We start from the raw sequence: 72,089 nt of genomic DNA, 5'->3' as shown, positions 1-72,089 counted from the left end.
GAGTTTGTGTATTCCAAGAAGGGGTTAAAGGGTGCCAAGATAGGATGGGGGTAGATAGCATAATGGCTATACAATGAGACTCTCATGCCTAAGGCACCAAAGTCCCAGGTTCAATACCCCACATCCCCATAAGCGAGAGCTGAGTAGTGCTCTGGTAAAAAAAAAAATGTGTCAAGATGTAATCTAATAAAGCAGAAGTCAGAACCCACAGAACCATCATAGAATGATTTGGATGATTTTTATGTTCCGGTTACCCTACTAATGGTCACTTTTGCCTTGTCAGTCAAATGGAACACACAGACTTGTTGGGATAACACTTTTTTGTCCCAGAATTTTCCATTTCTGAGTTAACTTTTGTGTTGTTCAGATAGAAAAAGAGATAGTGGGAGAAAGAGAAAAATACTCCAACACTGAAACTTTATTTATTGCAGTGGGATCAAGGCTTGAATTTGATGTCGTGGACATGACAAAGCAGGCACATCAAGTGAACTATTTTACTGAGCCACTGGCATAATTTTTTCCAGTTAAGTATGTATGAAGAAAGAGGTGCAGTGAAGTAGTACTTTTTATTAGCAATTTAATAATGATCAACAAGACGGTGAGATAAGAGGGGTATGATTCCATATCATTCCCACTACCAGAGTTCTGTATCCCATCCCTTCCATTGGAAGCTTCCCTATTCTTTATCCCTCTTTATGGGGTGCAGAAGGTGGGACGTCTGGCTTCTGTAATTTCTTCTCTGTTGGACATGGGGGGGTGACAGATCGACCCATACCCACAGCCTGTTCCTATTTTTCCTATTTTTTGGAGAGGTGGGGATCCAAGGACACATTGGTGAGGTTATCTGCTCACGGAAGTCAGGCTGGTGTTGTGGTAGCAGCTGCAACTTGGTAGCTGAAAAGCATTAAAATACAAAGCAGAAGAAATTGTTTAATAATCAGGAACAAAAAGCTAAGAATATAGCAGGTGAGATTTGGGGTCTTCATGTTGGAAGAATCTAGGAAGTCTGTTTGAGGTATATTCCAAGGGGCCCATGACTTTACAGATTTTGCCTGAGCTTGTTAGTGTTTTTTTTTGTTTGTTTGTTTTTCCTCCTCCAGGGTTATTGCTGGGCTCGGTGCCTGCACCATGAATCCACCGCTCCTGGAGGCCATTTTTTTCCCCCTTTTGTTGCCCTTGTTGTAGCTTCGTTGTGGTTATTATTATTGCCCTTGTTGACGCAATTCGTTGTTGGATAGGACAGAGAGAAATGGAGAGAGGAGGGGAAGACAGAGAAGGGGAGAGAGAGACACCTGCAGACCTGCTTCACCGCCTGTGAAGCGACTCCCCTGCAGGTGGGGAGCCAGGGGCTCGAACCGGTATCCTTACGCCGGTCCCTGCGCTTTGCGCCACATGCGCTTAACCCACTGCGCCACCACCCGACCCCCGAGCTTGTTAGTTTTAACATGGAAGTTGGCTTAAAGGTATTGTCTGGGAAGATGGTATCAGAGTTGGAAATACGACTAGGAAGCTGAATCAGGGCAGAGAGTATCTCCCAAATATAGGAAAAGTATATAAATACTGCTAACTGTAAACCCCATCAATCTAAAAGTAGTATTTTTCACAATGGAATACTACTCAGCTATTAAAAATGGTGAATTCATCTTCACCTCATCTTGGATGGAGCTTGAAGATATGATTTTAAGTGAGATAAGTCAGAATGAGATGTATTAATATGAGATGATCTCACTCATAGACAGAAGTTTAAAAATAAGAACAGAAGGGAAAACATAAAGCAGAACTTGGACTGGAGTTGGTCTGTTGCACCAAAGTAAAAGACTCTGGGGTGGGGGGAAGGGTTCAGGTCCTGGAACATAATGGCAGAGGAGGACCTAGTGGAGGTTGCACTATTATGTGGAAATCTCAGAAATGTTACACATATACAAACTGTTGTATTTTACTGTTGACTGTAAACCATTAATCCTCCAATAAAGAAAAAATAAGTAAATAAAAGTAGTAGTTTTAAACTTAATTTTATTTGCTAGAACAGAGAGAAACTGAGGGGGAGGGGAGCTAGAGGAGAAAGAGAAGCACAGAGACACTTGCAGCCCTGCTTCACCGCTTGTGGACCTTTCTGCTGCTGGTGGGGACCAGGGGCTCCGACCCAGGACCTTGTGCATGGTTACATGTGCATTAACCAAGTGCACCACCAGCCGGTCCCATAGAAGTAGTATTTATTATTTAATCTTAATTAAGTTAAATGGTTACTTATGAAGGTAACTAACCCTATATTAAAAACCGCCTTTCCACTGATGATGATCTCAAGAGACACAGAATTACTTTCTGGTAAGGGAAGGGTCGAAACAAGATCTGCACCAAAGTGCTCTGTTTAGCTTCCATTTGAATTCCTATTCTCTGACTTCTTTAACTATACTGCACAGTCCTTTCACACTTACCATTACTAATAAAAGTCTTTCATTTGAAAAAAAATTACTGTTGCTAGAGTAAAACAGTACTTTTCTCTATGTAACTTCCATATAACGTGTTTTTTTCTATGCGATTCTCAAAGGTTTTTGCTCCAAGACTAGCAGTATCAGCATCACCTGCTAAACATGTCCATGCCCGGTCAGCCCCACGGAATCAAAGTCTCGGGTGTAGGTTTTAACAAGGCCTCCCTCCTGTTGACTCTGCTGCATACTGCACTTTGAGCCCTAGAATATTCTTCATATTTGATATGTATCGTCACTTGTATAATTAAAACTCAGGTTTGATAAACACAAGTGTACTCCCTACCCTTGCGTCTCTGTAGGTCTCACAGGAAAGACTGAGTGGCCGTGCTGTAGGGTACCTATAGTTCAGTCATACTCAGTTGTTTTACCAAGAATTTCATTATTACTATTACTATATAATGTTTGGTCAGTATAGTCTAGTAATGGTTCTGAGCTGGGGGTAGCCTTGCACAGTACTTTCACTGTTGTAAGATTGAATTTTGAAAGGGTTTCATGTCAGACTGTAACTGAATGTAAATTTTAGGTTTTGAGGGCTACAGCTGGAACCACAGAATGATCTAATCTATTGAGAATGACAACATAAACATAAATTGCTGCCTAGATATATGTGGACTTGCTTCCTATTTATCCTAGATATACGTATGGAGAGCAATTCTACATACAATCAAATAGTCACAACTCTGCAATTTCACAGCTGTAAATTAAAAGGAGTTCTCCATGCACCCATGAAAGAGAAACTCCTGTGTGATTTTTACCTGCTGCCAAAAGCAAATAGAAATAGGAAAACTATATGAATTCTTTTTAGACAATGGAATAAGAGGACTGAGAGAAAGGAATGAATGTGAGTGCTCGATCCAGACTAGTCTCCTACATGCAGGCAAATTTCCAGGTGCAGCACAGAAAAAGGAACATAGAATGTGATGACCTCACCAAGGAAAGAAAACATAGATTGATGTTCAGAGATAACAAGAAAGACAGAGTTTATGGAACAGAAGGTAAAACAGGAGAAAGAGCTTCAGAAATCTAGAGAGAGGTTTCCTAACATCTTAGACTCAACAGTATGACCATGAGCAAACTAACATAGAAAAAAAATTACTGGGTGTCCAGAAAAGCAAAGAATTTGACAGCTTATACAGGGTTGAGAATAATTAATTAAATTTCCCACCATTCAGAGTGGAGAAAATTCATTGAAAATGCTGGACGTTATGAACTGAACTGTGCTCGCCCACTCTTCATATGTCGAAGCCCTAATTTCCAAAGTGACTGTAGATTTGGGACCTCGATGGAGATGATTAAAGTTAATTGAGGCCATAAGAGTGGAGCCCTAGTCCAAGAGGACTGGTGTCCCTATAAAAAGAGGAAGAGATAGCAGAGAATTCAAGCCCACTCCACACGTGCTCAGAGGAAGTCATATTGAGGATCTAAGAAGGTATCCATCTACAAGTCTGGAAAAGAAGTCTCATCAGAAAGCTGTGGTATATACACACAATGGAATACTACACAGCTATAAAGGACAATGAACCCCCCTTCTCTGACCCATCTTGGATGGAATTAGAAGGAATTACGTTAAGTGAGCTAAGTCAGAAAGATCAAGATGAGTATGGGATGAACCCACTCATCAACAGAAGTTGAGGAAGAAGAACAGAAAGGGAAACTCAAAGCAGAATTTGACTGAATTTGGAGTAGGGCACCAAAGTAAAAACCCTGGGTTGAGGGTGAGGGTGGATGTTCTGCTTCACAGGTGTGTGTGTGTGTGTGGGGGCGAATGGGATGGGACACAGTCTGTTGGTAGTGGAAATGGTGTTTATGTACACTCCTATTAATTTGTAGTCATATAAGTCACTATTTAATTAATATGAGAGGGGAAAAATTGATTGAATGTCTCAAACTTTTTAATGCACAGACCATAGGCTGAATCTTCGATATGTTGACTCTCTTAAAAGCTTAGACCAGGGAGAACAGAAACAACCGGTGGCACAGCTATATACAAATGATGTCAAAGGACATAAATTATGGCGATGTTGTGTATGATACAGCAAATCCTAACAAAAGGATATTTCAAAGTTAACCCAATTGCTGAACAATGTGATTATAGCAATAACAATTGTCTTCTGAAACCCTAAGACAGCAGGAACCTCCCGCTTCCTCTATAGAGACTGTGTTTCCCCCAGTCCTGGAACCTCTAGGGTGGGGCTCACTTTCCTGCATGCTTTCTCAAGTCATACCAAATGATATTGCATCCGCTGATCCCAACCTAATCAACGCAACGAGTACCACTTCAGCATGCTTCACTGCAGACTGTGTCCAGAGATGTCAGTCGTGAAGTGTCAACCCTTCAGACTTAGTACTCGGGTGAAACCTTTCCTTTCATAGTATTCTCTAATTCCATTCCAGGTGGTTCACTTCCTAACTAAGTCCCAAAACCTAGATACAGACCAGGCCCCGTGAGATAAAGCATATGTTCACAAGTATCCATAAATTAGGGCAAGATATATATCTGAAAGCAAAAGTACACAATAGTCTGCAGTGAGTCAGTATGAAGTTAGATACCCTCCTCACCTACTTCCTATTATACTTCCCTCACTCCAAAGATAACCTTATCAAAGCAAGAACTGCAAAAGCTGAATAAGGGCAAGAGACTGGCATACTTTAACGATGACTCTTTAGTCACTATCAGGCCACCCCATCAGCTGGGGCCCTATTCAGGGAGTCCTGAGATTCCCAAACAGACATGATGGGCCTATACCTCGAATAAATCCCTCTTACCAGTCATCTCTATCAGGAACAACAAAATTTACCCCTTTGTGGGCCCCCATAAGACCTTGCCCTCAACTTGGATCAACAATGGTAGCGAATATTCCATCCTCCAAAGGGAGGCTGGACAACATACTGTATGCTACACCTGAGGAAGATGGGTCGATACTGGGGCAGCTTGGAATGTTCCTACTCATGACCACAGAATGTGAGCTCAGATCTACAGGGTTGCAGAGGTCACATAGGCTCCTAAGCTGAATATGGGCCCCAGATCACATCAAATAGATGGGGTTTAAAGTCAACAATATTTACACACCTTTCCCATATGTCTGCTTGGTTTTAATCCCTGTTCTGTCCCAACTGTAGGTCAGCAGGTGAGCTGGGAGGAATCTCCTTATTCTCCCCAACATCACACTTGAATGTTCAGAGACAAAGCCATTGACTCTGAGTGTAGGGTCCACAGTAACTTAATCTCTGCAGATAACGGTAAGCTTTGGCACTCATCCCACTGGCCAAAGGTGTTTGGGGAAGAGGAAGTAAACAGTGTTTATCTAAAATAACCCAACAGTATGCCTCTTCTGAAAGCAAGAGTGAAAGAAAGAAATCTAAACCAGGGTTTTTTTTTTATTTGTTTGTTTTGTTTTTTCTTCTGGGACTTGGAGCTCTAAGTCCTCTAGGCTTTGTTTTTGTAGGAAGATTCTTTGTAGTGCTTTCTCATAACTTTGATTCAATTCAATGTTTGTTGATTCTCTCATGCCAGTCATTTTCCCCAAGTGGGTCATCTTCACATCCTGTAGGGTGGTGTTGGTTCTCAGCGTGAGGTCCCTAAGCCATTAACACCAGCTCTGGGGAGAATGCTTTGATGGAAACCGGCTCAGACCTCCTGAACCTGCATCTCCAGAGGTGGCTTCCACCAGACTGAGTTTGCACAGAAGTCTCTGGGCGATTCTGATTCTGCCCTAGAGCCCTGACTCCACCCCGCCCTCCCTCACCCCCACCCCACCCCCAGCCCACAGGCTTGTCTGCATGTTCTTGGTTTGATAATGTCGGTATTAGATGTGTCTGCATTCTTGCCACTATCTCCGCTTGGCAGTTTGAGAACACTGAGTAATTGTTACTCAGTGTCCTCGAACTGCAAGCAAAGAGAAACAGGGAAGGAGGAGCAGTTGTACTGGTAAAGAGCGTGTCATCAGCCAGGGCTTATGTGAGACACTTGATATATTGATACACTGTGCCATTCCGTTTTCAGCAGCCCTATGCAGCTGGTATCATCTCATCTCAATAAATACTGCAACTAAATTCAGAGAGGTTAAGTCATGTATAGATGCTCACATGCCTACAAAGAGGTCCAGCAGACTCAAACCTAGTTTGACTTTCAGCCTTATGAAGATGAATGACAGAGTCAAGCTTTCTTTGGCAATAACTCTGTGAGATTGAAGGTCCCCACACTTGCCGTGATTGTGGGGGACCGAGATGAGAACTTTCTCAAGCTAGTTCAAAAGGAGGGGACCTCAGGCTGGGTAGGGGCAGGATTAGGGGAGCCACAGCTGCTAGGATTCTCTATTCACACTCTTGGTGCGGGAGGGGTCCGTACCCACAGGCACATGCCTCACGGCCAAGTTTAAAACAGTCTGCATGAAGCAAAGTATTCAATTAGAGATGCTCGAGGAAACCAGGCACGTATCATCTGTGTCAGCAGCAAAGGAGAAGAAAATATTTAGCCTTTGCAAGCTGCGGCCACTTCAGCACCGTCTGATGATGTCGCCTCACGGAAAAGCAAAAGAATAGATCGAATACCTCAGAGAGATTAATTTCCTTAGGAAGAAAAATAAAACAAAGGAAGATCCTCTGATTACATTTAAATATTTCCTTGCCAATGCTTGGGGGAATTATGGCATTCCTCTCTTGCTGAGGAAAGCTTTTGTGCCTGGGAAAAAGGTGATTAGGGCACCCTGCCTGGGAGGATGGAGAGGAGGGAGGGGACCGAGGGGAGGAAGGGGTATTTCAATAGCAGCACAGGTGCAACAGTTTGAAGTGAGTGATGGCCTTACAAATGACCCTGGCACAGAGCAGGGGAAACCCAAGGAGAAGATTAATTGAATTACAGCTACAGTATGTGTGCATTTTATTTCTGCCGTGGAGTCTAAATGGATTGTGGGGCTGGCTTGCCAGCCAGCTGGGGTAAGGTCAGAATATTGAGGAAATGGGAGGGGATATAGATGAACAATTTTCCGGATGGAGAACAATCCTTAGGTTATTTCCTTTTGGCTAGGCTTCTTTCTTTTTCTTTTTCTTTTTCTTTTTCTTTTTCTTTTCTTTTCTTTCCTTCTTTCTTTTTTTTTTTTGGAGTAAGGACATGAACAGGCTCAGCCTATAGTTTCCTTTTTATTTTTATTTGATATAGGTAGATAGATACCCGAGCACTATGGCTTATGGTTGTGCTGGGCAATGAACCTGACCTGGGACCTTGGAATCTCAGACGTGAAAGTCTATTGCATAACTACTATGCTGTCTCCCCAGGCCTTAGTTTCCTTTTCTAAATGTAGTCTGATTATTTTCCATGCTTGTATGATGGTTATCTGAAGAGCTCATTTTAAGAGACTTGATGGTAAATTGAAATATGGAGTAAAATATTCTATTAACATTTAGATAACTTTTCTATAGCAATGTATACTGCTAAAATGGCTTATTTGAAAACAAGATCAGAAAAGAAAATACAAGTAGTACCTGAACTGGAATCGGTGTATTGCACCAAAGTAAAAGACTCTGGTGTGTGTGTGTGTGTGTGTGTGTGTGTGTATGTAGAATACAGGTCCAAAAAGGATGACAGAGGACCTAGTGAGGGTTGTATTGTTATATGGCAAACTGGGAAATGTTATGCATGTACAAACTATTGTATTTACTGTTGAACGTAAAACATTATTAATTCCCCAATAAAAAATTTTAAAAAAATGGTTTCTTCGACTAGATTTTATGGCACGTGCAAATTTTTCTCATGTTATAAATATGATTACATACCTCCTTGAATGCTAATTAGTTAAATCATGGCAACAATCTGATACTCAGGAATTAGCATAATCTCTTAAAAGTCTAAGTTTATTTACAGGTAATAAAAGTTGAGATTATCCAGGTGCATAGTTTTTTTTTAGGTATTATCTACCTGTTTAATTCTTTCATGTACTGTTTTGTGTCCAGATATTCTGATGCTTTTGAACTCAGTATTTTAATGTCTCTTTCCATGCATGCCCTTTTGAATAATGCCTCATGTAATTTCCAATTCTGAAAATGTATAACAAATATCCTAAAAAAAATGATAAAGTTACTATTAAAATAAATGCACCACATAAACAAAGCTGGATGCAGGGCCAGGAGACAGCTCACCTGGTAGAATGCACATTTTACCATGCTGACGGACCTGGGTTCAAACCCCTGCTTATCATATGGGAATATTATGCAAAGAAGCTCCACGAGCAGTGAAGCAAACTGTGCCCTGCCTCTTTCCTTCTCTCTATCCCTCACCCTTTATTAGAGAAAGAAAAAAAGAAGAAGAAAGAAAAAGAAAGAAAGTAACCACTGGTAGTGGTGTGAAATCCCAGAAAAACAGGACATTTACATAACCAGACAACAAGACAACAAAAACCTATGTGGGCAGCAATGCATTACTATTATTATTTTAATCATGATATTTTGAAAATATAGGTATCATTTTCCATCCAGAATTCTTTATCTTTCTACAGTAGGTACCTCTGGATAAATTATTCAATTTTTCCTTCTTTAAAATTGAGCCCAGGGAGTAGGGTGGCAGCACAGTGGGTTAAGTGCCAGTGGTGCAAAGCACAAGGACTGGCGTAAAGATCCCAGTTTGAGCCCCCAGCTACCCAGCTGTAGGGGGTTCGCTTCACAGGTGGTGAAGCAGATCTGCAGGTGTCTATCTTTCTCTCTCCCTCTCTGTCTTCCCCTCCTCTCTCCATTTCTCTCTATCCTATCCAACAACGATGACATCAACAACAATAATAACTACAACAACAATAAAAGCAAGGGCAACAATAAATAAATAAATAAATAAAAATCGAACCCATATTAACATCTCAGACAACTTTTGTGAGAATTAAACTGAGACCCTGCATCACAGTACCTAGAGTTCCTCGGGCACATAGTAGGACCAACACAGATAACCTCTCCATTCACCTTCCCACTTTAGCAATTGTCTGTAGGGAAATAAAATGTGTTGAAAAGATTACTAAACTGGGATCAAACCTAGCTATGAGATCTTCATCTCCCTGCAGTGAGGCTCACTTGTGTCTGGTACCTCCACAGTGCACCGAGTTCTGCCTCTAATCCTTGCTGTCAAGGTCACTGATGTTGGGATATGGTGTCATCTTGTTGGCTCCAGCAGTACTTGCTCTGTTACTGTGGGTTTACATGAACTCAGGGTCTTTCTTTCTTTCTTTCTTTCTTTCTTTTTAAATTTCTTTATTGGGGAATTAATGTTCTACATTCAACAATAAATACAATAGTTTGCACATGCATAACAATTCCCAGTTTCCCATATAACAATACAACCCCACTAGGTCCTCTGTCATCCTTCTTGGATCTGTATTCTCCCCACCCACGCACCCCAGAGTCTTTTAATTTGGTGCAATATGCCGATTCCAGTTCAGGTTCTACTTGTGTTTGCTCTTCTGATCTTGTTTTTCAACTTCTGCCTGAGAGTGAGATCATCTCATATTCATCCTCCTGTTTCTGACTTATTTCACTTAACATGAATTTTTCAAGGTCCATCCAAGATCGGCTGAAAACAATAAAGTCAGCATTTTTTATAGCTGAGTAGTATTCCATTGTGTATATAGACCACAACTTGCTCAGCCACTCCTCTGTTGTTGGACACCTGGGTTGCTTCCAGGTTTTGGCTATTACAAATTGTGCTGCTAAGAACATATGTGTACACAGATCTTTTTGGATGAGTGTGTTGGGTTCCTTAGGATATATCCCCAGGAGAGGAATTCCAGGGTTATAGGGTAGGTCCATTTCTAGACTTCTGAGAGTTCTCCAGACTGTTCTCCACAGAGGCTGGACCAATTTACTTTCCCACCAGCAGTGTAGAAGGGTTCCTTTGACCCCACAACCTCTCCAGCATTTGCTGCTGTTACCTTTTCTGATATATGACATTCTCACAGGAGTGAAGTGGTAACTCATTGTTGTCTTTATTTGCATTTCTCTGAGAATCAAAGACTTGGAGTATTTTTTCATGTGTTTCTCGGCCTTTTGGATCTCTTCTGTGGTGAATATTCTGTCCATGTCCTCTCCCATTTTTGGACAGGGTTGTTTTCTTGTTGTTGAGCTTGGCAAGCTCTTTATATATTTTGGTTATTAGCCTCTTGTCTGATGTATGGCATGTAAAGATCTTCTCCCATTCTGTGAGAGGTCTCTTGGTTTGGGTAGTGGTTTCTTTTGCTGTGCAGAAGCCTTTTAATTTGATGTAGTCTCATAGGTTTATGCTTGCATTAGTCTTCTTTGTAATTGGATTAATTTCATTGAAGATGTCTTTAAAATGTATGCGGAAAAGAGTTCTGCCAATATTTTCCTCTAAGTATCTGATAGTTTGTGGTCTAACATCCAAGTCCTTGATCCACTTGGAATTAACTTTTGTATTTTCTGAAATATAGTGGTTCAGTTTCATTCTTCTGCGAGTTCCAACCCATTTTTTCCAACACTGTTTGTTAAAGAGACTCTGCTTTCCCCATTAAATAGTCTGGGCACCTTTGTCAAAGATTAGATGTTCGTAGGTGTGGGGCCTTACTTCTGGGCTTTCAATTCTATTCCACTGGTCAGTGTGTCTATTCATATTTCAGTATCAAGAAGGTTTTTTTTTTAAAAGATATTTTTATTTTATTTTATTTATTCCCTTTTGTTGCCCTTTTTTTAATTGTTGTAGTTATTATTGTTGTTGTCATTGTTGGATAGGACAGAGAGAAATGGAGAGAGGGAGGGGAAGACAGAGAGGAGGAGAGAAAGATAGACACCTGCAGACCTGCTTCACCGCCTGTGAAGCGACTCCCCTGCAGGTGGGGAGCCGGGTTCGAACCGGGATCCTTATGCCGGTCCTTGTGCTTTGCGCCACCTGCGCTTAACCCGCTGCACTACAGCCCGACTCCCTATCAAGAAGTTTTGATGACAATGGCCCTATAATACAATTTGAGATCTGGGAGTGATGCCTCCAGCTCTGTTTTTTTTTTTTTTTTTTTCTGAAGATTGTTTTGGCAATTCTAGGTCTTTTCTGGTTCCAGATAAACATTTGTAGCATTTGTTCTATTCTCCTAAAAAATGTGAATGGGATCTTGGTGGCGATAGCATTAAATTTGTAGATGGCTCTGGGTAGTATATTCATTTTGATGATGGTAATTCTTCCAACCCATGAACATAGAATATCTTTCTAATTCTTTGTGTCTTTTTCAATTTCCTTGAGTAGTGACTCAGAATTTTCAGTATACAACTCTTTCACTTCTTTGGTTAGGTTTATTCCTACATATTTGGTAGTTTTTGTTGATATAGTAAAAGGAATTGATTTCTGGATTTCCACTTCTTTTAACTTAGTGTTTGCCTAGAGGAATGCTACTGACTTTTGAATGTTAATTTTGTAGCCTGACACCTTAGTGTATTGCCTGATGATTTCCAAAAGCTTCTTGCTGGATTCCTTAGGTGTTTCTATGTATACTATCATGTCATCCGCAGATAGGGAGGGTTTGACTTCTTCTCTTCCAATCTGTATGCCTTTAATTCCTTGCTCCTGCCTGATTGCTATGGTAATAACTTACAACACTATGTTGAATAGTAATGGTGATAGTGGGCATCCCTGTCTAGTACCTGATCTGAGTGGAAATGCTTCCAGTTTTTCACCATTGAGTATGATGTTGGCTGTAGGTTTACTATATATAGACTCTACTATCTTCAGGAATTTTCCATCTATTCCCATTTTTTGTAGTGTTTTGATCAATAGTGTTTTGTTAAAGGCTTTCTCTGCATCTATTGATATGACCATGTGGTTTTTGGTCTTGCTTTTATTGATGTGGTGGATCACGTTGATTGATTTATAAATATTAAACCAAACTTGTATCCCTGGGATAAACCCTACTTGGTCATGACAAACAATCTTTTTAATGTACTGCTATATCTGGTTGGCTAGAATTTTGTTCAATATTTTAGCATCTATGTTCATCAGAGATATTGTCTGTAGTTTTCTTTTTTGGTTGTGTTCCTGCCTGCTTTTGATATCAAAGTGATGTTGGCTTCATAGAAGCTGGAAGAGAGTATTCCAGTGTCTTCAATCTTCTAGAAGACTTTTAAAAGTAGTGGTATTAGTTCTTTTATGAAGGTTTTCTTGAATTCATTTGTAAAACCATCTGGTCCAGGACTTTTATTTTTGGGAAGATTTTTGATAACAGTTTCAATTTCATTAGCTGTGATGGGCCTGTTCATGTTACCTAGATCCTCTTTACTTAATTTTGCAAGTTCATAGGTATCTAGTGAACCATCCATTTCTTGCAAGTTCTCAAGCTTGGTGGCATATAGTTGTTCATAGAAGTCTTGCATGATATGCTGAATTTCTGTGGTGTCTGTTGTGATATCTCCTCTTTCATTTATGATCCGATTTGGGTCTTCTCCCTTTTTTGTTTTGTGAGTCTGGCTAAAGGTTTGTAGATTTTGTTCACTCTTTCGAAGAACCAACATTTACTTTTGTGGATCTTTTGTATGGCTTTCTTATTTTCAATGTTATTTATCTCTTCCCTAACTTTAGTGATTTCTGTCCTTCTGGTTGCTTTAGGGTTCCTTTGTTCTTCTTCTTCTAGGTATTTAAGATGTGCAATCAAGCTGTTTATATGTGCTTTTTCTTGTTTCCTAATGTGTGCTTGTATGGCTATGAACTTCCCTCTCAGTACTGCCTTAGCTGTTTCCCAAATATTTTGATAGCTTGTGTCTTCATTTTCATTGAAGTCTCAAAACACTTTGATTGCTTCCTTTATTTCCTCTTTGACCCAGTAGTTGTTAAGTAGTGTACTGTTGAGATTCCACATTTTGGGACTCTTACTAATCTTTTTTTGATTGTTAAGTGTTGGTTTAATTCCACTGTGGTTTGAGAAGATGCTTGGGATGATTTAAATGCTCTTGAATTTGCTGATGCTGTCTTTATGGCCTAACATATGGTCTATCCTTGAGAATGACCCATGTGGACTTGAGTAGAATGTGTATTCCAGTTTCTTAAGATGAATGACTAGGAAAATGTGCAATAGTTCTTGTTTATCTATCTTCTCATTTAGCTTCCTCATGTCTTTATTTATTTTCTGCATGGAAGATCTGTCAAGTTGAGAGAGTGGGGTGTTGAAGTCCCATACTATGACTGTGTTGCTGTTAATATATTGCTGTAGCTCTTTCAGTAGACGTTTAATGTATTTAGATGTCTTCTCATTGGGTGCTTAGATGTTAATAATTGTTAAGTCCTCTTGATTGACTGATCCACTGAGCATTAAGTAGTATCCATCCCTATCTTTTTAAATTTTCTTTAATTTAAAGTCTATCATGTCAGATATGAGAATAGCTGTTCCTGCCCTTTTTGTGGGCCATTGGCTTGTATGGTAGTTTTCCATCCTTTCACTTTGTGTCTGTGTTTGTCTTGCTGAGTTAGGTGTGTTTCCTATAGATAGCATATTGTTGGGTTGTGTTTTCTGATCCATCTTCTTACTCTGTGCCTTTTAATAGGTGAATTCAGGCCATTGACATTTATTGATATCAAATACTGAAGATATTTTAATGCAATTCTTGTATTTTTTAGAGTGTCCTGATATATGACATATTTATTTGGCCTGACTGTTTATAGGAGACATTTCAGAGCTTCTTTCAGGGAAGGCTTGGTGTTAGTTGATTCTTTCAACTGTTGCTTGTCTGAGGAGATTTTTATGCCTCCATTTAGTCTGAATGAAAGTCTAGCAGGATACAGTAGTCTTGGTTGAAAGCCTTTATCATTGAGCATTCAATAGATATCTTGCCATTCTCGTCTGGTGTGTAGTGTTTCTGTGGAGAAGTCTGCTGCTAATCTTATGGGTTTTCCTCTATAGATTACTATTTGTTTTCCTTGTAGCCTTCAGGTTCCTTTCTTTATCCTTATTCCTTTCCATTATAAATATGATGTGTCTTGGTGTCTTTAAGTCTGGGTTAAGTCTGTTTGGGACCCTCTGGGCTTCTTGATCCTTGATGTCTTCTATGTTGTTTAGACTAGAGAAGTTCTCAGCTATTATGCCCTGAAGAATGCTTTCTTCCCCTCCCTCTCTTTCTTCCTCTGGTAAGCCAATAATGCTTATATTATTTCTTTTGAAGTTATCTCATATGTCTCTGTTGTTGTTTTAAGTATCTCTTTTTGAGATCTCTTACTTCTTTGTTAGTTGTCTCTAATTTGTCCTCGATCTTGCTAATTCTATCTTCAGCCTCATTTATTCTATTCTCTCTACTGTTTTCTGGAGTTCATCTATTTTGTTACCCTTCTCTCATTCTGTTTTATCTTGTTCATCTCGTTATGTTCTTAGCTCAGCTATTTCAGCTTTCAGCTCTCTAATAATCTTGAGATAATTAGTGTTTTCTTCCAGAGTCTCATTTGTGGTTTCTGCATTTCTGATGACAGTTCTTTCAAACTCTTTACTCGCTCCTGTGATTATTTCCTTAACTAGTGTTTAGATGTTGACCTCATTATTCTGTGCTTCAATCTTTAGGGGCTTTTAGCTGGACTCTTGTCCTGGTTAATTTCTCCAATATTTCTTCTTGTTGGTTTAACCATTCTATATAGTATGTTATGAGGTCCCTCTCTCAGTACTTTTCAAATTACTGATCACTCTGGATTGACTTGTGTCTAGGTAAGGTAATTAAAGGGTTCACAGTTTTGGAAATTGACAGTTGTTTCAATATTATTTTAATCCCTGAGTTGGAGCTCAGTGGTTTAAAAGCCTCTTTTGTTCTTTTTCTTCCCTGTAGGCTCCTATAGGAGCCTGAGAGCTTTAAACTCTAAGTAGGCTTCTTAGCTTAATCACTGACTCCTGACCAAGAGATAAAGCAGGGTGGGGCAGAGATAATCCTGTGGTTATGCAAAGAGGTTCTCACAGCCCCACTGCTAGGCCACTGAGGTGTAGATCTTCTCTTGAGTTTCCTGGTCAGTTCTCTGTCCCCTGGTGTCACCACAGGGCCTCCCCCATTCCCTGCTCCAGATTCTGAGGGATTTGGTGAGTCTTAGGGGAGTCCTCTCTTCCCTTCAGCAGTCTTTTTGTTAGTGAAACAGACTGGAGGTTGTCTCAACAGGTAAACTGCTGGACAGTTACCAGCCATTTAATATCTCCCTAGGCTCCTCTCTGTCCATGAGCCACACTTGTTTGCACTCACTGGTGATTTGGTGGGTTCCTGAAGTCATTCTAGTCCTGTCTTGTTGTAGTCCCAGGTGGTCTCCTTTGGCATTCCTGAACTCAGGGTTTTTCATTGTGACTTAGCTGACCCGCATTTGGGGCTCATGGAAAGACATGTATCTGCTTAGTCTATTCAGGAGGGTCGCTGTGAAGAGCTAGTAAAATAAACAAAAGCCACTCAGAGTGGAGAGCACTAGACACCTTTTCACTAAACCTACATACATGCCTTTATTCTTCTGCTTGTCCTGAATACTTTGGAAAAAGCTTAAATCACAAAGTGTCTCACTTCATTTTCTTTCACCTGATCTCTTTAAAATAAAGGATTAATTGCTCGATTTAATAAACTTTGTTCTTCTGACAGTCTGTTAGCTCGGCTAACAGAGTGAGAAAATTGACATTGGTACTGACTGAGGTATATGGGTTTTCTATTTAAGGTCTTTCTAGGAAGTTGAACATCAAAAGCATAAAGGGAGGAAGGAATGGCTTTTCATTGCATCTCAGTTCTTCTTTTTTTTTTTTTTAAGAGAGAAATGGAGAGAGGAGGGGAAGACAGAGAGGGGGAGAGAAAGAAACCTGCATACCTGCTTCACCACCTGTGAAGCAACTCCCCTGCAGGTGGGGAGTTGGGGGCTTGAACCGGGATCCTTATGCCGGTCCTTCCGTTTTACACCACCTGCGCTTAACCCACTGTGCTACCGCCCAACTCCCTGCGGCTCAGTTCTTTCCCTCTCTCAGTTGGCAGGATACTTTGATAGGTTTTTGAGCAAATAATAAAATTAATAGTGCAAACTGTGAGCTAGAATCTCTTCCCTGACCCACCTGCAGGAAGGATCGCTTCACAGGCAGTGAAGCAGGTCTGTAAGTGTCTGTCTTTCTCTCCCCCTCTCTGTCTTCCCCTCCTCTCTCCATTTCTCTCTGTCCTATCCAACAACAATGGCATCAGCAACAATAATAACTACAACAATAAAACAGGGGCAACAAAAGGGAAGAAAGAAAGAAAAAAAAAAAAAAGAATCTCTTCCCTGAGCAGTATGTTCCTTGGGATCATTCAGACCCCAGAGTTCTGAAGTGGTGATTAGCCAAAGCAATACTCTAGTTGTATCCTAGTCCCTATGCCCAAGACTCCCTGGAACTTCCATTACAATCCTTCTGCGATTTAGAAAATTCTATTGAGGATAAGCTGCATCCCTCCCCACTCTGCACAACATTGTTGTGGTTACACTGGTAACCACACCACTGGCAGAACTGTGACTATAATAACCTAACCCTCCCAGCAAGTTCATTTCCTACTAAAACCTTTCAATTTTTTGAGAGTAAACTGCTCCTGCCTATTTTACATTCACCTTTAGTGCTTAGCACAGTGCTTGCCCATAGAGAAGGCACTCGGGTATTGAAATGAATGAATGCATGATTGGTGTGGCCAGCTATGGGTGTGCATGTTGGTTCTACTCACCTTAGAATTCCCAAATCACACTAGTTCCTCTTGGCTCATGTGGTGTTCAGATCAATTGCTTATTTGATTCTCAGGTGTGAAAGAAACCCAGGCTTAGAGATTTCATTGTCATAGTACTGAAGGTATCCTATGAAGACCCTAATTTGCCAAAAACAGACTGTAAATGTGTGTTTTCTCCTGACTTTGGGTTTATGTGCAGCAGAATTTGGATAGGGTAGGATTTTAGTAAATTTATATATTTATTACTTTTTGGTAGAGGAGTCTATGTGGGAGTGGAGAAATGGGTGGAAAATTAGGAATGGGGAGTGAAAAATGGTAGTAGAGGCAACATTCAGAGAGCTCTGGGGGAAAAAAAAATCCTTGATGTGATTGCATTGTGAGAGTGGGGCAAATGAGAAACTTTTAGGCTACAAAGTTCAGGAATCAGGATTATTGATGGATAATGTAATTTATAAGATATATTTACCTTTTTCATTTCCAAGAACAACTGACATGTTATAGTGGTCAGCAGGGGAAAAACATTTTTCGAGGAAAAGAGATTATGTTGGATCACAGAGTGGCAAGATAATTGTAGAACTGGGAGATGAAGATGTGACTAACCAATTTAGTCTCTTAATTTTACTGTTGCTGAAATCAAGGCTTTTCCAAAGATCTTCATGAGTTTTTAAAAATTTTTTCACTTTATTTATTTTATTTTGTATAGTGTTTTTTTCTTTTTTATTTAAGAAAGGATTAATTAACAAAACCATAGGGTAGGAGGGGTACAGCTCCACACAATTCCCACCACCCAATCTCCATATCCCACCCCCTCCCCTGATAGCTTTCCCATTCTCTATCCCTCTGGGAGCATGGAATCAGGGTCATTGTGGGTTGTAGAAGGTAGAAGGTCTGGCTTCTGTAATTGTTTCCCCGCTGAACATGGGCGTTGACTGGTCAGTCCATACTCCCAGTCTGCCTCTCTCTTTCCCTAGTAGGGTGGGTCTCTGGGGAAGCTGAGCTCCAGGACACCTTGGTGGGGTCTTCAGTCCAGGGAAGCCTGGCCGGCATCCTGATGACATCTGGAACCTGATGACTGAAAAGAGAGTTAACATAGGAAGCCAAACAAATTGTTGAGCAATCATGGACCCAAAGCTTGGAATAGTGGAGAGGAAGTGTTAGGGGGGTACTCACTGCAAACTCTAGTGTACTTCTGCTTTCAGGCATATATTTTGCAGTAGTTTACGGATACGTGTGAACATATGCTCTCTCTCACAGAAACTGGTGTATATCTAGGTTTTGGGACTTTGTTAGAAAGTGAACCACCTGAGATGGAATTAGAGAATACTATGAAAGGAAAGGTCTCACCCGAGTAATGAAGCTGAAGGGTTGTCATTCCACACCTGAAGTCTCTGGACACAGTCTGAAGTGAAGCATGTTGAGGTGGCAATCATTGCGTTGGTTAGGTTGTGATCGGCAGATGCAATATTATTTGATATGGATTGGGAGAGGCATATGGGAAAGTGGGCCCTATCCAAGGGTTCCAGGACTGGGGGAAGTAGAGGCTCTATAGTGGAGATGTGAGGTTCCTGCTGTCTTAGGGTTCAAAAAGACAATCGATAGTTAATGTTATCATCACATTAATTGGTAATTGGGTTAACTTTGAAAAGTCCTTTTGTTAGGGTTTGCTGTACAATACCCAGTATCTTGTATATAGCTGTGCTATTGGTTGCTTCTGATCTACTTGGTCTAGGCTTTTGAGAGAGTCTGCATATCAATTACACAGCCTATATATTAAAAAGATTCAGTTTGTGTTTTGAAAAACTTCGAGACATATAATTAATTTTCCCCCTCTCATATTAATTTACTAGTGATTTATATGACTACATTTTACTAGGAGTGTACATAAACACCATTCCCACCACCAAAAGACTGTGACCCATCCCTCCCACCCACTCCCATCCCCCACTGGCCCAGGAAGCTGCATGTCTACCCCTCACCACAGGGTTTTTACTTTGGTGCCCTACTTACAATTTGATCAGGTCCTACTTTTAGTTTCCCTTTCAGATCTTCTTACTCAACTTCTGTTGACGAATGGATCATCCCATACTCATCTTTATCTTTCTGACTTAGCTCACTTAACATAATTCCTCCTAGCTCTGTCCAAGATGGGTCAGAGAAGGTGGGTTCATTGTTCTTGATAGCTGCATAGTATTCCATTGTGTATATATACCACAGCTTTCTCAGCCACTCATCTGTTGTTGGGCACCTGGGTTGCTTCCAGGTTTTAGCTATTATGAATTGTGCTGCTATGAACATAGGAGTACACACCTCTTTTTGGTTGGGTGTTATGGAGCTTTCTTTTTAGTCTGCCTCCCACAATTATTTGGGAAATGTGTGGAGTACCAGATAGTGTGGTAAAATTGCTCATAGTTCAAGGAGTTCAAGTACAGTCCTTGGTGGTAACACAACATACTGAACAGAGACAATTAAATAACGGTAAATTATCTTTTGCCTCCCTTACAGAATTAGGAAACACTTTATGTGATTGTTGCCTGTAAGAATCCATTAACAACCTCTCTTACAAACCTTACTTGCTGTGTTTTACTGAGCATGTATATAGGTGTCTGAAAGAACAGGACTAATTTTGATGGCAACAGCCCAAGATGGTGTATCTTCCTAAATCGATTTTCCAATGAGCCGCTTATTCTCAATTCAACCAGCATTTTGAGGGGTCATGCTGGGTGGTGGAGGGGCCATAGTTGTCCATTGAGTTTTTCAAATATGACACCTACAAGAAATCTCTTTTCTCCTTTCCTGCTTCCAACTTCCAAAGTGTAACTTTTCCAACGGCTCTATGAAGCAATTAGTACATCCTTCTACTCAAATGATTCCGGTCATCACAAGTGCCTGGATACAGTTGTGCCCTACTTCATATTGATTACTGAGTACTCACTGGAGCAAGCAACTTCTTTTGGGCACAGTGATTCCAGTTCACATCACATGAAATGCTAGGCTCCTTTGCCACATAGTCATACTGAATCAGGGATAGAAGCCACAGGGTTCTGTTTGCATCTATCATATCAGGAGTAGGAATGTAAATGCTAGCCCTGCAAGCTAGCTCACTAGGGAAAGTGCCTGCTTTGCTGTGGATGTGACCTAGGTTCCAGCCCGCCCAGCCACCCTGCAGGAAGCCTCCATGCTGTGGTCTTTCCCTCTGTGTGTCTGTCTCTTCCTATATGCAAAAGTCAGCCTGCAGCTGTGATAGAGAGAGAGAGAGAGAGAGAGAGAGAGAAAGTGTAAACTAACTGCATGACTGCCATCTAGTGGATATAGGCCAGTGGTGCTGTTTATAGCCATGTTTCTTTTTGTTTCTCCTGCAGATACCAAGTGGTTACCTCAGGACTGTCCCACAGGATTTTGTCTAGTATTTGCACAAATTATTGTCGCTGTCCCTAGGTGTTGGTAAAACGATAGGACTGGGGACCATCTACAGATGAAGACTACTTACTTTATAGAGGCTTGAGATGAATAGTGCTTAGAGACCACATACCAAACTTCACATTTATTTAGTTGGTTGGAAAGGATTAAAGTACATTGACAGGGTAATGAAAACCATAAATACACAAATAATCTCATTAAATGGGAAGAATATATGAACAGACTATTCACCAGAGAAGATATCTTAGATGGTCAGTAGTCAGATGGATAAATGGTCAAAGTCATTGATTATCAGAGATATGCAAATGAAGACAACAATGATATACCACTTCACACCTGTGAGAATGTTATATCTCAGAAAGGACAGAAACAAGTGATGTGGGGATAAAGGAACACTTTTGTTGGTGGGTAGACTAGTTAAACTCCTGTTTAAAATAGTATGGGGAATCCCTAGTTGTCTTTTTTTTTTTTTTTTTTGCCTCCACGGTTATTGCTGTGGCACGATGCCTGCGCTACGAATCCACTGCTCCTAGAGGCTATTTTTTCCCTTTTGTTACCCTTGTTGTTTATCGTTGTTGTTATTATTTTTATTGCTGTCATTGTTGTTGGGTGGGGCAGAGAAAAATCAAGAGCAGAGGGGAATACAAAGAGGGGGAGAGAAAGACACCGGCAGACCTGCTTCACCACCTGTGAAGTGATCCCCCTGCAGATGGGGAGCCAGGGGCTCAAACTGGGATCCTCACACTGGTCCTTGCGCTTCGTGCCATGTGCGCTTAACCCCTTGCACTACCGCCTTCCCCCCACTGTCATATATTTTAAATATTACAAATACTTAAATACACAGATTTTCCTCAATTTTACATGAAAGAATTAGTAAAATGGGAGTCACATGTCACAATTGTATTTTTTTTCTATGTGTTTCAAGACAAGTAGAATTTTCATCACAGTGGACTTGGGTTGCCAATTTATCATTTCATGACTGTCTCATCTCCTTGGGTAGGTTACATGTTTCTGGGTCTAGGATTTGAGTCTGAGGAAGAGGATTTGGTTACTGATTTATGCTGAGTACTAAAAGACACAGGGAACAGTTTTGTTGTAGTTACTATGAGAGAAGGAAACTGTAAGTCTCAAGCTTTCAAGGTGATACTCCTTTGCACTACACAGACCACAGACTTTATCGTCTTACCCGAAAGTTCACTACTGTCGTAACTTTAACCACAGACAGTGATGAAGTTCTGCTGTGCACACTCTGTTTTCATCTGCTACCACACAAAAGCTCCATGGATGGGATCAGAGGAACAGAGGAAAGCCATGGTTGGTGGAAGTGGCACTACAATCTCTCTCTCTCTCTCTGTCTGCCCATCTTTTCTGTTTCTCTAAAATAAAGAATGAAAAAAATTAGCACTTTGGAAAGGGAAGAAGGGAAGGAGAAAGAGAGAGAGACAGAGAGACAGAGAGACCTGACTAGAGAAATTTGATTTTGAATTTACTGAGTTCAAAGTAGCTATGGATTATCCAGGAGGTTGTCTGAAAGTTCTAGAACTCATAAGATTTATATTAGTCAACACATGGATGGTAATTGTAATAGGGAAGTGGCTGGAATTGTCCAGAGGGGACTATGGAGATATTATACATATCTGATATGTCAGTCAGGGACCAGAAAGTGGCTTCTGTGTGTGTCCATTGGGAAGTGCCAGATGAGGAAAGACCACCGTTCACACGTTAGTCCGCAAAGTACAAATAGGGCTCCTTGATTTAGTTTCAGGTCAAGACGAAATTGAATCCTAGCTCTCACAGATGCTGATGTTCTTATTTATTTTTATTTTCTTGTTACTTCTTTGATAGAGACAGAGAAAGCAGAAAGGCAGAAAGTAAGAGACCACAGCACCAACGCTTCCTTCAGAGCGGCGCGGCTTGAGCTCAAACCTGGGTCATGCACAATGGCAAAGCAGCACACTATCCAAGTGACTTATTTTACCAGCCCAGTTCTGGTGGTTTTATCTTAGGCAGCTGTCTCAAGTGTTCTGGTCCATAGTTTGCTTGAGTGTAAAATGTGGATACATCCTCTTAACACTCTTGTGAGCATGATAGGAAGTAGTGAATGACTTCTAGATCACATAAACTACACTTAGAAAATGTGTGGCTTGGGAGTCGGGTTGTAGTGCAGCGGGTTAAGTGCAGGTGGCACAAAGCACAAGGACCAGTATAAGGATCACGGTTCAAGCCCTGGCTCTCCACCTGCAGGGGAGTCGCTTCACAGGCGGTGAAGCAGGTCTGCAGGTGTCTATCTTTCTCTCCCCCTCTCTGTCTTCCCCTCCTCTCTCCATTTCTCTCTGTCCTATCCAACAACAATAATGACAACAATAATAACTACAACAATAAAACAACAAGGGCAACAAAAGGGAATAAATAAAATAAATATTTTTTTAAAAAAAAATGTGTGGCTTGACTGAGAGAGGACAGGGAGTTGACTTTGGAATTTAGAAAAGAAGAAGCAAACCACTTTTTTTTTCCCCTCATTAACTTGATCCTCGTAGCACAGTGGGTTAAGTGTACATGGTGTGAAGTACAAGGATTCCGGTTCCAGCCCCTGGCTCCCCACCTGCAGGGGGCGGGGGTCGCCTCACAAGTAGCAAAAAGGTCTGCAGGTGTCTGTCTTTCTTTCCCTCTCTCTCTGTCTCCCCTCCTCTCTCGATTTCTCTCTGTAATATCCAACAACCACAGTCATGACAATAGTAAAAATAACGACAAGGGCAACAAAATGGAAACAACAAAATGTCCTGGAGCTTCCCCAGAGCCCCGCCCCACTAGGGAAAGAGAGAGACAGGCTGGGAGTATGGATCGACCTGTCAATGCCCATGTTCAGTGGAGAAGTAATTACAGAAGCCAGACCTTCCACCTTCTGCACCCCATAATTCTTTACCCAGAGGGATAAAGAATAGGAAAGCTTTTCCTATGGTCTTGTCAGTCTTTCCATTCAATAAATAAATAAATAAATAAACAAATAAAATTATTGGATTAAAAAAAAAAGGAATTCAGGAGCAGTGGATTCATAGTGCAGGCACTGAGCCCTAGAAATAACCTGGAGGCAAAAAGTAAAATAAAGGGAGCAGGTGGTGGTGCACCTGGTTGAATGCACATGTTGCAATGCTCAAGGACCCGGGTTCAAGCCCCTGGTCCCTACCTGCAGGGGGAAAGCTTTGCAAGTGGTGAAGTAGGGCTTCAGGTTTCTCTCTGTCTCTTTCCCTCTCTGTCTCCTGCTTCCTCTCAACTTCTGGCCGTCTCTATCCAATACATAAATTAAAAAAGAAAAAATAGTTAATTTATAAAAAAAGAAGTAAAATAAAATAATAAATTAAATTAAAAAATAACTGTGTATCAAGCAGCCATATTACTGAGATAACATGTTATAAATAAAGTGCATATATATGTATATGTGTGTGTATATATATATATATGCCTGATATTATAACAACTACTTATGCATTATTTCCAGGGTAAAATATTTTTTAAGTTATAAGCACATTACATATGGACCATGGAACAAAACCAGCTTGCATGCTGAAGACTACCTGCATTGACCTATTGGTTTGTAATAATTTTTCCATCTAGTATATAGAAATTGTTCTTGTTTCATTAAACTGGGAGAGGGTGAGAGAGAAACAGTGGGTAAAAATATACAAGGGGAGAAGATGGTGTCTGAGAATCATAGTTCATATGTAATAAGGAAGAAACATGAAATTCTGGAGCCAGGAACAGTTCCCAAAGTTTGTCTGAAAGCAAGACATGGATTCTGTGTAAATTAAACATGAAGTCTTTGAGATAATTATAGTGATAATGTTTGAAACTGTTTTAGAAAAGAAAACTTTCAAAACTTTCAAGCATCTCTGTTTATACAATTCACTGACATTAAGTTTAAATGAAAGAGTTTACTTTCTGTAGGTCTTCTGCAGATCTCCTATCTTACTCTGACTTCTAATTGTCTGAGAGAAAGAAGTGTCTTTTAAAAAAATATTTCTTTAATGAGAGAGATGGTCTGTAGGGAGAGAAGCAAACAGAGATCAGAACAATTGTAGGTGTTGAAATGATGAACTGAGAAGGAAAGTAAGAATTATTATTATTTTTAAATATTTATTTATTTTATTTATTTATTCCCTTTTGTTGCCCTTGTTGTTTTATTGTTGTAGTTATTATTGTTGTTGTCGTTGTTGGATAGGACAGAGAGAAATGGAGAGAGGGAGGGGAAGACAGAGAGGAGGAGAGAAAGATAGACACCTGCAGACCTGCTTCACTGCCTGTGAAGCGACTCCCCTGCAGGTGGGGAGCCGGGGTTCGAACCAGGATCCTTATGCCGGTCCTTGCGCTTTGCGCCACCTGCGCTTAGCCCGCTGCACTACAGCCCGACTCCCTAAAAATTATTTTAAAAAGAAGAGAGATAAAGAACAAAAATTTTACGAAGCACTTTATAAAAATAAAATCCTGTGCTTGGAATTTTTTGACAGTAGAATTGCCCTGCTGAGAGAACAGGTCACCTAATATTTTGGTCTCTGCTAAGGCAACTTACCCTGGACCTTTGTTTGATGATAATTGTGCAATGGAAGAAGTGAATGTGCTCTGTTTTCTTGACTTGTATTTTCTGCAGTAGACACCTAACCAGGAAGGTTATGAACATTTTAGCTGCCAGGGCACTCTCCCAACATAGTGCTATGATGTTCTCCAGCAGTATTTCAATGAGGTTATAGTATAATAAACTCTTCAGGAAAGGAAACTATAGAAGAAGATTCAAGATGGCTTCCATCTAACAGCTCTAGCACGACTCTCCAGGAGACAGAGACAGTGGCAGCAGCAACTACAAAAGCTGTGGGAACCCACAATTATAAAAACAATTCTTTGAAATTCAGAAATTGCAAAGGCTGAGAAGGAGAAAACACAAGAAGCATAGGAGAGGTGAAAAAGATGCCTGAAAGTATGGATCCCTCCCTCACAGAACTCAGTGCACTTTTGGCAAGGTCAGATGACAAAAGTAGTTCTGAGGACCTTGACCAAAATTAAAACAGCCAAAGTTACAACAGGAATCTTATGTGCAACCAAGACCTAAAGACATTCTCAGAGAAAGAACAATGACAACCAAACCCACCTTACAGGGAATTCTAAAAGGACTTTTATAAATGCATACACATGCATACAAGAACAGCCAAGACCCATATAAAGTTATGGCACTGAAACATCTCAAATCCACAGTTTCATTAAATGTTAGTGGTTTGAACTTGCCCATCAGGAATAGCCATTTTCTTGCCCTTGTTGTTATTGTTGTTGCCAATTGATGTTGTTGGATAGGACAGAGAGAAATGGAGAGAGGAGGGGAGACAGAGATGGGGAGAGAGAGACAGACACCTGCAGACCTGCTTCACCGCTTGTGAAGCGACCACCCTTCAGGTGGGGAACCAGGGGCTCAAACTGGGATCCTTAGCTGGTCCTTGCGCTTTGCGCCACATGCGGTTAACCCGCTGTGCTATTGCCCGATCCCTAGAAGTACAATTTCACACCTCTTCAAAATCTATACAGCCACACCACATCCACCACCAGACCCCCATTAGTTATTGCCCCCCTTCCCTTTTTAGTAACCATAGTTCTACAGTCCTACAGTAACAATTTGTTTTCATTTGACATCACTGTTCATTTCCTCCGTTTCTTTATATACCACATATGAGTGAGACCATTTTGTATTTAGTTTATAGAAGTCCCTGTAGTATTACAAACTCCCACCACCTCCCCAAAGGGTCTTCACTGGGGCTCAGTGCTAGCATGACAAACCCACCATTCTTTGTGGTCAATTTTTTTTTCTTCCTTTCTTTTTTGATAGAAATGGAGAAAGTGTGAAGGGAGAGCTAAAGAGAAGGATATAGAAAGAGAGAAGCCTGTAGCACTACTTAGCCACTCATGAAGCTTTGCCCAGATCTGGCTTGAACCCAGATCTCTGTGTTTTTTTTTTCATATTAAAAAAAATTTTTTTTTTAAATTACCTTTATTTGTTGGTTAGAAACAGTCAGAAATCCAGAGGGGGAAATCCAGAGGAGAGAGACACCTGCAGCACTGCTTCACCACTCGCAAAGCTTTCCCCCTGTGGTGGGGACCGGGGGCTCAAACCTGGGTCCTTGTGCTTTGTAATATGTGCACTCAACCAGGTGCGCCACCACCTGGCCCCTGAACCCAGACCTTTGTATGTGTGTTCTAGTGGGTGCCTCATTGTTTAGCCCCCCTGTGATGTTGCTGGAGGGCTAGTTTAGTGGTATTATTTCCTTTAACTGTTGTTTGTCTCAACTGTTCTTTATCACGCACTTAAATCTGAGTGGTGGCCTAGCTGAGAATAATTTTGACTGGAGGTCTTTATTATTCAACACTCTGAATACATGTCTATCCCTTTGATATTTAGAGTTTCTGTTGAGAAATCTGAGAGTTTTCTTTTTCTTTTCTTTTCTTTCTTTCTTTTTTCTTTTTTTTAACCTCCACTAGGGTTATTGCTTGGGCTTTATACCTATATTATTCTACTTCTGATAGCAATCATAAAAATATTATGTAGGGGATGACAGGGAGAGAAATAGAGAGAAAAAGAAATAGAAGACACTGTAGTAGCACCACTGCACTAGTGAAGCTCTCCCCCTTCAGATGCTCCTATGTGGTGGCCAGGGGACTCTAACCCAGGTCCTGGTGTATGGTAACATGTGTGCTCTGCTGGGTAAGCCACCTTCTGGCCCCCCTCTGCTGACATCTGTATGAGATTCCACTATATGGAACTATATGGTATATAACTAACCATTTCTCTTGTTTTTATAGTTCGTTATCTTTATAATTTTTATTATAATATTCTTGGTATATATCTTTTTGCTTTTAATTTGTTTGTAGCTCTTATTTAAGCTTCTTAGACCTGGGTTTCTTTCTCCTTTAGAAGTTCAGGGGAAATCCTCAGCTATTATTCTTCAAATAAGAATTGTCTTTTTTCCCCGTCTTTTCCTTTTGGAACCTCTATTCAAATCATTTCTTGACCTGTTCTCTAAGTGACATCACCAGCCCAAGGACATTATTTCTTGAGATACCTTGTGGGGTGTGTGTTTGTGTGTGTGTGTGCACGCACATGCTCTCTACTGACTTTAGAATTTACATTCATGAAGATTACCTGACTTTATGTAATTAATTATTTTATTTTCTACAATTAATCTGTGTAATGTTAATTTGACTGTTTGGCCAGTCAGAGAATAGCTGAGTAGTTAAGGGGGCATTTCCTCTTCAACTTGACACTTAAACCATTTTCACTCCTGTTCAGACATAAGAACAGTTTTGGGAGAGGAGAGACTATGGAACAGTTCTGCATACTTAGAGAGGAGAGACTATGGAACAGTTCTGCAACTTAGAGAATGGTGTGTCATAAAATGGTCCTAAAACTGAGTTCTGAGGAACTGCAATAAGAACAGGTCACTTTTCCATCAACAGGACGTCAACAATTGTCAATTTATCATGTATGCTTTTATGTTACTTTGAGGTAGACCGCAGGTTTGTTCTTCAGTGCCAGAGACAGTGAGATGACTAAAGCAACATTTTTTTTTATTAGTGATGTAAGAATGGTTTACAAAATTGCAAGATTACAGCATTATAGTTATATCTCTCCTTACCCCACTCCCTAAACACACACAGACACACAGTAACTATCAAGAGTTCTCACAAAGTCTTAGAGACAGCTTGGTCACTTTTTTTTTATTTGTTTGTTTGGGCAAACAACATTTTTCCAGTGGCCAAGAGTGAGGGTCTTGATTCATATGTGGGTTCAAATCAAATCCCGGCAATACTCTTGGATTGGTAAATATTGGTAAATTATATAAGCTAACTGTATGTAAATTTCCATGACATATAAAATGTGAATAATAAACAGACATTTCTCACAGGGTTGTTGTGAAGATTCCATATGTCAATATTTTTAAAGTGCTTAGTCCAGTGCCTGGTAAATAATTACTGAAAGCAATCACAATTGTTACTGTTTCTCTCATTCTAAATCTGTGGGAGGAAAGTGACAAATTTTACATCTTCCAGCAAGCCTGTTCCAATATCAGTTGATATTGCTTAGTGTCATACATCATGCCACTCTCAGAATCCATCAGAAAAATTTACACTGGAGAGCTTTGAAAACTCCCTTGTTTGGGTAATACTCCAACATTATTGAATATTTGAATTTGACTTCTGTAGGTAAGTTCCCAGGTTAGAATAATTTTCTGTTGAAAGTTTCAATGTTGTTACTTTGGCACATTTATTAAGCAACAACATGTGTAGTATCTAGAGTCAGTTTTTGCTAAATTAAATCTTAAAGAGATGAGAAGAAAAGACTTTAAGGAAAACACTTTTGCAAAGCTGTATACTAAAGCGTAGCTTTTGGAGATGAGTATTCTGTGATGGCAATGAGTCTTAATTCTACATGCTCCTTTTGTTTCGACTACAGGATAAGTTATATATCTTTAAAAATTGCTATATCTTTATTAGTTAAGGGATCCCCCAATGTTTCATTAATTGCACTTCTTTTTTTTTTTTTTTTTTGCTATGCCAGTCTTGTCATCTGGAAAATATGTGATGTTTATACAGTTTCAAAAATACATGACTTTGTTAGGTGTCTAGAGACCTAACACATGAATTGTTAATTTCATATTGCCCACAACAGAAATCCCTTGAATGTTTGCAGTTTATAGGAGATCAGTTACAAATGTGATTATACCAGCCATTCCTCAGGCCTGACACCAGTTTCAAATTAAAAACTGACAGGCCTCACCTGCTCCTGGGTTCACCCACAGGTCACTTCCTTGTCACTTCAACTCTCCTTCCATTAAAATGATATCTGTGTTCATAAAGGGGCTGAGAGGGGCTGTGAGTTGTGAGGATTGTTGAGGAACAAGGAGAATAAAGTGTCATCTGCCTGGATAATGTAGTGTTCAACTTTGGCCTTTGTGGGGACAGGAGGCCAGCAGCTCCTCACTGTGTTTCCAAATACAAGTGCGGGGGTTGGGGGTCAGCAGGTTCACTCAGTGACCCTTATGTACAAGTATGCAGAATACAGGCTCATGTCAATAAGAGCATAGAAGCAGATAGAAATAGTAACTTGTAAAATAGTCTTCCCAGGTGTCTAACATATTCTTGAGGTATCTTTATTAATTCTACCTAGGGATAAAAAGAATTTTATATTTTTATCTGATTTGGTATAACCCTGTGACAGTAGTCTTGTTAGAACAATTCCTCAATAAAAAGTAATTGTAAGTAAAAATAGAAAAATATAGTAATAACAATAAGAACTTAAGTTATGTGAAAAAGCGGTTGAATTATCCATATTAATTTGTCTAGAATAATTTTTCACATGTCAATAGTAATGTTTACATAAGGTACTCTAGTCAATCAACCTTCTTTCCAAGAAATGAAAGCTGTGCGGTAGACCTTAGTTAGAACTTCCACTTGAAGAATTAAGGGACATGAAGATAATTCTTGAAAGAGAAAGCCAAATAACAATCCACTTAAAGGAATCTGTTATTTCGTTATCTTTGGTACTTCAGATAGTGCAGTGCAGTGAGCTGGCATTTAATAAATACATGTTTATGCTAATATAAGAAAAGCTGAGATACAGAGGTGATCCCCAGTCATTGAAAAGGCCATTTGCTTAGAAAATTATTATTAAGCACTGATTATGAAACATCATACTTGCTATAATCTGAATGTCCTAGATCTTGGGAGACAAAGAATGATTTGTTAAACCCTTTAAAATAAGAATACTTTAAAGCATATTTTCTCACAGGAGATGAAGAGCTTATGGTGATTCCTCTTGGTAATTGCCGAAAACCTGGTGAATGACCCAAGTCAGTGACACCTCTTTCCCAGTGAGGGCATGCATACCGATTAGGAGGCTAACATGGAAGAGGTAGACTAGTCAGCCCTCCCCGTCTCACATAAATACTAATTTTTTTCTCTGTTACCCACTGAATTTTACACTAATCTTTCATTATCTCCAGCAATGTCTTCATCTTATCACATGTAGACTCTAGTGCAAATCATGGTGGCTTGGTGGGGGTGGGGGAACTGTCTACCACTGGGGCCCATCTACCAGGAATTTACTGCCAGGGTACCTTTGTCCACTAGGGTTGCTCTATCAAAAATAGCAGATGATGAAATGGCACAGTGGAAGAATTCTAGACTCAATGAGGTCCTAAGTTTGACTCCCAGCATTGCATATGCCAGAGTGTGCAGTAATTCTTACTAAAGAAAGCATCCTTTAAAAATTTCATACACTGGGTTGGCATCAAATATTCACATCTCATAATCCTGGAGGTTGTGAAGTTCAGGATCAAGGTGCTGTGGATTCAGTGTTTGGTGGCAGAGACCACTTCCTGGTCCACAGATGTCCATCACTGATGGATCTGGTTCTTACATGGCTCTCTGTGTCAGCCCATGTGGGAGGGAGAGAACACTCTAGATCTTCCTTCCCAAGGCCATTGATCCCATTCATGAAAATGGAATGTATTCACTTCCCAGGTGAATACATTGTTTTCAATTAAGCTGTATATTTAGGATTTATACCTTTTCTTTTAACTTTTTTGTATCATCTTTATTTATTTATTGGATAGAGACAGCTAGGAATCAAGAAAGAAAGGAGAGAGAGAGGGAGAGAGAGGGAGAGAGGGAGAGAGAGAGAGAGAGAGAGAGAGAGAGAGAGCTGCAACACTGCTTCACCACTGCTTCACCACTTGCAAAGCTTTCCCCCTGCAGGTGGGGACTAGAGACACAAACTTGGGTCCTAGCGCATTGTAATGTGCACTGGGCTAGGTGTGCCTCCACCCGCCCTGGGTTGATACCTTTTCTAGATGGCAATTATTCTTCAGTTTAAAAGTTTATAGCAGCTGGGGAGGAGGCTCAGTAATAAAATGCTTGCCGTACCTGTGCAAGGCCCTAGATCCAACCCCCTGCACTTCATTTGACTGACCCAGTGATGATTTGATTTCTCACTCTCATTGGCTCATAAAATAAAACAGATACAACTTAACAGGTAAAAAATTTGAATGCATGTTTGTTAAAGAGGCCAACTAAAATGAGTTAAGAAACAACAACAACAACAAAAGAAACAAAAACAACTCACTGGAAAATATACACACCATGTTTGGTCACCAAAAAAATACCTCCCCGTTTTCACTGACCTTCCCTCTTACTCTGCCTCACCCTGCTGGTGACAACTTCTAAATGTTACACGGTGGTGTCCTGAGGTCTCAGCAGGGGGAGATGATGATGAGAGATAAAAAGGCACAGAGTGCAAATAATGAAGATGAATCAGAAATGGAAAAAAGCCATAGCAGTATTATTCTCAGTACCCAGGCAGCTTAGATTCTAGCGGACTGGTTGGTTATCATTAGGTTTTTTTGGTCTCTGTTTTTGATAGATGTATGCAAGTTATCTAAACAGTGTTGAACCAAATGCAGCTAAATAGAATAAAATTGTGAATTTTGAATTCTAGAATGTAGCCTGTAAGGTAAATCCAGCTTATCATTACACTGTATTATATTTATTAATATATACTAACAGGAAAGAGAAGCCCACCATCAGTCAGGTATATATATCAATAGTGCTGTGGATCAAACTCAGGACCTCATACTTGTGAGTTCTGTGCTTTACTTACTGTGCCGCTTCCTAGACCACTGTTGCTCGTTTTTATATAATTTTCTGGCTAGATTATATTTTCATTGAGGGACAGAAATGAGTGCCTTTTTATTTCACTTTCCTCCTTTATCATTTAAAACAGTGTTCTGTCCATAGTCTTGCTCAGTGTTTGTTAAATTCTGATTTTTTTCTTTTTTCTTACCAGCGTCATCACCAGGTCTCTGCCGTTCCTGGCAGCCATTTTTTCATTTCCTTTCTTTTTCAGTAGAGGGTGAGGGGCAGAGAGATAGTGGGAAGGAGGTATACTTGCAGGACCATCTCACTGCTCCTACAGCTTCTCCTTTACAGGTGTTAAATTGCATTTTAAAAGAATATTGATTCTTGGGAAATTACTCTTTGTGATATACCTTCAAGATGACACAAAAATTACCTTGTAATTATTTACCAGAAGACAAAAATGGATGGGTATTATCCTTTATTTAACCTGCTGCTACTCTCTTCAGATAACAGCTTGATCAAAGTGGCTACTCATTAAAGTATTTTTCTTGGTTTACTGAATTATTTTTTCTCATTTTTATTCCTTTTTTCTCTTCATGAATTTCCCCTTAATGTACATGTTGCTTCTTCTAAAGGTCTTTTGAGAAACAAGTGTTAGGATTTTGTTTTTGACATTACTGTAAATAATGGAAATTTCATTTTCATTAGTGATTTTCACTTCTTATACTTCTAAATTAACTTAGCATTTTTTTTTATATTGGGGCTGTAATTTCTTTTGTGTATAATGTGCATTTGGAAAAGTAATTTTAAATACGAATGCAATAATTTTCATACTTAATTGTATGTAGGCATCCCTTACTATTCTCTTTTGTCTTTCTGAACTATTTCCTTTTTCTTGAATAATCTTCTTTCTCATTGCAAATAGAAACTTCAGTGTAAACTCAAAGAATGAGAGATTTACTACAGCCAAGGAAATTTTGTATAGCTCAAACCATCAATATACAGAATAGATGAGGGTAAATTAAATCAAAATAAGTTGAGATTGAGCTGTGTATGCAGTTCCATGTTTGAAGAAAAAGATCTTTTTGTGTTTTGTAAAGCCGTGCCTGGCAGGGTAAAGATTTAATAAGGGCAACACTTAAAAAAATTATTTGGGTATTGATCATTTTTAATCTCTTACTCCAAACAACTGGGCTATGTATTAGGGCCAGAGCCTGCAATGAAAAGCAGGTCTGTTCTTTAACTTGCCCCAATTCACTTCAACATATTTTATATCTCAAGGGATTTGGCCACAAAGTCCATTAGAGCTTTGGAGGCAGTCAGGTCAAATCAATTGTCCACACTGCAGACAGGGTAGCCATCATTTATGGTAATTCAGCCCCGTCATGGTAGAGGAGAGAAAAGGTTAAAAGCTGTATTGCCCAGAGCCCATCTCATCTATCTTCCAGTATATTGGTAACACCCAAACATGACTCATGGAACGGGATGTTCATTTTTCAATTAAGTTGGATTTAGGGGCCCTGCAGGAAGTTCACAAATTTCTGTTAATGATGGTTGAAAGGGCACATAACTGCTTTTAAGTAGAATGGAGGAACTATTGTGTTCCTGAGCAAAACTCAACATTTTTTGTGTGCTTGGCTTCTGTATGTATCCAAAGTATGGAGTAGTTTATACTGTATGAGTCTCGGGCACAATTAGATGGTTTGAGTGACTGACTGCCCTACTGGTCCCTACCCCCACTTGCACCTCAAAGGTGGATAGAGGAAGGAAGGGGTTTGTTTCTACATTTATCTTATGGTGATACATTTGAAGTATTAAGCTAGATCCCCCAAACAAGGAAGAAGAGATTGAGTAAAAGGGTCATTTCTAAACAAAATCAGACTTTTTATCATTTATTTATTTATTTATTGCCTCCAGAATTATTGCTGGGGCTTGGTGTCGGCACTATGAATCCACTGCCCTTGGCGGCCATTTTTTCCATTTTACTGGATAGTACAAAGAGGAATTGAGAAAGGAGGGGGAGATAGAGAAGGGGAGAGAAAGACACCTGCAGACCTGCTTCACTGCTCATGAAGTGGATCCCTGCAGGCGCAGAGTGGGGGAGTCGGACCCTTGCGGGTGCAGAGTAGGGGACTGGAGCCCGCATCCTTCTGTGGGTCCTTTCCCATCGTACTGTGTGCGCTTAACCAGGTGCACTACTTCCTTGCCCCCAAATTCACTCATTTTACATTTTCAGGATGAAAAAAAAAACTCTTATTTTGAGAATCTTGAGAATAACATTCCTTAAGTATGTCAAATAATAGTTCATGGTGACCATCGAAGTAGCTTGTGCAAATGTGTCCCTGAGGCTTTGTCCATAGGGACAAGGTGACTTCAACTAATTCAACTCTGCTTTTCTGTGGTTTTGGTTCCTTCTTGAAGCTGGGGGCAAATCAATGCAGGCGCACATGTCTTGAAATTTTTAGTAAGATGCAAAGCTATATGTGGCTCTGTGGAATATATCTAAATAATAGCTTTTATTCTTCCTTACTGTACAGTATTCTTTGATTTGTTTTTGTTTGTTCATTTTTTTTTAAAACCTGAGGATTGTTCATCTCTGGCTTATGGTGGTGGCAGGGATTGAACCTAGTACCTCCATGCCCTGGATATGAAGGTTTGTTGTGCTACCAGTGGTAAAATCTTATCAACCGTTTGCTTTGTAATTCTTTTCAGCAACACTTATCTATGGGTTCCTGTACCTGTCTCTTCATTTCATAAATATGAATTCTCTTCATTTCCTCCATCTTCAAGTATTCAGGTAATTTCTCTAGGCACAGAGTGAGTGCAAGAGTTTGGGAATGGCAGCAGAAAACAGAAGTATTATGTAAAGAAGGTAAAGGCATAGCATTCTATCAGCTGTGTATAAGAAAATCAATTTAACTTCATCATTTACAATTTGAATTTCTTTGATATTTTTTTCTTGCCTGATTGCAATGGTGAGGACCTCTGAGAATATTTTGAGTAGAAGTGGTGAGAGTGGAAAATCCTTACAGGTTTTCCCCATTGAGGGTGATGTGAACCATGGGTTTATCATATATAACCTCTATTATGTTGATGAATTTTCCTTCTATTTCCAATTTCATGAGGACCTTTATCATAAATGGGTGTTGAACCTTGTCAAATGGTTTTTCTGCATCAACTGATAAGATCTGAGATTAAAAAAAAACTTTTATTTATTTATTATTGAATAGAGACAGAGAAACTGAGAGTGGAGAGGAAGATAGAGAGGGAGAGAGACAGAGAGACACCTGCAGCATTGGTTCAGCACTTGTGAAGCTTTCTCCCTGCAGGTGGGGACCTGGGTCCTTTTGCAGTGCAGTGTGTGTAGCTAACCAGATGTGCTACCACATGGCCCAAAGCTTTGCGATTTTTATTTTATCTTTTATTGATATGTTATACATTGTTTGACTTGTGGATGTTGAAACATTGGGATGAATTCCACATGGTCTCGGTGGATTAGTTTCTTAAAATGTTGTTGAATTGTAGTAGCCAAGATTTTGTTGAAAATCTTTGCGTATCAAGGGTATAGGTCTATAACTTTCTTTTTTTGGTAGAGCCCTTTCCTGCTTTGGTGATCAGATCTAAGCCTCATAGAATGGGTCTGATAGTGTCCCCTCTTCTATTTTATGGAAGAGTTTGAGGAGAATGGGTGTTAGTTCTTTGACTGTTTTATAGAATTCATTAGTATAGCCACCTGGACCTAGGCTTTTCTTATTGGGAAGGTTTTTGATTACTGTTTAAATTTCCATTCTAGTAATTGGCTTATTGAGTCTACCTACTTTCTCTTGTGTCAAAGTTAGTACTAGATATGACTCTAAGACTGTCCATTTCTTCTAAGTTGTCAAATTTATTTGCATGCAAGTGTCCATAGTAGTCTTGCATGATTCTTTACATCTGTCTCGTCAATTTTAATATCTTCTATCTCATCTCTAAGTAATTTTATCATAGCCCTTTCTCTCTTTTTTTTTTCTCTTAGTTAGTGTAGCTAGTAGTTTATCTATTTTATTTATCCTTTCAAAAAACTTAACTCTTGATTTCATTAAGCTTCATGATGGTCTTTTTGATTTCTATTTTATTGATTTCTGCTCTGATTTTAACTATTTCCTGTCTCCTGCTGACTGTTTGGTTTTTTTGTTGCTCCATTCCTAGTTGGTTCAGTTGGGGCCTGTATTACTATGAAATTCCCTTCCAGGACAGTTTTTGCTACATCTCATAAGGTCTGATAGATGGTTTCTTCATTTTTGTTGATATCTAGGTAATTCTTAATTTCTTTTTTGATTTCTTCAGTGATCCATGCTTCGGAAGCACGTTTTTAATATCCACACTTTAGAGTAGTTTCTTTCCTTCTATGGTTGATTTCTAACTTGATATCATGGCCTGAAAAGATGCTTTTTATGATTGTAATATTCACTAATTTTTTTTAGGCTGTCTTTGTGACTTAATATGTTCTATGTCTACTTGAGAAGAATGTGTATTAATTTATTTTGGGATATATATATGTATATATATATTTTATCTCATCTATGGTTTATTTTAGACACTATTTCCCTGTTGATTTTTTTTTTTGTCTAGATAATCTGTCTCTTGCTGTGAATGATGTGATAAGATCTACTATTATTGTATTGCTGTCAGTGTCTCCCTTGAGTTTAGTATGTGTTTGTATGTTTGGAAGATATTTATGATGGCTGTGTCTTATGTTGGATTAATCCTTTGACCATTATGCAGTGTATCTCTATGACTCTGCTTACTTTCTTTACCTGAAAGCTCATTTTACCTGAGAATAGAATAGCTGTCCCAGCCTGCCCCCTCCCCCTTTTGAAATTTTAGCCTAGAACATCTTGCTCTTTTTGAAGCTCTACTTTTGTACTTCCTAACTCCTTAATGAAATAGTCTTTCAAGTCTTGAATACGCTTTTCCATACTTTGTTTAGACTCTTGGATAATCATCATAATGAGTTTTCTATAGTATTCTTTAGTCTCTTTATATCTATAATTTCCTGGAGTTTTTCTGTTTCATTTCTCTTTGTATTATTTGTTATATTTTGTATTTTGTTTTTATAATTTCTCTCCTATTTACACATTTATTATGCTGGTTATTGCTGGTCCAACATGTGGTGATATTTTTATGCTTACTGGATTTTCCTTTTTTTATTGGGTAGTGGGGGCTGGGGGCTGGGGTTGTATTTCTTGTTATTTCCTTGAGCTGTTCAGTAGTCCATGTGGTGTGTACATATGACTTCTCCGTAGAATTTCATCCTAAATCCAAGTCTGAGGGATTTTCTGCTAGGTGGCATTTGTGTTCAGAGAAGCAGGGCTTAGTTTACCCTTTAGCCACCAGGCACTACGACTTAGGTCTGTACATCTCCTGCAGTGTTTCTGTGGATGTCTTAGCTGTAGTTTGATGATGTTTGTTAAGTTTGATATTTGTTAATCTTTGTTGTTTTAAGGGACAGTCTGTGTTGTCCTCTGTTACTACATAACCACACGTCCAAATATATTTTAGAATTCTATTTTTAATATTTATTTATTTATTCACCACTCCCAACACCAAAGGTCGGTGTCCCCTTCCCCACCCCTTTAAATAACCACTATAGTTCTCCCAAAGTCTTAGAAACAGGTTGACATTTTGTTTTTGTTTTTTAACTTCACATTCAAATTATGTATTCTGCATATGAGTGAAACCATTCTCTAGTTGTCTACCATCTCTTTACTTGCTTTACTAAGAATAATCTTCAATTCTATTCATTTTATCCCAAAGGACACAATATCATTTTTTTCTGCATATACTCTGTTGAGTATATGTCCCATAATTTTTTTATGTAGTTATCTGTCGAAGGGCATTTTGGTTGTTTCCACGTTTTTGCTATTGTGAATAAAGCCACTATAAACATGGGGGGTGCATATCTCCCTTCAAATCACTGTTATTATATCTTTTGGGTATATGCCTAATAGTGGAATTGCCGGATCATTTGCATTTTTATTTCTTTGTATTTGTATATTTGCATTTCCATTTGTATTTACTTAAGGATTCTTCATGTTGTCCATAGTGGTTGCACCGATTTGCATTCCCACAAGGAGTGTAATAGAGCCCCCTTCTCCCTTCTGCATCCTCTCTAACACTTATTTTCTCTTGTCTTATCGATGGGGCCCATTCTCATAGATGTGAGGTGGAATCTCAGTGTGGATTTTTCATTTGCATTTCACTGATGATGAGTTAACTGGAGCATTTCCACATACGGCTGTGGGCCATATGTATCTCTTCTTTAGAGAACTGTCTATTCATATCTTCCATCCACTTTTTTATTGGGTTGTTTTTTTTTCGTTTTCATTGAGCTGTATTAGTTCTTTCTAGATATTTGAACCAAAAACATCTCTTTTTGATTACATTGTATACTTTTTGAAACTAGAAAAGTATGAAAATAATCATGCATAATTTGCATTATTTCTGTAGTGTGCTATAAATAATGTAGGTTCTCACTGGAAACAGGCATACCTATGTTAGAGACATGGTAGTCTTCTCCTAACTTCTACTATTTAAATCATTGTCTTTTATCATTATTTATTTATTTATTATTGGCTAGAGACAGAGAGAAATTGAGAGAGGAGAAGGAGATAGGGAGAAAGACAGACACCTGCAGCCCTGCTTCACCGCTCATGACGCTTTCCCCCTGCAGGTGGGGACCAGGGGCTTGAACCTGGGTCCTTGTGCACTGTAATGTGAGCACTTAACCAGGTGTGCCACTACCTGGCCCCACCAGTATCATTTAGTACATGAAGTTGAACATGTTTTTGAGTTTAGAGCTTTGTATAACTCTGTTAATCAGCTGGTTTATAAATGACATTGTAAATGATTCTTTGCTTAGACACAGTGGGCTATATTTTCAGTCATGTTGTATAAACATTTTTCATTTAAAAGAACATGAACTGAACTCAGCTAACCCATGTTAGACTACTTGCCTCCTCTTTGTGTTCAGTTCATTAGCTTCTAGATTAGTGTAAGCCTCATAGAGGTATATTTGAGTTTTTGTTCCTTTTCTTTTCTTTTCTTTTTTTTCTATTAATAGGGTAAGCCTACTTTTTTCAGATAGAAAGACAGGGTAAGAAAGAAAAGTAAGAAAATAAGGAAGGAAGGAAGATAGGAAGAAAGGAAAGAAAGATATGAAGACCAAAACTTCCTTCACTGGGGGGTGGGCTTATGCCCATGACAAAACACGTGCACTACCCAAGTGAGCTATCTTGCTAACCCTGGTTTGCTATTGTGAAGTGTGTTATTCAATGATTTTGCTGTTCTGTAACATCCTGGAAAATCTGCACTTACTAACCTCTGACTTCTCCATGCAAAATTGAACTCAAATTGACATCTGTTGATGTGACAAAAGGAAAGTGAGTACTGATGTGACCTGTGTTTCCTATTAAATAACATATGTCTGGACATTTGGGTAGACAGAGCAACATTATCTGTATTATGCAGCATGGGAATGAGATGTTAATGACTATGGTCTCAATCATTTTAGTAAGTAGTAGAAGTTAACTCATCTGACTTCCATGTTATATTGATCCTTTTTTGATTTTAGTCCATGTTGTTCCTGGGGTAGGCAGCCTGTGGAGAGAAGGGGCAGGTGGTGCATAGGAGAAAAGGGCTTGGTAACTAACTGCTGAATACGTGCTATTGACAGACTATATGAAACAAATCTGTGTTTGCAATGGAGTGCTCCATCTACCTTGTAGAGTGATGCTAAGAACAAAATGAAGCTGTTTAGAAGAAAATGAGATCTTAGGAGTCTGTCTACTGGTTTGGCCACAGTTAATAATGTGGTCAGCGCTTAGTAGTGAACTATAGGACTACAGTGTCTGTTAACTGATGCCAATCATTTGCAGTCCAAACAGGTCAATTATAGGTAAATCTCTGATGATCTATCTCAGCACCAAGAAAGAGCCGGAGAAAGCATATAAGAACTGAGATAGGGCACAACCCAATGCACAGAAGTGGATTTTAACCCATAGAGGAATGAAACCAAGCTACTCCATATTCATTTCTATCTTATTAATTATTTAGGCAAGATGTGAGCTTGTCACCTGAGCCAGTAAGTGCACATATTTTAAATTCCTTTTCCCTGTAGGAAATGGTATCTCCTTAAGAAAGAAGGAGAAAAAACCAACTTGCATGTAAAAGAAGAGGAGGTTTCTTCTGATGGTCATGTTCACGGTTTTTGACAGCTCTGGTTAAGTTCAACACTGCAGGTTCCAGGACAAGCCAAACAATCACGTAGGAAACACAATAAGAGTCTATTCATCGTTCACAAATTCTTATGTCTAATTCTCATTAATATTAATGCAGTTGCATACAAGCATTGAAGTGATAATAGACCCCCATCTAAATCCATTTGTAATTCATGAGTGTTTTTTTAAAGTTACTCTAGAATCATTTCTTCTTAAAAATGTGAGTCAATGATCTTCATAGGTATTTCAAACATAACTAGCTAAATACACTAAGAACCCAATTAAAGTTAATATTTGCAACAAATTTCCTTGGGGAACTTGACAGTAAGTTGATTCTACTCCTCCCCCAAACCCCCCTCCCTTGCTCTATTAGTTCACATACAGCACATTAACCAGAAAGCAGCAGATGGTTCTAGCTTCCCATTTCTGTTAGTTTTTGTAATTTGAATTTGAGATTGACAGCTGGCAATCTGTCTAAAACAAGTCCATAAACTGAGCGCATACAGGTAAAGCCAATCCAAGCCAGGTTCTCAACATTGTTAATTGTAGAATCTGCCTCAGTGTTCTTAAACCCATATTGTAGTGGCACAGTGTTGGACTAGGAAACTTTGGTGAATTTCATGTTAGCAAAATAAGCATTCTATTTGCTAAAGAATTTATCTTTGCACCAGTCTCTGCTGACTCTTTAGAGGTACTAGTAATGAAGGAGAGTATTTTCAGAAGCTAGTGTTAATGGAGCAGACAGTCCATATTTTCAGGCAGCCACAGCCTTTGTGTTTATAAGAAACAAGCCAGTGGGATGGAGGAAGGGAGAGGGGATGATGCTATGTCCATTCTTATAGTTTCAGCGATAAATCTCTCCTGGGTTTCCTTATTAAATAACCCGTAATGCTCTTAGACAAAAACCTACCATACGGGAGTCGGGTGTAGTGCAGCAGTTAAGTGCACATGGCGCAAAGCACAAAGGCCGGTGTAAGGATCCCAGTTCGAGCCCCTGGCTCCCCACCTGCAGGAAGAGGTAAAGCAGGTCTTTGCAAGCGGTAAAGCAGGTCTGCAGGTGTCTTATCTTTCTCTCCCCATCTCTGTCTTCCCCTCCTCTCTTCATTTCTCTCTGTCCTATCCAACAACAACAACAGCTATGACAACAATAACAACTACAACAAGCACAATAACAAGGGCAACAAAATGGGAAAAATAGCCTTCAGGAGCAGTGGATTCATAGTGCAGGCATCGAGCTCCAGCAATAACCCTGGAGGCAAAAAACAAAACAAATCAAAACAAAAACCCTACCATACATACTCTTAGAATAAACGTTAAAAGTAATTCAAGTATCCCTGAAAGCAGAACACATTAAATAAAAGGAGCTACCCATTCACAAATGATTCCTCTTCATCCAAAGAGCTATTCCACTTACTAAAACATTAATATGCAATGACGTCTTGGTGGAAGGTCATATTTGGAAGCTGTCTTGGCATCTGAACTTTTACTGTTAAGGGGCGAAATGCATAAAAAGACAAAGGAGAATATGATATTCTAGGTTTATTCCTTTATTTCTGCTTTGAGGTTGACGTAACTAATAGTAACACTGAAGAGCAATATAGGACAGAACACATTTGGAGAAGTTACCAGGTTCAAATTGGAACACTGGGCGTTTGAGATCTTTGCAAGACATTTTATTAAAGATTATCTTTTGAACACTGGTTTTTGACACAAATTCAAATTTGTCTGAGCTGATATATAAATTTTGAGTCTAGTTAGTGACTTGGATGATAACTGATTATAAATAAGAAAATACATTATGAATCCTTCATTTGTTGTTTGTTTTCTTGATGCACCCTACTATGGGTTGGTGCTTTTGTTTGTTCATAATATGTCTGCCCTTCTTTTAATAACAGCTCTTGATATTTGAAAGGAGGGGCCATCATATGATTGGGGTGCTCTGATTCCCATTTTAGTTCTGAGGAGATGTGTCACCCAAGTCTGATTGCTCAGGTTTTGTTTGTTTGTCTTTCTGGTCACTGTGGTTCAGCATATGAAGCGGCCCAGAAAAGTAAGACTACATTTCTGGACTTAAGCTTCAGCTGTAGGCGGAGAGCTCTCTTTCTCTTTGTAAATCTGTTTCCCTTTCTTTCTTTTCTTCCTTTTTGCCTCCTGGATTCTAGCTGGGGGTTGGTGCTGGCACTATGAATTCACTACTTCTATTGGCTTTTTTTTTTTTTTTTTCCATTTTATTGGATAGGACAGAGAGAGTCCTAGTCTTCTCAGTTGTCAGTACCAGGACACTTCCTTTATTGTGTAATCTAATTTGAGTTGATTTGTTTTTTGCTTGCAACCTAAATACTCCCTCACAGGGCAGTTATCATTGAAAAGTCAGTTACAAAATATTTGGTAATGAACGAATGATTGAACAGTTAAAGAAGCATAATTGGCCCTAAGCATAACTAAGGCCCTGGAGCAGAGTTGAACTTTGATGCCAATTTGTCCTAGCTATGTATTCATATATACAAAAGTATATTTATGAGTACATCTTGGCATGACCTAAAGATTAAAAACATGCTTGTCAGAGAGAAAAAAAACAAGTCCATGAGATAACACCTCATTTACTCATGTTAACAAAGACAATAATTTATTCAAGTATTGCTTTTCTTTTACTAAGAACTTGAATACCCAAGTTAAATAATATTTTTAGTTTCCTATACCTTACACCACAATCAGTTGATTTTAAGTTATAATAAAGGGCACTTGACATTAATAGTAGTTGTCAAGTTTTTTTTTTTTTAATTTTTTATTTAAGAAGGGATTAGTGAACAAAAGCATAAGGTAGGAGGGGTACAACTCCACACAATTCCCAACACCCAATCCCCATAACCCACCCCCTCCCATGGTAGCTTTCCCATTCTCTATCCCTCTGGGAGCATGGACCCAGGGTCGTTGAGGGTTGCAGAAGGTAGAAGGTCTGGCTTCTGTAATTGCTTCCCCGCTGAACATGGGCGTTGACTGGTCGGTCCATACCCCCAGTCTGCCTCTCTCTTTCCCTAGTAGGGTGTGACTCTGGGGAAGCTGAGCTCCAGGACACATTGGTGGGGTCTTCAATCCAGGGAAGCCTAGCCAGCATCCTGGTGGCATCTGGAACCTGGTGATTGAAAAGAGAGTTAACATATGAAGCCAAACAATTTGTTGAGCAATCATGGATCCGAAGCTTGGAATAGTGGAGAGGAAGTGTTAGGGAGGTACTCACTGCAAACTCTAGTGTAGTCCTGCTTTCAGGTATATATTTTGCAGTAGTTTATGGATACGTGTGCACATAAGCTCTCTCTCATAGAAACTGGTGTATATCTAGGTTATGGGACTTTGTTAGAAAGTGAACTACCTGAGATGAAATTAGAGTGTACTATTAAAGGAAAGGTCTCACCCGAGTAATGAAGCTGAAGGGTTGTCATTCCACACGTGAAGTCTCTGGATACATTCTGAGGTGAAGCATGTTGAGGTAGCAATCGTTGCTTTGGTTAGGTTGTGATCGGCAGATGCAATGTTATTTGGTTTGGATTGGGAGATGCATACGGGAAAGTGGACCCTATCCAAGGGTTCCAGGACTGGGGGAAGTAGGGGCTCTATAGTGAAGATGTGAGGTTCCTGCTGTCTTAGGGTTCAAAAAGACAATCAATAGTTAATATTATCATCACATTATTTGTTAATTGGGTTAACTTTGAAAAGTCCCTTTGTTATGGTTTGCTGGACAGTACCCAGTATCTTGTATATAGCTGTGCTATTGGAAGCTTCTAATCTACGTGGTCTAGGCTTTTGAGAGAGTCCGCATATCAAATACATAGCCTATATATTAAAAAGATTCAGTTTGTCTTTTGAGAAACTTTGAGACATACAATTGATTTCCCCCTCTCATATTAATTAGCTACTGATTTATATGTCTACATTTTGCTAGGAGTGTACATAAACACCATTCCCACCACCAAAGGACTGTGACCCATCCCTCCCGCCCACTCCCACCCCCCACTGGCCCAGGAAGCTACATGCCTATCCCACACCACTGGGTTTTTACTTTGGTGCCCTACAGTTGTCAAGTTTTAAAGGCGGCTTTAAGTTTCATGATAACTGCTTACTTTATTTATTTGCAGAATATGAATTTGAATGTATTGACTATAGTTTTTTGTTTTGAATTAATAATAGCATTATCAAAGATTCAGGTGCCCATCACTGGAAATGAGTGTGTTCATTCTACAGTTAACTCATCACTAAAAGTTTGGTTTTGTCCTTCACTATACAGTTATCCCCTTTGTTCCTGTTTACCCAGCCCACTCCTACTAACCTTTTGGTGCCACTAGTTGGTCTTATAGTCCGAGAGTTTATTTTTGTTTTATTTATTTCTGTTGGTTTGTTTTCTTTGTGAACCACATATGAATCAAATCACACGTGCTTGCTGTTTTCTCTCTGGCTATTTCACTAGACAGATGCTCTCCAGGTTCATCCACATTGTTGCAAATGGTAGCACTTCATCGATTCTATCTTTATAGCTGAATAGTTTTCCACTGTATGTACATAATTTATCTTTATTCATCAGTCTAAGCATTAGTTTCTTTCCAGATCTCGTTTATCTGAATAATACTGCAATAAATACAGAGTGAACTTATCTCTACTTTAGTGTCTTTGTTATGTTTTTTTTTTTAGAGTGGGGAGTAAATACCCAGAAATGATCACTGGATTATACTTGAATAGGAATACCACTCCTATTTTTTTTAATTTCTTTATTGAGAATTAATGTTTTACATTCAACAGTAAATACAATAGTTTGTGCATGCATAAAATAAAATTTCCCAGTTTTCCATATATAACAATACAACCTCCACTAGGTCCTCTGTCATCCTTCTTGGATCTGTATTCTCCTCCCCCACCACCACCCCAGAGTCTTTTACTTTGATGCAATACGCCAATTCTAGTTCAGGCTCTACTTGTGTTTTCTCTTCTGATCTTGTCTTGCAAATTCTGCCCGAGAGTGAGATCATCCCATATTCATCCTTCTGTTGCTGACTTATTTCACTTAACATGAATTTTTCAAGGTCCATCCAAGATTGGCTGAAAATGATGAAGTCAGCATTTCTTGTAGCTGAGTAGTATTCCATTGTGTGTATATATACCACAACTTGCTCAGCCACTCCTCTGTTGTTGGACACCTGGGTTGCTTCCAGGTTTTGGCTATTACAAATTGTGCTGCTAAGAACATACGTGCACAAAGATCTTTTTGGATGGGGGTGTTGGGTTCTTTAGGATATATCCCCAGGAGAGGAATTTCAGGGTAATAGGGTAGGTCCATTTCTAGCCTTCGGAGAGTTCTCCAGACTGTTCTTCACAGAGACTGGACCAATTTACATTCCCACCAGCAGTACAGGAGGGTTCCTTTGACCCCACACCCTCTCCAGCATTTGCTGCTGTTACCTTTTCTGATGTATGACATTCTCATAGGAGAGTACCACTCCTATCCAACAGGTGATGGATTTGGACCAGGAGACTCAGACATGCAAGTCCTGTACTCTACCAGCTGACCTATTTCCTGGACCTTGAGAATAAATTATTTTTTAATTTCTTTTCTATTAGTAATTTACAAAATTATAACACAATAGGGGTATAATTCCACATTGTTCCCACCACCAGAGTTCTGTGTCCCCATTCCCCTCCAACAGAAACTTCAATAGTTCTTCCAAGGTCACAGATACGTGTTAACTTAATATCTGTCTGTTTGCCTATCTATGTGTCTTTTAAGTAATTATTTTTTATATTTATTTATTTATTATTGGATAGAGACAGGGAGAAATTGAGGGGAGGGGAAAATAGGGAAAGAGGCAGAGAGACACCTGCAGCCCTGCTTTCCCATTGATGAAGCTTTCCCCCTATAGGTGGGGAGTAGGGGCTTGAACCCAGGGCCTTGTGTACTATACTAGGTGCACTTAACCAGGTGTACCACTTCCCGGCTTGAATTTACTTATTTATTTATTTATTTATTTATTTATTTATCTCTCTCTCTCTCTCTCTTCCTTCCTTTCTTTCTGTATATCTGTCTATCTTCCCCCCCCCCATATTTTGGCTTTGGCCATCACATGTTTTTACTTCAGTGAAATCGTTCCCATTCACCAAAAGAAGATAAAATAGTTCTTTGAGCTGATGGAAAAATACAACCCATGTGCTTTGAGAAGACCCCTTTCTCTTTTGTCATTTTCTTTTCAAAAATTATATTGCTTAAGATATTTTTGTTATTGATCTAAGTAGAAAAAATTTTAATGAGAGTTCATTTCTGTTTTACTACTCTACTTCCCATAGAAAGCTATGTGAAAGACTAATGGAAGTCTTAATAATAGCCCAAATCAAAAGTTGCCTTTAGTCCAAATTTTCAAACTATTGTACAATTATATATCCACTGATTAATCTTCAGCTGCATTAATAAGTAGTATTACTGTTAGTCCATTGTATAGGTGAGAAAATTGAAGAATAAAGAATTCAAATTATTTTTCCAAGGGCACAGAGCTCTTTGGTGGTGCCAGAATTCAGCTTTACTTTAGTGACATGGCTCTGGAGTATATAAGTTTGACTGAAATTACTCTAATTTTCCATTTCAGTAGAGACAAAGCTCCAAACAATTTGTTAAGCAACTTCTTTGAAATACTCCTCAGAGAGATCTTCCACCCCAAAAGAAACAAAGACTACTGTCCAAGAAACAATAAATAAATAAAAAATTAATAGGAACATAACATGTCCTGCTTTTTTTCAACCTTTTAACCAGCAATGGTTCAACCAAAAAGGAATTTCAAAGGTATAAAATGAGTGAAGTCAGTTCTAGGATAGTTCATCTGCTAAAATATTGGTAACTGACAATTTAAAGTGTTTAAAAATGCTAGCTTTAATACTTCTAAAAGGTAAATATAATTAATGTTTTCAAAAAGAACAAAAATACAACCAAAATCAAGATAGCCTCTATTTAGCCTTTAATTACATAGCTAATTATGTTTTTACACATGAAAAGGAGTTTCGCCTTGATTTATCCTGTGACTGCTTGAACTGTATACAATTATAAATCTTATTAGTCTACAAATCATACCTTAATGTGATGACTGGTCTAATTAAAGGCAATGTCTTTACTTAAATATTTTATTATGAATAGCTGAAAAATTCCCACAATTTATTATTTTTGGAATTTTTCTTTTCTTATTATGGATGCCAACAAATGTTTGTATTTATTTTTGACATGCACAATTTTGGGAAAAATTACCTCTGGGGGCCAAGACAAATATGAGCCTATTATGCTCTAATATACAACATGCATGAACTCTGGAGCACTATTACGTTTAGATACTTGTTTATGCGAATTTACATCGGTTCACCACATTTTCTAGCATTACTCACCCTGTGGCATGAGACTCGGGGAATTATTTTTAAAAGCATGTGGTATTGTTGGGGAAAAGATTTAGACCACTGTAAAAAATTTTCACATGTGAAATAAAACAATATGGATTGCAGCATTTTCATAAAATAAGTGTAATTTGTTTTCAATCTCTGTAATTTCTTCTTAACACACTGTTTTAGTTTGCATATTTCATTCTGATAAGCACTGCCTTCTGAAGAAACCTCTGGTTTCTTTTTATACTTACCATTTAAAAAATTTTTTATTAATGATTTAATAGTGATTTACAAAATGATAAGGTATAATTCCACACCTTTCCCACCACCAAAGTTCTATGTTTTCATTTCTTCCTGAAGTAGTTCTTCAAGGTCACAGATGTGGGTTGACTATTATATATCTATGTTGCTTTTCCACTGGACATGTGCATTGACAGGTTGATATATACACCACCTGTTTCCATCTTCCCCTAGTGGGATAGAGACCTGGGGAAGCGGGGTTCCAGGACACATTTTTGAGGTCATCTGCTCAGAGAAGTCAGGTTGGCATCATGGTAGCATCTACAACTTGGTGGCTGAAAAGCATAAAGATATAAAGCAGAACAAATTGTTTGGTAATTCGGAACCTAAAGGTAAAAGTATAGCAGATGAGATTTGGGGTCTTGGTGTTGGAAGAAGCTAGGAAGCCTATTTTAGCTATATCCCTATGGGCTCATGACTAATTTTTGCCTGGGCCAATAGCTAACTTGCAAGTGGGCCCAAGAGTATTGTCTGGGAAGATGGTGTCAGAGTTGGGAATAGAACTACAAAGCTGGATCAGGGCAAAGAGTAGCTCCTAAATATAGGAAAAATATATAAATCCCATTAACTCTAAACTCCATCAGTCTGACCAAGGGCCCATGTCTATTTATACTTAACACAAGAGCTTGTGTAACCTCTGCATCCCTGTCAGTCTGAGCTCGCATTCAGTGGTCATAACTAGGTCTAAGTTCTTTTCATATCAGGACCAGTCTTCCTTTAGTGGCAGAGTCTGTTGACCCAGCCTCCCTTTGGAGAGTGGAGCAGTTTCTACCACTGCTGTGTCTGCAAGAGGGTTTATGATGTTCCTGCTGGAGATGACCAGTGATGGTGGAGAGAGGGATTTGTTAGAGGTCTAGGCTCATCATATCTATGTGGGAATCCCAGTATTCCCTGACTTGGGCCCTGAATGATGGGTTGGCCTGGTAGTGACCAAAAAGGTCATCACACTCATAATCAGAAGTTGAGAAAGAAGAACAGAAAAGCAACACAAAGAATAATTTGCCTGAGTTTGGAGTATGGCACCAAAGTACTTCCTAAGTTTACTAGAGAGTGAGATACACTGGTTCGGAGGAACTTGAATCACAGTGGAAACTGAGATGTGCAGTGGGAACAAATGTTTGCACTTCACTGTCTAACTTCCATTCAATCATAAGTTGACTTCTTGATATAGCAATATTAGACCTTTTAAAATATAATTAAAATATATTTACTTAAGTGTTTAAATTTTAAATTTTAATTTAATAATTTAATTTAAAAGTTTATTTGTTGCCCTTGTTATTTTTTATTGTTGTAGTTATTTTTGTTGTTGTTACTGATGTCATCACTGTTAGATAGGACAGAGAGAAATAGAGAGAGGAGGGGAATACAGAGAGAGGGAGAGAAAGACAGACACCTGCAGACCTGCTTCACCACCTGTGAAGTGACTCTCCTGCAGGTGTGGAGTCAGGTGCTCGAACCAGGATCATTACTCTGGTCCTTGTGCTTTGCGCCACGTGAGCTTAACCCACGGCACTATCGCCTGACTCCCTTAAATCTTTTAAAAGTTTATTTGTAAAATAAAAAATATCAACAAGACCATAGGTTAAGAGGAGTACAATTCCCACACAGTTCCCACTACCAGAGTTCCATGTCCCATTCCCTGTCTTGAAAGCTCATCTATTCTTTATCTCTCTGGGATCATGGACCAAGGATAATTATGGGATGCAAAAAGTGGAAAGTCTGGCTTCTGTAATTGCTTCTCCGCTGAACATGGCCGTTGGTAGGCCGATCCTTATACTCCCAGCCTGTTTCTATCTTGCCCTAGTTGGGGAGGGCTCTGGGGAGGTGAGGTTCCAGGGTACTTTGGTGGCTTGCCCAGAGAAGTCAGGTTGGTTGGCATCATGGTAGCATCTGCAAGTTGGTGGCTGAAAAAGCATTAAGATATAAAGAAGAGCAAATTGTTTAATAATTGGGAACCTTAAAGGCAAGAATATAGCAGATCAGATTTGGGGTCTCCATTGTGGAAAAAGCTAGTATGTCTATTTTAGGTACAGTCCAAGGGGCCCATTACTACTACTTTTTGCCTGAGCTCGATAGCTAACATGCAAGTGGGCTAAAAGTATTGTCTGGGGAGATGCTGTTCAGAGTTGGGAATAGGACTTGAAAGCTGAAGCAGGACAGAGAGTAGCTCCAGAATATGGGAAAAGTATATAAATACCTTTAACTGTAAACCCCACTGTTTCGATCTGGGGCCCATATTCAATGCAGGAGCCTGTGTAATCTCTGCGTCCCTGTAGGTCTGAGTTCGAATTCTGTGGTCATAGCTAGGAATATTCTAGTCTTCACTTATTGCCAGATCCATCTTCCTCAAATGGTAGAGTATTTTGGCCCAGCCTCCCTTCTGAGAACAGGGCAGTCCCTACCAGTGCTGATGCACATTGAGGACAAGGTTCTATAGAAGCCCATAAACGGGTCCATTCTGTTGTTCCTGATGGATATGACCAGTGACAGTAAAGAGAGGGATCTGTTAGAGGCCTAGGCCCATCATGTCTGTGTGGGAATCCCAGGATTCCCTGACTAGGTTCCTGGTAGGTGAGGTGGCCTGGTAGTAATCAAAGGAGCCATCATTAAAGTGTGCTGGTCTGTTGCCCTTATCCAGCTTTTGCAGTCCTTACATTGTCTGACAAAATTAGCCTTGGAATGATTGAGGGAAGTGAAATAGGAAGTAGGTATATCTAGTTTTAAGTAGAAACTATTTAAGTACTTTATGTTGTCTTTTTAAGGTCTTTCTACTTGTTTGCTGCCCTTATTGGGTCACTGCAAACTATTGTGCACTTTTGCTTTAAATATTTTCCTCTGACTTTTGGATACATGTGCACATGTGCTTTCTTTCTCTCTGGGGCCCTGGTCCGTGTCTAGGTGCTGTGGCTTTGTTAGGAAGTGCACCGCCTGAAAAAGAATTAAGGAGTCCTGTGAGCTAGGAACGGTTTCACCAGAGTACTGGATCTGAAGGGCTGATATCGCAGGCCTGTCGTCTGTAGACATAGTCTGAAGTGAAACACGTAGAGGCAGTACTGGTTGCATTGATTAGGCTGAGATGCACTGATGCAGTAGCAATTGGTATGGGCTGAGAGAAGCCTGGAAGATGAGCCCTGAGGCTGAGGTTCCTGGACTCAGAGAAATATTGGTGTTTTTTTCTTTATTTTTGAGAATGAGGAGGGTTCTTGCTGCCTTAGGGTTTAAGAAGGCAATAGATAGTTAATATTATAACCAAGTTATTTGGAAATTTGGTTGACTTTGAAAATCCCATTTTAGGATTTTCTGAATCATACAAGAGCTCACCATGATTTATGTCGTTTAATGCTATTTACATATAGCTGCATCTAGCAATATTAAATCTTTTTAATAATGATTTAATAATGATTGAGACATTTTTAGGAAAAGAGGAGTGTAATTCCATATAATTCCCACCACCACAGTTTCATATCCCATCCCCTCCATTGGAAGTTTCCCTGTTCTTTATACTTCTTGGGGTATGGACCAAAGGTCTTTATGGGGAGCAGAAGGTGCAAAGTCTGGCTTCTCTAATGGCTTCTCCACTGAGCATGGACATTAGCATGTCAATCCATATCCTCAGCCTTTTTCTATCTTTCCTTGATGGGCTGGAACTCTGGTGAAGTGATGTCCAGCAAATATTGGTGAGGCTGTCTGCCCAGGGAAGTCAGATGAGTGTCATGGTAGCATATGCAACTTGGTGGCAGAATATTGTAGCTGGAGGGCTGACATCCCAGGCCTGGTGTCTCTGGACACAGTCCAAAATGAAACATGTCGATGTGACACTGGTTGGCATTGATTTGGTTGAGATCAGCACATGCAGTATCAAATGGTATGGGTCAAGAGAAGCATGAAGGGAAACCAGTAAAGCCACAGAGGTTCCAGGACTGGGAGAAATATGGATTTATGGAGAATGAGGGAGGTTCCTTTCTGTCTTAGAGTTTAGGAAAGTAATCAATAATTATTATTAGAACCCAATTATTTGGGGACTTGGTTTACTTTGAAAATACCATGATTAGGATTTACTGTATCACACAAGACCGTACCATGATTTATATCATTTAATGCCATTTACAAGTAACTGTATCTTAGATACTGACCAGACAGGTTGCTTCTGATCTCCCTGGTCTAAGATTATAGGTGATTTAATATTTCAAAAAATATTATTAGACATGCAATAATGGTTTAAGTCTAGTGTTAGAATTCAGTCAGTTTACAAATTGAAACCTTAAGTGCTTAGATTAAAGGAAAGGCAGAGAGGGAAAGAGAGGGAGAGAGGGAGATATTGAGTAGGAGAAACATCACAGCACTGGTTCCCCACTGTGAAGCTTCCCACTTGTGTGGTGCTTCATGTGCTGTCTGGGTGCTCAAACCTGAGTCCTTGGTCATGGTATAGTCTGTACTCTACCAGGTGAGCCATCTCCTGGTCCTCATTCTCAATTTTTTTGCCTCCAGGGTTGTTGCTGGAGCTTGGTGCCTGCATCATGAATTCACTGTTGCCGGAGGAGCTATTTTTTCCCTTTTTGTTGCCCTTGTTGTTTTATTGTTGTGGTTATTATTGTTGTTGTTATTGTTGTACTTGTTGTTGGATAGGACAGAGAGAAATAGAGAAGGGAGGGAAGATAGAGGGGGGAGAGAAAGATAGACACCTGCAGACCTGCTTCACCGCCTATGAAGTGACCCCTCCTACAGGTGGGGAGCCAGGGGCTCGAATGGGGATTCTTGCCGGTCCTTGCGCTTTGCGCCATCTGCGCTTAACCTGCTGTGCTACCGCCTGGCCCCCTCATTCTCAATTTAAAAAATTTTTTAAATATTTTTTGTTTTCCCTTTTGTTGCTCTTGTTTTTTATTGTTGTTGTAGTTGTTATTGTTGTTGTCGTTGTTGTTGTTGTCATTGTTGTTGTTGTCGCTGTTAGATAGGACAGAGAGAAATGGAGAGAGGAGGGGAAGACAAGAGAGGGGGAGAGAAAGACACCTGCAGACCTGCTTCATCGCCTGTGAAGCGACCAGCCTGCAGGTAGGGAGCTGAGGGATTGAACTGGGATCCTTATGCTGGTCCTTGCACTTCCCGCCACCTGGGCTTAACCCACTGCGCTACCACCCGACTCCCTCATTCTCAATTTTTTAACTTAATATGCTTCTGTATTCTATTTTTTAAAAAATGTTTAAATATATTTTTTCTATTTATTTATTTATTTATTTATTTATTTATTTATTCTCTTTTGTTGCCCTGGTTGTTTCATTGTTGTAGTTATTTATGTCATCGTTGTTGGATAGGTCAGAGAGAAATGGAGAAAGGAGAGGAAGACAGAGAAGGGGAAAGAAAGATAGACACCTGCAGACCTGCTTTACCACTTGTGAAGTCACCTCTCTGCAGGTGGGGAGCCAGGGGCTTGAACTGGGATCCATACTCTGGTCCTTGTGCTTTGCACCACGTGTGCTTAACCCACTGTGCTACCGCCCAACTCCCCATTTTTGTATTCTTTTTTTAAAAAAAATATTTTATTTTGTTTATTTATTCCCTTTTGTTGCCCTTGTTGTTTTATTGTTGTAGTTATTATTGTTGTTGTTGTCGTTGTTGGATAGGACAGAGAGAAATGGAGAGAGGAGGGGAAGACAGAGAGGAGGAGAGAAAGATAGACACCTGCAGACCTGCTTCACCATCTGTGAAGCGACTCCCCTGCGGTGGGGAGCCGGGGTTCGAACCAGGATCCTTATGCCGGTCCTTGTGCTTTGCGCCACCTGCGCTTAACCCGCTGCGCTACAGCCCGACTCCCCCATTTTTGTATTCTTAACACACTTTGAGAATCGTGTTTATGTGATTATTTTTCACAATAGAACTAAAGACTAGAAATAATTGAAGTATTTAATAAGAAATAACAAGACAGTTACATATTAATGAAACATCTTTTATAAATAACTTTCCACTACAAGGAAAAATACTAGTTAGAAAAATGGCATTGTCTCTCTTGTTTTTGCAAATCTGTTAGTCCTTGACTTCATAGAAGATAACTGGGTTCTCACAATTTGTTGTGACATGTTTTCCTTCTAGAATTTGAAGAAATCTATGCCACATAAATATTGGTGTCAAAGGAAGAACCTTGAGGTCTTTTCAAAGGGTCTCAAGGACCTCTAGTGTATTTGTATTACTTTTTGAGAAAGTTTAATTTAGTCTCCTTATAGAATTTTCTGTTCTACTCATCTAAACTAGTATTTCATGCTGTTTTAAATTAGTGTATATTTATAACATGTTTAACACTCTGTACTAAAATTCCCTTATTCTTTGATTTCTTTACAAAGTTTCAAAGTTATTTTCACTTATTTTTAGTCAAAATTTAACATAATTTTTTAAAGTTTAAACATTCCATTAGAAAGAAATTTGGAGAGAATCAAAAAGCTGTGTGGATTTTTCTCTTCAATATTACCCCAATATCTGAGATAGTGGGGTGAGAATTTTGGCCCACTAGAGTCCAATATGGAATAGAGTTGATGTAGTGTGACATTCTTTCATTATAAAGTAGCTAAAGGTCAAATTTCCGCGTTACCCTATCAGGATAATGGGAGTCATTTATAGAATAACTATTTTCAGTTTAACACTGACTGGGAAAGACTTCTTTTCTTTTCTTTTCTTTTCTTTTCTTCTCTTCTCTTCTCTTTTCTTTTCTTTTCTTTTCTTTTCTTTCTTTCCTTTTTTGCTTTTTTTCACTTTGACACTTTTATTCTTTAGCATTTTTTTTTTACCAGGGAGAGGAGAGGAGAGGAGAGGAGAGGAGAGAAACACAGTTGCTGCTACTCTGTAGCTCCGCCTCTGGACACACTATACTTTTTTTTTAATTATTTATTTTAAAAAGGAGACATTAACAAAACCATAGTATAAGAGGGGTACAACTCCACACAGTTCCCACCTCCAGATCTCCGTATCCCATCCCCTCCCCTGATAGCTTTCCTATTCTTTTTTTCAAAAATTAATGTCTTGATTATTTATTTTATAAAAAACACCCAGTGGAATTGCTGGGTAATATAGTAATTCTAAATTTTTAAGAGAACTTCATACTGTCTCCCATTTAGGTTGCACAATATATTTTCTTATCCCATTGTACAAGGATTGCTTTATCCTCCCCCACCTTCTTTTTTTAAATTTATTTAAGAAAAGAGACATTCACAAAACCGTAGGATAGGAGGCTTACAACTCCACACAATTCCCACCACCTGATCTCCATATCCCATCCCCTCCCCTGAAAACTTTCCCATTCTCTATCCTTCTGGGAGTATGGACCCAGGGTTGTTGTGGGTTGCAGAAGGTGGAAGGTCTGGCTTCTGTAATTGCTTCCCCACTGAACGTGGGCGTTGACTGGTTGATCATACTCCCAGTCTGCCTCTCTTTCCCTAGTAGGGTGGGTCTCTGGGGAAGCGGAGCTCCAGGACACATTGGTGGGGTCTTCAGTCCAGGGAAGTCTGGTCGGCATCATGTTGGCATCCGGAACCTGGTAGCTAAAGAGAGTTAACATACAAAGCTAAACAAATTGTTGAACAATCATGGACCTAAAGGCTGGAATAGTGCAGATGAAGTGTTGGGGGGTACTCACTGCAGACTCTTGTGTACTTCTGTTTCCAGGTATATATTTTGTCCTGGTTTATGGACACCTGGGAACATATGCTCTATCTCAGGGGACCTGGTCTATATCTAGGTTTTATTGGGAAGTGGACCACCTGGGATGGAATTAGAGAATACTATGAAAGGAAAGGCCTTACCCAAGTGATGAAGCTGAAGGGTTGTCATTCCACACCTGAAGTCTCTGGACACAGTCTGAAGTGAAGCATGCTGGGGTGGCACTCTGCGTTGATTAGGTTGTGATTGGCGGAAGCAGTATTATTTGATATGAATTGAGAGAAGCATGCACGAAAGTGGGCCCCACCCGAAGGCCCCAGGACTGGGGAAAATATAGGCTCTATAGTGGAAATGTGAGGTTCCTGCTGTCTTAGGGTTCAAGAAGACAGTGGATCGTTTTTGTTATCACATTATTTGGTAATTGGGCTAACTTTGAAAAGTCCCTTTGTTAGGGTTTGCTGTATAATACCTAGCATCTTGTATATAGCTGTGCCACCAGTTGCTTCTGTTGTACCTGGTCTAGTCTTTTTATTTATTTTATATATTTATTTTTTATTTAAGAAAGGAGACATTCACAAAACCATAGGATAGGAGGCTTACAACTCCACACAATTCCCACCACCTGATCTCCATATCTCATCCCCTCCCCTGATAACTTTCCCATTCTCTATCCTTCTGGGAGTATGGACCCAGGGTCGTTGCGGGTTGCAGAAGGTGGAAGGTCTGACTTCTGTAATTGCTTCCCCGCTGAACATGGGCGTTGACTATTCGATCCATACTCCCAGTCTGCCTCTCTCTTTCTCTAGTAGGGTGAGTCTCTGGGGAAGCAGGGCTCCAGGACACATTGGTGGGGTCGTCAGTCCAGGGAAGTCTGGTCGGCATCATGTTGGCATCTGGAACCTGGTGGCTGAAGAGAGTTAACATATAAAACCAAACAAATTGTTGAACAATCATGGACCTGAAGGCTGGAATAGTGCAGATGAAGTGTTTGGGGTACTCACTGCAGACTCTAGTGTACTTCTGCTTTCAGGAGCCCTACTCTCGATTATGTTAAGTGAGCTAAGTCAGAAAGATGAGTATGGGATGATCCTGCTCATCAACAGAAGTTGAGAAAGAAGAACAGAAAGGGAAACTAAAAGCAGTATCTGATGAAATTGAGAGCTTTCCCACTCTCTATCCCTCTGGCTGTATGGACCCAAGGTCATTGTGGGATACAGAAGGTGGAAGGTTTGGCTTCTGTAATTGCTTCCCTGATGAACATGGGCGTTGTCTGTTTGATCCATACTCCCAGCCTGCCTCTCTCTTTCCCTAGTGGAGTGGGGCTCCGGGAAAGCGGAGCTCCAGGACACATTGGTGGGGTTGTCTGTCCAGGGAAGTCTGGTTGGCATCATGCTGGCATCTGGAACCTGGTGCCTGAAAAGAGTTAACATATAAAGCCAAACAAATTGTTGACCAATCATGGACCTAAAGGCTGGAATAGTGCAGATGAAGTGTTGGGAGGTCCTCCATTTTGTAGATAGCTAGTAGTCATATTTTAGTTATATTTCAAAGGGCCTGTAGCTATACTAGATTTTTTTTTCTTCTCTGAGCCTGAAATCTGATATGCAGGTGGATCTAAGTTATTGTCTGGGGAGATGATGTCATGGCTGGAAAAGGAACATAAAGCTGGATCAGGGAAGAGAGGGGAAGGGGTATAAATATAGTTGACTGTAAACCCCATCGATTTGATGTGATATGGGTCCCATATTTAGCTTAGGAGCCTATGTGACCTTTGCATCCATGTATATCTGAACTCACATTCTGTGGTCATGAGTAGGAACATTCCAAGCTGCCCCAATATCGACCCATCTTCCTCAGGTGTAGCATACAGTATGTTGTCCAGCCTCCCGTCGGAGTACTGTTGTTGATCCAGTTGAGGGCAAGGACCTATGTGGGGCCCACAAAGGGGTATATTTTTTTGTTCCTGATAGAGGTGACCGGTAACAATGAAGAGAGGGATTTATTCGAGGTCTAGGCCCATCATGTCTGTTTGGGAATCTCAGGACTGCTGGAATAGGGCCCCAGCTGATGAGGTGGCCTGATAGTGACTAAAGAGTCATCGTTAAAGTATGCCAGTCTGTTGCCCTTAGGGAAAGACTTCTTGCAACCTAACACATTCAATAGCTCGTTTACTGTACTCTTTCACTCCCCTGATCACTATCCTGAATTTATCTATAAATTTCCTCATTATGTATCTGAATTTGTTGCAGTCCCCCTTGTATCTTTGTTAAGCCCCAAAGCTTCCAGGATGTTGATGTAGCTCTATTGAATTAGTGTTTTCTTCAACTTGCTGTTTTGTTTCACAGTTGCACTGGCTTACTTTGTATTTCCATTATATGTGGTTCTCTGTGAAGAGCAGGGCCAGTCACGCTGGTGCCAGCTGCAGGGGGTCATGGGTATGAAGGCTTGGGGACAGGAGGTGGTAGGAGCTTGGTTGGAGTTGAGATGGTCAGGAGACCTAGCCTGAGCCAAGGATTGATCTTCATTTATCTTTGTGAAAATATATCTGTCATCAGCACCTGGATTCTGAACTTTTTACTTTATCTGAGCTCCAAGCTCATTTCTAGATTTTTTTTTTTTTAATGTATGCTCTATTCTTGTTGAGGAGTTAGCAGCAAAAGAAAGAAGGCTTGTTAGTCTGCTACCGTCATAGCTATGTCAGTCTTCTTGTTTTAGTTGTAGCTCGTAAATCACTGTGAACTTGGAGCTTACCTTAAAGCCTTTACACCTCAGCTTTCTCATATCTCAAACAGGACTAAAGAGAGCCCTCCTCCATATTTCAGCGGATTAAGAAGAATAGAAAATGTGATTTTGTAAAGCGTTTTTCAAAATGCACGTATTATCTAATTTTAGAGTAATGGAATTCTAGAACTGAGCCAGGACCTCAGAGGTGAGTCGAACCACTTGTCTTTGGAACCCTTCAATGCTGAAGGTATTTCCCAGAGTCCAAGGTGGAACTGAGTTTCAAGGCTGAAGGGATTGTCATTCCATGGATCCCACCTAGCTACAGATTAAGTTTCTGATTTCTGCTTTTTTGTTTATTTGAATAATGAAAGACTGCTTTTAAGTATTTGGAAACCTCCAGCTCTTACCTAGAGCTTCATTTTCATAAACATAAAAACTGATAAGCTCACAGAGAGCTTATCAGGTGCACACCTGGGTAACCATCTCTTGTCCCAATAGATTTTTCTTTTAATTTAAACTTTACTTGAAAGGAGAAGGAGAAATTGAAGGGGAGTAGGATAGAGAGGTAGGCAGCAAGCAAAGGAGGGAGGGAGGGAGGGAGGGGGGAGGGAGAGAGGACGAAGTGTGTGGGGGAGAGAGAGATCTGCAGTACTGCTTCACCACTTATGAAGCTATCCCTCTTAGGGTGAGGACCAGGGACTTGAACCTTGGACATTGTACACTATAATATGTGTGCTTTGCCCAGTGCACCACCACCTGGCCCCTTGGTTTTCTGTTTCTGTCTTAAAAAAATAAAAGAAATAAAGCAAAGCAACCCTGTACTTGTGAGTTAGGCTGTAAAGGCAAGCCGTTTTTGGCACTCAAATATGGATGATTGTGTTAAACTTTTATTTCTCCATTTGTAGCAAGTTATTGTAATGATCCCTCCTCTCTCACTTTCTTTCTTCCTTTTCCTCCTGTATACTCGCATCTTACATTTATTCTCCTCATTTCCCCCATAGACAACCTTTTAGAATTTGTTTTAACCCGGGTCCTTGTGCATGACAACATATGCTCTTAACCAGCTGTGTAAGCCTAGCCTAACACACCTTGATTTGAGCACAATAAACAGAAACCTGAGACCTGTTACACATGTACAAACTACTGTATTTTATTGTTGACTATAAACCATTAATTCCTCCCCAATAAAGAAAAAATAAAAAAACTCCGCAAACCTGAATCATATCAATACATTTATGCTGAACTTTAGAAAGACAATATTGACAACTTTTGAGTGGCTTGTAACTGTTTTCTGGTTTGTTCCTTCTGAAAGAATGTTGAACGCACCGGAGCATCGGGTCAAGCACCACAGGCTCTTGTTCGGCAGCATCAACGGCAGCAGCTGCAGCAACTCTCATCAGGAGTAAGTTGAGATACGTGGTGAGATGAGCAAGCCCCTCACTGCCTCATCACACTGTGGGGCTGTGCCCAGCTGACCCTGAGGACAGGGAAGGAAGCCTACAGGAAAGGATCCCTAACCCTTGAACCAAGAATCTTTTCACTCCCTTCCTTTCTCCCTCGTTTGTATCCAGAGCTTTACTGATCTGGGCTGGTCTTTTCAAATAGAGACAGAGACAGAAAGAAAGATATGCCAGAACATAGACGTTTCATCTGGGCTGTGTCACCATGGCTCAATTTAGAAAAAAAAAACACGGCAAAGTAGGTACAGTCCCAGGTGAGCACTCTTCCTCTCCTGATTTTCCTTTCTTTATTATTATTTATTTAATTTTGCTTATTTATGTTTATTGCTGTCTGGGCTATCCCTGGGGTTTGGTGCTTGTACCATGAATCCACCACTCCTAGGGACCACCTCCTTTTTACTTTTATTCAGTAGGACAGAAAGAAATTAAGAGGGTCAGGGGAGACAGGGAGAGACACTGGAAGTACTTACAGCTTGTGAAGCTTCCTCTCTCCCCCACTCCCTGCAGGTGGGGACTGGGGGCTGGAGTATGGGTCCTTGTGCATGGTAACATATGTGCTTAACTGTGTATGCCACTGCCTAGTCCCTTCTAGCCCCCCTTTTTTGCTACCATGGTTACCTTTGGGGCTTAATGCCTGCACCACAAGCTCACTATTCCCAGCAGCCATTCTTTCCCACCCCTTTTTGATGGAAGGTGAGAGATAGGTTGTGAAAGAGTGAAAAAGAGAAAGAGAGACTCCTGAAGCACAGCTCTACTGCTTGTGAAGTTTCCTTCCTACTGGTAGGGACTGTGGCTTGAACCCAGGTCTTCATGCACGATAATGTATGCTTTCTACCGAGTGCATCACTCCTGATTTTTTGATAACGAGAAACTGACTTTTTATCTACTGTAAACTAAGATGAGAATGTCATAGCATTTAAAGGAACTCTTTTTAAAAAAGTTTTATTTATAAAAAGGAAACACTGACAAAACCATAGTATAAGAGGGGTACAACTCCACACAGTTCCCACCACCAGAACTCCATATCCCATCCCCTGCCCTGATAGATTTCCTATTCTTTAACCTTCTGGGAGTATAGAGCCAAGATCATTGTGGGTTGCAGAAGGTGGAAGGTCTGGCTTCTATAACTGCTTCCCTGCTGAACATGGGCATTGACAGGTTGATCCATACTCCCAGCCTGTCTCTCTCTTTCCCTTGTGGGGCAGGGATCTGGGGAATCGTGTCTCTAGGATACATTGGTGGGGTTGTCTGCCCAGGGAAGTCTGATCGCATCATGGTAGCATCTGGAACTTGGTGGCTGAAAATGAGTTAACATAGAACCAGACGAATTGTTGAGTAGTCATGATCCTAAAGGCTGGAATAATACATATGAAGATTTGGGGTTTCTGTTTTGAAGATAGCTACTAGACCTATTTTAGTAAAAGAACTTTTTTAAAGCAGATGATTCAAGTAAAATATTTGAAGAGCTTTTTCAACACTGCATGGTTTCCTGTGACATATTTGGCATGGCCTCCTGTTCATACTCTATAATTACAGAAGAGTGGAAAAGGCACAACCTTATGTAGTAATGCTTACCCTTCAGAATTGCAATGCACACTTCCCAGACGGCAGGGAACCTGCAGGGGAGTAGGTTTTGCCTCTGTTTGTGCAGACAGTATGCTTCCTTACTAATGGGTCTTTGTTATAACAAATAATTTGCAGAGGATGTTGAGCCTTTTTTTTTTAAAGTAAAGTATAAGTCTCATTTTACATAGCCTCTGTTATTAATTATGATTTGACAAAAGAAATAACCACATTAGCTGTTTGATTTGCCAGAACCTTATCTAACACCACCTGTTGAGCCCAAGGCACTCAAATACTGACATATTGCAGAGAACAAAATTATGTAGCTGGCATACCAACTAGCATTGATGCCAACAAAAGCATAATATAGCCTTTGTACTCAAAATAAAACAAAAATACATTCAGCTACCAACTGTAAAGGTTTAAGAAAGCCACATTTAATTACATACAAGCAGATGCTCATAACAGAAATGTAATGAAAAATGGTCTTCGAGTTAGAAGGTCAAAGTTTGAATGACCCGCACTAGTAACTCTCACGAGCTAAAACAAAACAGAATTTCACGGTACAGTTGATTTATATTAAACACGACAAAGGGATGCTGAATTTGTTGTTACGAATTGATGTGCTCAATCTAGTAGTGTTCTACAGCATGGAGAAACAGCACAATGCATCGCCATGACTAGCAGAAGAGAAAGCTATGATTAGTTATTAACTCGCGAGTGTGTGCCTCACTGGGTTCAAGTTTCTGCAGAACATGTCGCCCTTGCAAGCCCCACCTGCACTTGCCTTCGCATGTTTGTTGACTTACAGAGAATGAGTGGTGAAATGTGCATTTAGGAGACTAAAGGGATGAATAGATATCCTCTCCCTTATTTTAAGAGAAATCAAAGGTCCACTTTGAGGACTGCTGATGGCAGAAACACCATGCAAATTATTTGTAAGTACAGTTGACTATGTCTGCTCATTATTGAGCACTTACTTTGAGCTAAGTATTGCATTTCATAAAGATTATTTCATCATCCTTTGGAAATACCCTCTGTAGGTATTATTAGCCTCTTTTACAGAGGAGGCTTTTGAGGGCTAGAGACTTTCATTTACTTGCCTAAATTTACTTAGAAATTAACCCCCCACTGGTCTCATACCAAAGCAAATGCTCTGAATTTGTGGAGTAGACATCTATGAAGATATTCTTGCCCTAAAGAAGATTTATAAATTATGATACCCTGTCCAACCAGTTTGATTTCATTGAAGTTTCATGACTAAGATGGAACTGTAAGGCTGTCCCTCTCCCCTGTATTTATTTCCTAAGTGCTACTTACAACCCTATCTATGTCATTCCCTTTTCTTTTAGCCTGTATGTAAAGTGTTCTGTGTACCCCAGTCCTTGGGCATGTGGATTTTTATCTTGCCTTAGTTGCAGCAGGTTAAGTAGCTACTCTTGTAAGGGTAGTTTTGATGAATCACTTGAACCTTGGTGTGAATGACTATTTCATTAATATTCTGAAAAATTTCCCCCAGTGATATTATATTTTATTAATTACTTTAATTACTTAGTAATTAATTATAATACTTCTTTTTTATTTATTAACAGGGAACATTGACAAAACCAGATGATAAGAGGGGTACAACTCCATACAGTTCCCATAACCAGATATCCTTCTTGTGCTATCTCCCACATATTTAAATTTTCCAATTTAAGCATGTAGAGAAAGCCAGAGTAGCAAAATGGATGATGTTGGTTGTTGTTCTGTCTTGAACTCCAGTAAATATCTTTGTCCTCTCCGTGGACAAAGATATTGAAAGTGGGCTTTGGTAAACATTTATCTACTTACTTACTTACTGCCTCCAGTGTTATCACTGGGGCTCAATGCCTGCACTTTGAATCCACTGTATGTGTGGCTTTTTTTTTTTTTTTTTTTAGGAAAGTGAGAAATTAAGAGGGAGGGGAAGATAGAGAGGGGGAGAGAAAAACACCTGCAGACCTGCTTCACCACAAAAAGTTGTATTATCTGAGATCTTTTAGTAGAAAAGAAGTCATTAAGAATCATTCCTCACTTCCATATATCAGGAAGAGCATTTCAGGAAGAGAGACAGTCACTGCAAAACTTTTAAGGTAGAAGCCTGCCAGGTCTGCAGCAGAATGGCAAGGAGGTTAGTTCAGCTGATGTGCAGTGAATGAACAGGCAACAGTGGTTAAAGGGCTCAGTGGACCAGAACACACAGGAGCTTGCACAGAAGTGACACAATATGAAATCACCTTTCAGTACACTCATTCTGGCTTTTCTGCAGAGGCTTTTTTTCCTGTTGGAGGTGGTAGATGTAGGATAGAAGAAGTGAGACCTATTGGGAGACTCTGGTATTAATTTAGGAGAAAGGTCATAGGTCATGGTGATTACGTTAGGGACATAGTATTACAAGAAGTAAGAAAGGTGGAATGTGGTCTGGGAGGTGATACAGTAATAAAGCTTTGGACCCTCAAGCATGAGGTCCCGAGTTTGATCCCTGGCATGTGCCAGAGTGATGTCTGGTTCTTTCTCTCTCCTGTCTTTATGATAAATAAATAAAATATTTAAAAAAAAACACCTTACCTATTAAAAAAAAAGAAAGGTGGAGTTTTGGGTGTATTTCAAAGGTAAATATGATTTAATTTCCTGGGAATTAGTTGTTAAATATGAGTGTAAAAGAAAAGAAATTAATTAATTACTTTTTAGCACAAACAACTGAAAAGACAGAGTTATGGTTTCCCAATGCAAATGGGAAGAGGAGTAGGGGAAGATGGTTGGTGGTTGATGACTCAGTGTGTCTATTTATTAAACAAATGGAGGTTGCAAGAGGGCAGTTACAATATAACCACCTGGTATTTGGGAAAAGCTCATGTCTAAAGATGGGAGTTTGAGAGTTACTGGTACACAGGTACATAGATTATATTTAAGATCATCAATGAATAGAAACCTTTGTGAAAGTATTGTGTAAGTAAAGATAAAGTGAAAATTTCATAAATCTGATATGATGTGATGAGGAAAGAAAGAACTAGCAATGGAGACTTAGGAGGAAGAAGCATTAGGATGGGAAGAAATTCAGGAACCAGTGATATATCCTGGGTACTGGGTCTAGAAAGGAGAGACCATCAGCTGCCTGAAATGTTTCTTGATAATATTTTTCTTAGGATTTTTACTTTGGAAAATAATCAAGCACAGTTCTTAAGCCCCCAAATTAACAAAGTAACCTGCTATTCAGTGACTGGTTATATTTTATTCACAGCAGAGACTGTTAGTTTCCAAATAGAAGTCTGGCATAGTAGAGTGATGTTTGAATTTTCAGAGCAACAGAAGAACCCTGTTCTTCAGGGAATGCTCCTGTAGAACTATCTATTTTTGGCCATTTCTTTTGGATTGATGTCTTTTTCAGAAGTTGAAAATGGTATTTATTTAACAAAAATCAACCAACAAATGTATGTGTGTGTGTGCTCAGACATGCACATATGTGGAATTCAAGATCCACCCCCTAAACAAACAAAAAAAAATCCGTATCATAGTGTCAGTGTTTTTAGAGGAGGGGAGGGAGAGAACTTTATTAACTCCAGAATTAGTGGTACATTTTGGTGGGCAGAAAAGACCAAGGTAGAGTGTATTGATTGCTTTTCTCTACCTGGTTTGGGGCAGAGGTGTATTTATAAGCTAAAGAAAAGAAAAGTTGCAGCACAGAAGTTTGTGTCACACAGAGAGTTTGACATACTCAACCATTTCTGTGTGAGGACATCCATTAAAGTCTATGTGATTTGATACAAATGGAACTTGCTATCCTACACATTGTCTCTATGGAGAAGAAGACCCAGGTGAGCAGAGATGCAAAATAAGAGACAAGAGGCTTGGCCCAACATTTCATGATTAGGTGAGATGGAATTTCCTCAGTTTCCCCTTTGAGGCAAGAGGGCTGGAATCTAGAAGGGGAAGGGAAAGCATCTCTGCAGGCTGTGTCTGTTAAAGGCAAAGGAACTCTATTCCTGTGGCTGAGCCAGAAACTCCTGCAGAACCATCCTTCATCCGTGACCCACGCTTTATTCTACATCTCTGTATTTTGGCTATTGTGAATAATGCAACTATGATCATGAGGGCACATTTATCCCTTCAAATTAGTGTTTTCACATTCATTGGAGTGGTATGTGCTCGATTGTTACTATTGGATCATAAGGGATTTCCACTTTTATTAAAGGACTCTTCATACTAAACTTGCAACCAACAATCAATCAATCATTCAATCAATTAACCAAACAACCAACCAAGCACACATGCAGCCAGACTGTTTTCCAGCGTCTTGGATGATTGACTTCTGTGCTAGTTTTGGCTAAACTGTGTCAAGTATTCCAGGAGTCACTCTGAGTAGCAGGTACAAAGGAAATTCAAATAGTTTGCTTCATAATGTTAGGATGGTGGAAAAGAATATGGAATACTTTTAGTTTTAAACATGAATCAGTTCTCTCAGAAAAAGAGTAGTATCTGACAACTGATTACATTCCTTTGAACAAGACTTGCATAGTGGGCTGAGCAGTGGTGCACCCAGTAAAGTGTACATATTGTCATGTGCAAGGACCTGGGTTTGAGCCCACACAGCACCTGCAGGGAGGATGCTTCATGAGTGGTGAAGTGGGTCTAAAGGTGTTTATCTTGCTCTCTCCCTCTATCTCCTCTCCTCTCAATTCTCTCTGTCCTATCCAATAAAATATAAAGAGGGAAAATACTTTGATGTATTGTAAAGCATTTAGCCTTGGGAAAAAAATAGATGTGGTAACAGTTAAAAATCACTATTTTATAATTAAAAAAAAAACCAAAGACTCAAGAAAGTTATATTACATTAAGAAAAAGTTCCGAGATCAGAGGAGATCAGGCATGTTCAGGATGGTATGGCTGTAGACTACATGAAAAAAAGGAAATATGCTGCCTGGAGTAGCGGATTAATAGTACTGGCACTGAGCCCCCAGCGATAACCCTGGTAGCAAAAAAAAAAAAAAAAAAAAAAAAAAAAAAAGCCTAGTACAAAACTTCTTCTTTTATTTATTTACAAAATGGAAATAATTGACAAGACCATAGGATAAGAGAGGTACAATTCCACACAGTTTCCACCACCAGAACTCTGTATACCCTCCCCTCCCTTGAAAGCTTTCCTATTCTTTATCCCTCTGGGAGTAAGGGCCCAAGATCATTGTGGGGTGCAGAAGATGGAAGGTCTGGCTTCTGTAACTGCTTCCCACTGAACATGGGCACTGGCAGGTCAATCCATACTCCTAGCTTGTCTCTCTCTTTCCCTAGTAGGGCAGGTATCTGGGGAAGCAGGACTCCAAGACACATTGGTAGGGTCATCTGCCCAGGGAAGTCCAGCTGACATCATGGTAGCATCTGGAACCTGATGGCTAAAAAAGGGGTAAGATATAAAGCAGAACAAACTGTTGACTATCATGAACCTAAAGGCTGGAATATTGTAGATGAAGATTTGGGGCCTCCATTTTGGAAAAGGCTAGAAGGTCTATTTTAGTTATATTCCAAGGGGCCCATGACTTTACTATTTTTTGCTTGAATCTGACATCTAGTATGCATGTGGACCCAAGTTATTGTCTGGGGAGATGGTGTCATAGTTCAGAAAAAGGACTAGAAAACTGGATCAGGGAAGAGAGTAACTCCCAAATATGGGAAAAGTTTATGAATATTAGCCGTATACCCCATCGATTTGATCTGGGGACCATATTCAGCACAGAAGCCTATATAACCTCTGCATCCCTGTAGGTCTGAGCTCACATTCTGTGGTCATGGCTAGGAACATACAAGGCTGCACTAATTTCAGGACCCATTTTCTTCAGGTGATAGGTAGAGTATGTTTTCCAACCTCCCTTTGGAGAATGGAACATTCCCTACAACTGTTGATCCACATTGAGGGCAAGGTTCTATAAGGGCCCACAAAGGGGTCCATTATGTTGTTCCTGATGGAGATGACCAGTGGTAGTGGCAAGAGGGATCTATTAGAGGTCTAGGCTCATCATGTCTGTGTGGGGATCCCAGGACTCCTTGACTTGGGCCCCAGCTGATGGGGTGGCCTGGTAGTAATCAAAGGAGTCATCATTAAAGTGTGGCAGTCTTTTGCCTTTATTCAGTTTTGGTAGTCCTTATTTTGTCTGACAAGGTTAGCTTTGGAGTGATTGAGGGACGTGTAATAGCAGGTAGGTGAGGAGGGTATCTAGGTCTAAGAAAAAACTAGTTGATTAGGTGCTTTATGGTGCCATTTTGCATCTTTCTACTTGCTACATTAACTCACTGCAAACTATAGTGCACCTTTGCTTTCAGGTATATGTTTATCCCTAACTTACTGATACATGTGTACATATGCTCTATCTCATGGGCTCTGGACTATGTCTAGGTTTTGAGGTTTCTTAAGAGGTATACCACCTGAACTGGAATGAAGGAGTCCTGTGAGCTAGGAAAGGTCTCACCAGAGTAATGAAGCTGAAGAGTTGACATTCCACGCCTGACGTCTCTGGACAAAACTTCCTTATTTATGTATTTATTTAATTTTTTATTTTATTATATATTTTTTTGCCTCCAGGTTTATTGCTGGGGCTCGGTGCCTGCACTACAAATCCACTGCTCCTGGAGGCTATTTTTTTCTCCTTTTGTTGCCCTTGTTGTTTATTGTTGTTGTTATTGCTGTCATTGTTGTTGGATAGGACAGAGGGAAATTGAGAGAGGAGGGGAAAACAGAAGAGGAGAGAAAAATAGACACCTGCAGACCTGCTTCACCGCTTATGAAGCAGACCACCCTGCATGTGGGGATCCGGGGGCTCGAACCGGGATCCTTACGCCAGTCCTTGAGTTGTGCTACCACCCGACCCAAGAAAAAATTTCCCCTAATAATCAGCACATTGATAAGCAGTTTAAATGTATACATAAAGAAATTTATTTTCAGGAGAGGACAAAGAGTGGATTAACTGTACAGTTAATGGTTGTTGGTCTTAAGCATGTTAAATTTTAACTGCTGGCTTAAACTTGGGCTCTTAGTCAGCTTTAGTCAGCCCTGAAGTTTTGGAGAACACAGCTGAAGAGCCACTCATGCAGTGGCAAGAGCAAGATATGGCACACTGATATCTGTCCAGGGATTCAGGATTTTTTTTCCCCACATACTATGTGGATTTGGTCATGTAATATAACCTTCTTGAGTCTTTTTTAAAAAAAAATGTAATAGTGATTTTTAGCTGTTACCACACCTACTTTTTATTTTTATTTTTTGCCAGGGATAAATGCTTTACAATATGTCAAAGTGTTAGCTAACACAAAATCCAGTGTCTAGAGGCCATGTGTCAAATGCAATTACTTCTAAACCTGACGTCTTGAGAAATACAAAGTGGTTTCTAAATCCTTAAAAAGAGATAGTCAAATTTAGGTTTAGGGGGATGAAGAAGATTATGGGTCGATTTAAGATTCAAAAATTACTTCATCCCCAAGAGATATTTCCTAACCAAAAAGACTTATAAATGCATAGGATAAAATATCTTACCTTTGGAACTAAATAGCAGTGTTTATGATACTAGATTCAATGCTCAGAAACATTCAGTAATGTGTACCTAACTTTATAAGCCAGTCATTCCATTTTTAGAGTCAGAAGTTTTTTTTATTCAATGTTCTCTCCAGCCTTCCAGGAAGGTAGTCTGCCCTATAAAGTGGTCAGAGGACAAAACTGCAAAATAAAATGTGATGTTTTTCTGGATTATTCATTAAACCTTGTACTCATCTGGGTCATTATTTTCAAACTAGGGCTCGAACCCTGGTACTCTTTCACTGTAGATTAGGAAGAGTTTTATCTCTTCTGAAAGTCCAACGTGAGTCCATATCCCTTGAATGAACTTTTCCTCAAATGTAAGAAAGGAGCCAGAAATATGCATGGTTTAGTGACTTCCATTTATTTAAATCCATGGGCCAACTCAGTGATACAAAAGATTACATGTTAGTGGTTCCAAAAGTTGGCTGCATGCCACCTCACCAAGGCAGCTTGTTTATGCAACAAATTCCTAGCATTCACCTCCCAAAACGCTGACTCAGGTGTAACCATGTGACCTTTCAGAGTTTGTCGAAAAGCTTACTGTTGAGGCCAGACTACATGAAATAGTGCCTTTTCTTAAAACTCTGAGGCAAATATACTCCTTATGGCATGCTGGGTTAGAATCTTGTTTAATTCATTAAACTCCTCACCTACTTAGTCTCAGTTTCTTAGGTAGTTCCACACCTTTTCTTTTGCACCCTTTCCCTCTCATCTTCCTTCAAGAATTGTTAACCCTTTTACTTCCTCTCTACTAGAAGCCTTTTGAGTTTTTCTCTTAAATTCTTGCAAGAGTTCCTAGGAAGTTGGAGGACTGAATAGATTCTGCCTACAAGAAAATTTCAGTATAATATAGTCCAATTTGTAAAATGTGACTAAGCATTTATTTCTCTTCATTTATCCCTTTTTAATATTTTATATCTCTAAGCCAGAAGTGATTCATTTTTTTCTTTATTAATATTATTTTAAGTATTACTTATTCTGTTCATTTGTGTGAGTGCAAATAACTGTTAGGTATGGATCTAGGGACATTTTTAATATTGATTTTTCTATTTTGCGGTTCTAAGACTTTGTGTATTAGGATCTCTAGACCATACGATGGGCAAGATGATGTTGGCAGAGAGAGTCCTAGTGTAATATCTAAGGAGAATTCTTTTAATCCTTTTCCTAAAAGCATAACCAAGGATGAGCTTTCTTACCTCTGCTGCTGACAGAGTTTTACCCATCTTCTTTTTCCTTGAGAGTGAAAATCTTTGCAGATGAATAATTTTCTTCCTTTCTTTTATTTCCTTTTTGTTGCCCTTGTTGTTTTATTGTTGTAGTTATTGTTGTTGTTGTTGTTATTAATGTCCTGTTATTGATGTTATTGTTGGATAGGACAGAGAGAAATGGAGAGAGGAGGGGAAGACAGAGAGGGGGAGAGAAAGATAGACACCTGCAGACCTTCTTCACCACTTGTGAAGTGACTCCCCTTCCGGTTCGGGAGGCTCGAACCGAAATCCTTACGCGGGTCCTTGTGCTTGGCACCACATGCACTTATCCCGCTGCACTACCACCCGGCTCCCATGAATCATTTTCTTTGCAAGTTTTAATTCCAACTCTGTTTTGCCTGGTACCAAGAATGCAGAGCTATTTCCCTGAGACTAACTAAGCCTGGTTGTCCTCTCCATACTCCCTGCCCCTCCTTTCTGAGGGACAAGGACACGCTTGTTTTTTGTTCCATCCACTCTTCAATTCAGGTGGCTGGAGATTTCTCCCCCCTTTTTTGTCACCTTCAAATATGCTGGGAAACAATTTCTTATAATTTATGCACATTTATAATCAGATTTCACATCACATCATTCTGCCGCCTGGCTCAAACCAAAAAGCTCTTCTGAACAGCTCCAGTACTAGAGAACGTTTAGCCATGAGCATCTTAGTTTAAGGTTCATGACCCTCAAATCAAGCAGAATAAGTGTAGGTTGCTTCAACTTCCATATCTCGCATGTTTACTTTACCCAACACAGCGCTTAGTGAGCACATAGCAGATTTAGGTTAAAGAGCTTTCCCCAAATTTTGCCCCCCCCCCCATAGTCTCTGTTACCCAAGAATATACTTCGTCATTTTATCTTTGCGTAGGTCAAACAAAAGCTGCTGGGCTTCATGTTTGCTACTTAGTTATACTCAGTATAATATGATAATCTTTGTAGGCATTAAAAGCTCCTAGAGTTCTTATTTTTAAAGTTTAATTTCCTTCAAAATTTTTCTAAACTTTTTTCCACTTACTCTATTAATTTTTTATTTACTTTTTTATTTATAAAAAGGAAACATTGACTAAACCATAGGATAAGAAGGTACAACTTCACACAATTCCCACCATCAGAATGCTGTATCCCATCCCCTTTCCTGATAGCTTTTCTATTCTTTTTTTTCTTTGAAGATTAAATTTAATGCAAAATGTTGAAAGAAATTATCTACTTTGTATTTTAAACATTCTGAAAAAAGCCAGACATTTAAAATTTCATGCACATATATATTCTCATGTTTAAATGTTGTATTATTATTTCATATTTTCTCCTTTTATTTTTAAAAATTTTTTATTTATAAAAAGGAAACATTGACAAAACCATAGGATAAGAGGGGTACAGCTTTGCACAGTTCCCACCATCAGACCTCCGTATACCATCCCCTCCCCTGATAGCTTTAACCCTCTGGAAATATGGACCCAAGGTCATTGTAGCATGCAGAAGGTTGAAGGTCTGGCTTCTGTAATTGCTTCCCCGCTGAACATGGGCAGGTTGATCCATACTCCCAGACTGTCTTTCACTTTCCCTACTGGGGAAGGGCTCTGGGGAAGCGGAGCTCCAGGACACATTGGTGGGATTGTCTGTCCAGGGAAATCTGGTCGGCATCATGCTGGCATCTGGAACCTGGTGGTTGAAGAGAGAGTTAACTACAAAGCCAA

The sequence above is a fragment of the Erinaceus europaeus genome, chromosome 19, assembly GCF_950295315.1.
Source record: "Erinaceus europaeus chromosome 19, mEriEur2.1, whole genome shotgun sequence".
In the NCBI taxonomy this organism is placed as follows: domain Eukaryota; kingdom Metazoa; phylum Chordata; class Mammalia; order Eulipotyphla; family Erinaceidae; genus Erinaceus; species Erinaceus europaeus.
The sequence above is the reverse complement of the archived record's forward strand: the minus strand, read 5'-3'. Positions refer to the sequence as shown.